Source organism: Heloderma suspectum, chromosome 11 (genome assembly GCF_057233095.1).
Source record: "Heloderma suspectum isolate Gila_16-S chromosome 11, 16-S_ref, whole genome shotgun sequence".
Classification (NCBI taxonomy): domain Eukaryota; kingdom Metazoa; phylum Chordata; class Lepidosauria; order Squamata; family Helodermatidae; genus Heloderma; species Heloderma suspectum.
Window position 1 is genome coordinate 11,904,387 of NC_139468.1, and position 72,089 is coordinate 11,976,475.

General features: G+C 45.1%; 1 protein-coding gene across 4 annotated transcripts; it reads right to left on the reverse strand.

Moving 5' to 3' along the window:
• Positions 1-1,916: 1,916 nt before the first annotated feature.
• On the reverse strand, positions 1,917-55,371 carry UBE2Q2 (ubiquitin conjugating enzyme E2 Q2). Of its 4 annotated transcripts, none has more exons than XM_084816836.1 (13): positions 54,798-55,371; positions 34,061-34,165; positions 27,798-27,902; positions 26,804-26,860; positions 26,131-26,268; positions 24,281-24,365; positions 14,198-14,258; positions 13,122-13,212; positions 12,809-12,867; positions 6,930-6,978; positions 6,148-6,243; positions 5,214-5,280; positions 1,917-2,564 (listed from the first exon to the last, which is right to left on the reverse strand). In XM_084816836.1, the coding sequence occupies exons 1-13, from the start codon at positions 55,038-55,040 to the stop codon at positions 2,527-2,529; spliced, it is 1,194 nt and encodes a 397-aa protein (XP_084672962.1). In that variant the 5' UTR covers positions 55,041-55,371; the 3' UTR covers positions 1,917-2,526. The 4 variants fall into 4 exon arrangements, with proteins under 4 accessions (XP_084672962.1, XP_084672963.1, XP_084672961.1 ...); XM_084816837.1 differs by lacking the exon at positions 1,917-2,564 and adding an exon at positions 2,644-3,630; XM_084816835.1 differs by lacking the exon at positions 1,917-2,564 and adding an exon at positions 2,644-3,630 and having other exon boundaries at positions 5,205-5,280.
• Between the last annotated feature and the right edge of the window lie 16,718 nt (positions 55,372-72,089).

Here is a 72,089-nt window from a genome sequence, read left to right on the forward strand (position 1 = left end):
CTGACTTCACTCCCATCTGGGTGTGTTTCCTTTCAACTTCAACGTGGTGATGTAAAGAGGCCAACTGCCAAAACAGTTATCCTTGTTCCGATATTTCCGGCCCTTGTTCCGATATTTCTGGCCCTGACTGTATATAACTCACTGCCACAAGATGCAGTGATGACAATCAACTTAGGTGGTTTTAAATGGAGGATGAGGCTACCAACAGCTACTAATCATGATTGCTGTGCTCAAAGACCAGAGGCAACATACTTCTGAATACCGGTCGCTGGGGAACAACAGTGGAATACTGCTGCAGCAATGTGCTGTTTGTGGTTTCCTGGAGGCTTCCAGTTCACCACTATGGGAAACAGGAGACTGGACTGGACTTTGTTCTGCTTAAGCAGGGCACTTCAGAGAATACAGACTGGGTTCAAGAGGTGCAAGAGTGAAATTTCTGTGAATTATTTATATCCTACACCTTTATGCCTTACAGCGGGCCTGTAAGAGAAAAGGCCCGCTGTAAGGTGATAAGAGAAAATTAACACAATAAACCTAAGGCACTTTTGTGGCAAAGGCATGGGAGTGGGCGACAATGATGTAAAATGTGAGAGCTGCTTTTATGGATCATTTAATCCTCTACCAAAGACGGCGGCAACCTGTATGGGATTAAAGATTTGGGGAGGGGGAAGAGTTTCATGCCTCTAAAGTCTGGATGTCTGCATGTCACGCAGCACACACAATCCCCTCATGGAACAGCAGAGGAGGCTGCACCTGGATGATTCAGCCCTAGTGGATTCACCCATTATGCAGCCATTAAGAGTGGCAAGCATGTTAGCTTGGTCTTCACTTCACCATTAGGAGTAGCAAGCATGTTAGCTTGGTCTTCACTTCACCATTAGGAGTGGCAAGCATGTTAGGTTGGTCTTCACTTCACCATTAGGAGCGGCAAGCATGTTAGCTTGGTCTTCACTTGGTCTTTCACTTCATCAAAGAGGCTGGTATCAAGATCAGAAGACAAAACTAAACAAGCCATGCGCATCCCTTCAGTTCATGGCGCTCTAGCCTCTGGCTGAGGAATGGAGGGGGGTTCTTGCTTACCCTGCTGGTCTCAAACCCATCATGGGGGCCTCTGTTGGCTGCTTGACTTCCTCCAGCCATCTGGACTTCATTCCAACGGCCAAAGGGCTGCATCTTCTCACTGCTTCCAGCTGCCATGGATGGTAGCAAGCATGTGCAATGTTTGCCTTACATCAACTGGAGTGGGGGAAGGTGGTTGTGGGGTGGTCTTCGCCATGAATAGAGTCCCTCATGGGTCCTGCATGACCCTCTAGTTTCTACCTCTGCATCGACACTCTTAGACTGGACTAATGGATAAAAGATGAGGTGCTTCCAGCGTCTTTTTTCAGAGCAACCAACAGTTCAAAATTACATTAGGTCACTGAAGCCACACTAAATATTTGGCAGTAAGCGTTAAATGTGTAGAACTGAAAGACAAAACCAGCCCTCTGTTAAAGCTCTGAGTGAGAAGTAGATCATTTACAAACAGCACAAGGGACTCATTTCCCAGGTTTGATCCATGCATTCAGTACTCCTATTTCTAATTCAACAGTGAGTTAAAAGGAAGTCATTCTGCTTCTTCACTTTAGATCTTCACAAATGCTAACATGTAGATATTATGCAGCAAAATTATATTTCATTGGTGCTGAGTGGATCAGTTGCTTTAATTAATATTTTAGAAAACTGTATGAGCTATAAGCACTAGAGGCTAACTTTATGATTTTCATCTACTGTATTAACACACAGCACAGGGTAGATCTAATTTTCAATTCTGCATGATATTCCTCATCTTTACAACCTACCAGATGTGAGAAAAATACCTCACTTGGTCACTGAAAACAGACTCTCCCCAGAGATACTAACCAGAAACAGAATTTTTAAAATGGTTCTTTATTCATAAACTTGATGCAAGTTTACAGATTACCGTACACTGCTAAATAATTCTGCAATGAAAAATGAAACTCAAAAAATAAAAAGCAAGCCAAGTGTGCACCTGTCATTCTGCTAGTCCGTTAGAATATTAAGGAATTCAATAATGTATTCAAAGTTTTAACCTCAGGTTTTAAAAGAGCTGTAGAAATGCTTACAGATTTTGGCCTCCAACTTAAGGCTATCAGGATTTTATAGGAATATGTACAACCAAATAAGCAAGGAAACTGGAATTCCTCCACAGCACTCATTAAAAGACTGCATAAAATAGTCTTCTACCAGGCCAAATCCTTCTAATCTCATCTTCCAAGCTAAAAACAAAAAAATAGCATATGTGACCAAATGCCAGAAGCCAAATAAATGCCTGGGTACAAAAAACCCCACAAATTTAATATTTTTTGAGAGGGGGCAGAGAGAGCTGAGATATTTTTGGACTTCTAAAAAAAGTGCTTACACCCTTAATTCAATTCCTGTGAACAAAAAGGTCTACACAAATTCAACTACCAAAAATAAAAACCACACCTGATTTTTTAAAAAGGTAAGGCAATGATATAGCAGTTACCGACTCACAGCAGTTACAGATCCAGATTCATTTCCTAAAAAGGAAGAGCAGTTCCCCATTAGTTTTTCAACAAAACCATGGTCATGACTATGGCAACATTTTTTTAAAAAAACTCTCTGAATCAACAGATTCATGGTACTTGTTACTGTTGCTTTTGTTTAAAAACATTTTTGATATAAAGGAGTGTCTTCTTGATTTTTGCCAATTGCTTTTTAAGTTCATTAGTCTACAAATGATTGCAACAACCCGTTAATAGAATCGAATGCCTAAAGAAGGTTTCTAGTATTTTAAATAACTTCAAGCTTTATACCTATGGCTCCTTCTTGCAAAGGAGATACAAGAGCCAACAGCTAGCAGAATAGCCCAGCAAAAAATCAATGCCCCAGTGGATATGACTAGTTGCAAAGTTCTATTGGCACAGCCTGGCTCTGCTTAAGCAGCATGACAACTGAAGAACATCTCTGCCCAGAAACAGTTCATATCCTCAACACAGCCATGGAAAAAAAGTTTAATGATTTAACATTACAGCTTTCCTATATGTCATCATTAAATTTGGCAATACTACAAATGCTTTCAATTTTAGGCCAGGGGGGGAAAAAGACCAATTTAACGAGACCTGAAAAACTTTGTAACATAGTATTAAACTAGCTTTATTCAACTTGGTTGGCTTTAAATAAAATATATTGCCGTTTTCTGCTGTCCGCAGTCTGGGAGAAAAAAAATTAAGTGCATACAGAAGTCGGTGTGGAGAAAAGTTGCTAATGATTGATATTTTAGTAAACCAAGGGTCTGGTTTGAAGGATTTACACTCTAAGATGAGGGAGGAGTGGTATGGTTATTCCACAGGGACAATAAAGTCTTAAACTGTTCAGTCCAAGGTACTTGACAGAAGAGCAGAATTGTACGGCTGTAATTTATACCGGATGTGTCAGTCAACAGATTATCCACTAATTATCTATTAGCTAGAATCTTCAGTATGGCTGTTACAGGGGCATTCATAGCTTGAATCTGTGTTGGAAGGAAAATCTTTTATTGACATTGGTCCAAGTGTCTGAGAAGTCCACAATATTAACCATCTTCTTTTGGAGGTGTGAACCAGCCTGCAGGAAATATAAAGAAAAGGATTAAGCACTAACAAGTGCACAATAGTGATGGCAATGTCCATTCTGTAGATGGATTTATGCTGTATAGCTATATCATGTACAGGGGCACTGGGTTCTAGGACCAATGCCAAGATAGATACTTTGAACAGCCATGTGTGCATGTCTGTACATGTGTGTGTCTGTCTATGATGAGCGTGCGTCTGTCTTTAATGAGCTTCTGACGTGCATTAAAAACGTGCTTGTTCAGGCAGGCATTTGGGGTGGGTTAGGGTATTTTAGAAAATGTTTTTATTGTAGAATTTTATTGTTTTAAACTGTTTTATTATATGCTTGTACATCGCTCAGAGTGGCTGGGTGACCAGCCAGATGGGTGATTTAGAAATTTAATATAAATAAATAAATAAATAAATAAATAAATAAATATGATCAGGTTAACATATGCTAACTAATGGTTTATTTAACACATGGGTTGTTGAATTCTGGGTTGTTGTTGTGATGTGTTCACACAGCAACACTAACAAACCATGCTTTGTTAACTACAAACAACCAAGAAGAGAACCCATGGTTTGTTGTTGGGGTTTGAGCTTAGGGTTGTTTAAACCATGGGTTGTTGTTACTTGTAAACCTAGAACCACAGGTTTTTCATGGGTTGTTTTGCCAGGCTACAGAGGTGGAGCAAGAGTGGAAAAAAAAAAAAAAACCCAGCCTCTCTACATGCCAGTACTACATCGCTGCAAAGGCATTTGGGATGCAGAGAGGAAGTGAGCAAAGAAGAAGGGAAACAAACAATCCAGGGACTGAGAAAACAAACTCCAGTTTGTTTGATTGTCTGCCACACAAACCCTGATCAGGCATATGCAACCCCCACCCCGTAAGCGTGGGTTATACAAGGGTGTGTGTGTGTGTGTGTGTGTGTGTGTCCGTGTCCATGTCCATGTCAGTCCTGGATTTAAGAATCCAGTTCTACAACTGGAAGAGATTATGCAGAAATTAGCCACATTTGGACACAATTTGTTTACGTGTTTGATGATTTGATGCAGTGTTTTGGCTGTCAACCAGTTAATCAGCCTGTCTTTCAACCAATTCATATTTTAAATGTAAATACGTTTTCATATTACCAACCCCTCCAACATAAATGGCTTTTTGGGATATTGAAATTGAGATGAAGTGCAACAAATAAAATCAAACCATCACTGTTAGAAGGAAAAGCCATCTCGAACGACCCTCCACACACATTTGTTAACACACCAGAACCAAAACAGCCTCTAAAGAGTGTATCCTTAACTTGCTGCCCCAGTAATCAACCAACCACCTCTTTAGTTCATTAATCTACAGATTATACCTTGGGGTGGGGGCTGTGATTATGTTTGTATCAGAAAAGTAAGGATTACTTATGATCATCCATTTCCCTAACCCTAATTACACAATTTACAGAACCAGACTGTGCACAACTTTGGAGATAATGTGAAAAGTACACATGGATAACGGAGTAGCTTAAAAAGCATTTTTGTGTCTCTCTTCTGATGTTATACTTACAAAACTATGTGTTTTACCATACCATACATACATACCATACATACCATTTTTCTCATGTAACTGTACTAGAGATTTATAGGACTGCTGTGCTCTTGCTAGGTTATATTGGTTCTGGAAAAAAGACAATTGGTTTAAGTGTTTATCCAAACCATGACAGACAACCTGCATTTATCTTGGTTTACATAGATTTATGTTGGTGACAAGTTAAACATTTAGGATTGTCTTAAAAAACCCCTAGGCCCCCATTCAATACTGTGACCTGGTTTGCTTAACCATAGTTGCCTTAATCCTGGTTAGTTTCCAAACATACGATGAAGACATTGTTTAGTTTGCCTTGGAGAAATATTAGTGCAATCTGATACTCATCTTTCAAGTGGAGAGACTACAGAGGCAGGGAAAGTGTCTTGGGGCGCAATCCGATGTATGTTTAGACAGAAAAAAGTCCTACAGCTCCCAGCATTCCCCAGCCAGCATAATTAAGATTTCCTCCATCTTAATGCTTCAGCACAGCTTGTTCCTCCCATCAAGAAACCACTCTCAAAATTGTTCCTCAGCTCACAAGTGGTTTAATATCAGTGTTACACTTTTATAGAGAGTTGGGATTGCAGTCAATTGATCAAATATCATTGACTGATGAGTGCCTATTGTTCTAGGATGTGACCACAGGCAAATGTTTTATAATGCCAAGAGTGTCCTTAATGTAAGTGGTAACATTTTATAATCATAACAGTGTCCTCTGAGGCAGGAAGGAGAGCCCTTGTTTCCCAGTCCTAAAGGAGTTAAGAAACACATATGGGCTCTTTGGGGGCAGGTATCCCTCTATTCTATCACTACAACCACACTCTAACACACACATATTATTCATTGCATTTTTTATCTTGTCCTTCCTCGAGGGAACTCAGGTTTTACATCAAAATACACAAAGTTCTAAATACACAAAGTTTTTCTAGCTGAAAAAGCACACTTGCATAAGTTTACCTTATTTGCTCCAAACTGTACTCTGGCTTTTCCTTTGACTAATGTGGCATTGATCTGCATGATGACAGATTCTGTGGAGTAGGCACTACTCCAACCCTACAGGAGGAAAAAAGGAAAGACATTTTTTTTCCAGAACAGCATTGCGTTTCCTCAGCTCACCTTTGCAGAACATGTTTTCAAAAGCAGATTTTTCTCTACTGAACCAGGTTGATTTGAATCAATGTTCTACCTTTTCAAAAGACAGTTATTTGCCATTGGGGGTGGGGGGATACATAAGGTAACAAAAGAGAAGTCCTGGGGAGAAAAGGAAGGGGGAAATCCAAGTTGCACATATTTCTAGAATCTGGCTAGACAAAAACGAAGAAAAATATCACCACATACAAAACTCTCCAATTCCATTGAGACTCAGAGCAATTACAACATTCCTTTAGGGAACAATCCTATGCATGTTTAGAAAGAAAAAAGCCCTACAACTCCCAGCATTTCCCAGTCATCTATTCACTTTTTCCTGTCTAAACGTGCATGGGATTGCAGCCTTAATTGTTCTTAATAGATTCAGCTCTCGTTTCTTCTAGCAGGAGAAGTAGATGCTCAGTGACAAGCAGCATACCAAATTTCTGCCTTTTGCCTATCCCTGGGCTAAGCTGGAAGCACCGCTTTGCTTGCCATTTCAAATTGGTCTAACATTATAGAATGAACTTGGAAACAGGGTCTGTCCTGCTACTGCTGGGGATTTCCACAGGAGCGGATGGATTGGGGCAGGACTCTGATTCTGTATTCACCTGTTTAGTAAGAAGTTCCATGCACAATGCACCTCCACCGAGAACATACCTGTGGGACAGAAAGGCACGTTGAGAACAGAGTTTCTGCTCAAGCAAGATGTGGCTGCATTTGTCATAGCATAGGCGATTATGCAGCCATTTACGACTACACACAAGAGTAGTCCTTCTCAGCTTAATTCATTATTATTTTAATTAATTAATGCTTAATGAAATTCGCAATTCCACAGGTGGGATTATTTATCATCCAAGCAAGTTATACCCTTTTATTATAGACCTGACAAGGGCACAAGACTGAGCAAGTGAAAATCTTCCAATATTTTGGCTTAAGTTACACTCGTAAGAAATAGATGAGATGAACATTTTGAAGGTGTGAAACCCAAATCTTCTGTGCAGGCAGTCTATCATGCCATGATGGTCAAGACAGATGAACTACTCTCTCCAGTTTTGCAGATGTCTCAGGTCAAAGTATTTACTCAAGTTCTCCGTGAAGCTGAACTGTTGGGGCTGGTGAAGGTGAATGACTTTGGAGTCAGGTAAATGACGTTTCTAAGGCAAACCATTTCCCTACCATAAATATACACCAGCCGCTCTTATGCAGGCATAAGAGTGTGAGTGTGTGTGGGTGGGCGGTTTCCCCTCCATCTCATGTAAAGATCAAAAGAAAACTATATATCACCTGCCCCAGGGTAGGTTTCCTAGACTATGTATTCAATATTTATTACTTGTAGGTAATATTTATTACTTGTAGGTGTAGGCCTTTGCAAAAAAAAAAAAAAAAGTAAGTAAAAATGCCCGAAGTCATAGAACATGAGTAAATGAACTTCCCAATTCTCAGCTGACAAGACATAGCTAAAATAAATCCTTATAAATCCTTCCCAGTGATTACTCTCCACTTGCTTACTCAAATTAATCACTTTTACAATCCACTAACACTTCTTTTAGGACACTTGCTTGAAATTTCTTAGTTGTTCTTGCAAATAATGCAACTTGATAGGATATACTCATCAAAAAGTAAATATGCCATTCTATCCTGTACTGACCACCCAGTACATGTGACAAACGGTAGAAAGAAAGCAATTTCTTTCTAGGAGAGGCATGGAATGGACAAAACAATGAACAGTGAGCCAAGTCAGGGGTTGGCAATGTGCTGCCCATGGACACAGCGGTGCCCCCCAGCCCCCCCCCCCGACCCCTTCCTCACTCATCTGGCTGCTTGCTCACTGCCACTTCCCTTCACCCTGGGAAGCAGGAAGTTTCCCAATTGGCCGACTTCCTGTTTCCTCACTGCTGAGGTGTCTCAGATGCAGAGGTAGCAGGTGGAGCAGTGATGGATGACTGAGGTGGTGGGCGGGGTGAGAGGAAGAGGAGGAAGGAGAGGTGTCAAGAAAAGTGGAAAGCAACTGATTGGGGGGACAAAAGTGGGAATCCAAGGAGGGGGGCAGGAAAATGTGCCTATGAGCCTGAAAAGCTTGCCCACCCCTGAGCTAAGTCCTCTATGCACCTCTTCCACAGATACGACACTAGATGTTGAAGAGGAGATCCACAAGCCAGCTGCCACAAAAGGCTGTTGGCTCCATTCCGTTTGGGATTGTGCGCAAGGCTATGGATTAGCTTATGTCACTCTGATGCTGCATAAAAGGGCTCGGGCACAAGATGAAATTAGAGGCAGACTAACCAATGCTGAAAAACAAGATATCTCTGCAGTTCAGTTTACCTAAGTTCTCTCCATGGCTGTAATAGTACAAGCAGATCCAGTCACTGGAAGATTACACTAGAGAATTAACCCTGGGCAGATGGCATCAGGCTGTCACTGCCTTGTGATTTCAGATTCTGCCAACAGCTGGAGGGACAGTTTAATAGGACTGACTACTCCGCTGTGGAGAGGGTTGTAATGGGGATTTGTCCCATTATCTTTCCACTACAGGGAAATTAGCGAAGAGCTGTCAGGAGCCCTGGTTGGATACACTCATACAACTGAGACACAAACACATAATGCATCTTAATGAAGTAGAAAAATCATTGCTGCTTTTGCAGCTGATTCAGTGAAGCGAAGGATCTTGGTGTTAAAATCCCTGCAGACTCATAGTGAATTTGGGGGGGGGGGGGGGAGGGGAGGGGGAGGAAAAGTGTACCTTTATGTGCTACTGTATTTATATTGTAATGTTGGTTGTAAATGAATGCAGTTTATGATCTTTCCTGTTGACAATGACTGAACCAATATTCAAGGAATTAACTTGACAGATATATCTGTTGATTGTTTTGATTCCAGAAAGGACAGCATGATTGCCATACAAGGAGGACAACATACACGCGGGGTGTGTGTGTGTCTACAAAACCCTTTCCAAAATGAAGGAACATTAAGATGGAGAGGAGAATGATGCAGCACATCCAGCAAAATGCACCTCAGGTAGCAGGACTGGGACAGACTGTGGAGAGCAGCTGCTGGTCAGAGTAGACCAGCCTTTCCCAACTTGGTGCCTTCCAGATATGTTGGACTACAACTCCCATAACCTCACAGGCAGCAATGATTATGGAAGTTGTAGTCCAACACATCTGGAGGGCACCAGGTTGGGGGACGCTGGAGTAGACTATGCTGAACTAAATAGACCCATTTCTAACTCAATATAAGGCCATGTCATATACTGATGGATATCCATTACCAATTTCTTTGTTGAGGACACCATGATCACCATCTCCAACAGTATTTTTTTAAAGGGGGTTCTAGTTCTGGTCCAGATGATCTTCCCAGCACCATGTTTTGTTTGTTTATGTGCTGGGGAAGTGCTCTGAATGAAAGCCAGCAATCCATAGTATGGTTGGGCAAGGGACATTAAAATGTCAAAACTCCTTTTGTCAGCCAGAGATAAGCTAACCTGATTAGCTTGGTCTATTGGAATTATTTTGGACATAAATCGTTCGAAGCTGGTGAGCAGTACAGATGTGAAGCTTTGGGAACTCAGAGCATCAAAGCTATTAAATCCATGGCTTCAGAGCTGCTAAACCACTTTGGCAGCAGCTCTATAATAAGTCCTGACGCAATCAAAAGAGTTACCCAACTGTGCATAATCACTGTGCACTGTTTTGATATCACTTTTCTGACAACAATCAAGTTCTCATTTTACTGTGTGTTATACTGTTGCACTTTATTGTTCTTTTTTTTTTTTTTGTAAGCGGTTTAGAAAATTTTGGTAGAAGGAACAAGATAAACATTCAAAATGTATCAGTTCTAACCCTTCCTCACATTCCTCCAGCTAGAATAAAAAAAACCTAGCAGGCTTGTTCTGTTAATATCTTACAAGATCTATTCTGAAGTTATTCATGTCAAAGTGTCAGAATGGAAGTGTTATTCCCCCCATCCAAAGTGGCCTCTGCCACCCTTTATGAAATGTATGCAAATACTTCACACTCAAAAGAAAATCAGCTTTACTGCATGATGGCCCAGTTCAGATGTAATGGGAAACTACAGTTTCCCTTTGTGAACAAGCCTTGGATTCACATGCTCCCCCATCTTCTTTTTTGGTCATGAGATCAGACGCATCTCTTTCCACTGTTAAACAAACCACAATTCCTCTTTACATCTGCATGTGGGGAACTGTGTTTTTTAAGAAAGGCAAACAAGCCAGGATCAAACCATGGTTTCAGATGTCAAGGGGAACTGTAGTTTATTTAAAAGAAGAAGTAGAAGCTTCTGATCTCCTCCTAGCAGCTGCAAACAGGTGAGTGCACCAGCCTGAGGTTTGCCATGGCTTGTTCACAGTAGGATGCCATGGTCTGCCATTACATCAGAACCTAACCAATCAGTGCATTTAAAAGCATGCTTGAATTTCTCACAGGCCATGGCTGATGCTGTTCACATCTTGTCTTTCTGTGCAATATTCAGAGAAACTTCTCACCAATATTATCACCATTCAAACTGTGCTTTAGCAAAAGCAGCCAACGCTAGCCTCATTCTCATTCATAGTATTATGTGTGAATGGTGGGATGGGGTGGGTGGGGGGAAATATACTTCCAGGGGCAACCTGCTGGTGGCTATGAACAACTGTTGGAAACTTAACAAACAACACCTAGGCAAGCATGTGGTCCTGACAGGCAACTGTCATGCTCCAGTCAGAACAGTATCTGAGGTGTCTTGTAGGAGGGGAAGCAAGGAGGACAGGAGGTGGGTGGGTCATAACAGATGGATCTTTTACTGGAACTGAATTTGTGCTTCTTGAAATAATGAAATTGTCAGCTCCCTACACCCAGTTAGAACAGATCTGAACAGCAGTGTAAAACAAACCAACTGATTTTCTCTATCTCTGTCAGCCTTAAAGAGAAAAGCAGTTGACAAAAGAACTGGGGCTTGAACTTTTATTCTTCCATGCCATTTGCCGGATTTCTTCCCTGGGCAAAGTGGCACCATCACTGAAGTCTGGGGCCACCACTCTCCTAAAACACTTATTTCAAAATACCAAGTTTTGCTTTCCTAGCTGCTCCCACAACCGCTGCAGTTCTACACACACACAGCCATCCTGCTGCTGTTGGATCGGCAGCTCTCTCACAGCTCCTCAGTCAACACGTTCAACTGGAAGACGATCCTGCCTCTCCCACTTTCTAGCTCGTCTGTGGAAAGGTGCAGAAAACCCAAACTACGCAGACCCATGCACTGCACAGTTAAAACTATGGAATTCGTTGCAACATCATGCGATGGCCTCTAGTGATACCTTAAAAGGGGGATTAAATAAATCCATAGAGAATAAGCCTATCAATGGCTACTAGCCATAATGGCTATTTGCTACCTCCAGGTTCAGAGGCAGCATATCTCCAAATACCAGTTGCTGGGGAAAGACAGTAGGAGAGGGCTATTGCCCTCATGTCCTGTTTGTGGGCTTCTCAGAGGCATCAGTGTGGGGAAATCTGGATCTGGATGAGGTAGGTCTTTGGTATGATCTAGCAGGGCTCTTATATCCGACTCCAAATCCACACGCAGTACAAGCCAAAATGCCCTATCTGTGGCTCCTACAAACAGCAGAATGCGCTGAACAGCTCACTGAAACCACTCAAAGGTTGCAGAAGCATAGCAAGGGAATACTGATTAACCACAGAAGCCAGTCTATGTATAGGAAACACTTAAAAGAAAAAACAAAGAGAGATTATACAAATGCCAATGATCCTCTCCTCATATAGCAGCCTGATTCTCAGGTTACTTAAGGTACCTGGTTTGGGACCAGCATACTTTATGGGCTGCCTTTTCCTGCATGAAGCTCCCTGGCAGCTGACATGAGTTACTGGAGGTCCTGCTCTGTGTGTCCTTGCCTTTGGAGATTAGATGAGTGGCTACTTGAGGACAGGGCCTTTGCTGTAGTTGCACCTCAGTTATGCACCTCCCTCCTGAAGGAGGTTCACCCAGTAACTTTTGGTAACTTTTAGGTGCCAGGTAAGATCTGTCCCGTTCACTGGAGCATTTGGCAGCAGGCAATTTTGTTTTTGGTGGTGAATGGTTTTCAACACTACTTTCAGTGCTGTTTGATTGGCTAGCTGCTTTGAGGATGTGCATTTTTAGTTTTTTCGATTGCACCTGTTTTTTGTATTGCTGTTTAAAATTGGGCGTTTATTACGCTAGGCATTTTAAGATTTGTGCAGGCTGCCTTGAATGTCTTTGTAAGGTAAGAAGGTGGCATTGCATTTAAACAACAAAATACTTTTATCTAGGTAGACTTAAGTTGGGGCAACTTCTGAGTTGCCTGTTATTCATGATGGATCTTTGCACTGCATAAAACTTCCTATGTAAAAACAGATAATAGAGCTGTTTGCTAAAACCCAAGTTTGCTCAACACAGAGGATGCCATTGTAATTCCTGAAGAATGTCTAATAATCATCAGCCAGAGATTGATACCTACCCGCCAGTAAGCACAGGAGAGACCACTCTCACAAATGGAGGATCAAAGGGGAAGTTATCCTAAAAGAAGCAAAATAAATCCAAAGTCAAAAACCTTTGTATATTTGATTACCTACTGCAGATAGATACTTTGAACATTCATTCCTTTTTTCCAATTTGTCTAAATCCTGGATAAGAAACTTCCCACCCAGAGTTGTACAAATAGAGCTTCCTAAACACAGTTCCAGAGGGAGGGGGAGTACTGAAATCTGCTTTGGATTAAAACACTGATTTAAAAAAAAACTGTACACACTGAGGGATACCTTTTTTCTTACCTTAAAAGAGAAGTTGAGCAAAATATATTCTACACCTTCTTTTTCTTTTAAGACTTGAAGATCACTATGTAATGGGCTGTCAGGATCAACCCTAGAAATTATGAGAAAGAGAAAAGAGTCACTCAGATTTGAACGGTTATCACTCCCTTTTCAAATAATTAAGCAATACCATACTATGAAGTATTTTCTTCAAAATGCAGAGTCAGCTGTCTGCAGGGGAGTGGCTCACCTGTGGTTAAGGGCCCAAACGAACATGATGGTTGCATACAAGTCCTTGTCTGGAGGGCAGTACTGAAGACATTGGGGAACAGGAATATTCCTGCAACTCTGTTCCATGCGTAGGAGTCTAGAGAGCAGAACTCCGCATCCCAAACAGCTCTGCTTTCTACATGTGCTTTCATATACATGTGCTTCCCTCCCACTGAAAAACAGCAGGTGTGGAGAGATCCACGTTCTATTGGGACTGTGGTGGGGGCAAGGGATTAAAGTCCCCCTCCCTCCACACCACAGCCCCGATCTGTCCCCCCCCCCCCAGCTATTTAGTAAGAAGAATAACACAACCTGAAACTATGGGACAAATGTCATGTCTAGTTTTGCCCTAAGACTGCAAAGATTAGCTTGAAAACTCCGAAGCCCAAAAGGAGGCAGAGAGAGGAGAAGTGATCAGGGCTTCTGTGTCTAGTTTAGCTCTTTTCATATGAAAAAAAGAAAAGGTTCTTAGACAATATACAGATGACTCACAGCAGGGGCTGATTTAGAAGAGGCATTTCTCCTTCATCCCACACAGGAAGGAACACCTCTTCTACAGTGGCACCTGCCATCTGCAGTTTTCTTTTAAAAAGTCTTATTAAAAAAAAATACACTGGCCAATCAATTATTAATTAAATAAACAAGAGGTTGTAGTCTGAAAAATAAGCAAATTTGATAAGCTGTAACATAGTATTTAGGTTTCCTTGATGTGGAAGTCTGCTTAACAGTATTTTTGCACAGTATCACCAAGTGCTCTATCCATGTATCAAAAGCTAAAACCACAGATTTAGGACAGTGTTGGAGGGTGGGGTGGGGAATGAACTTACTTTAGAAGTTTTACATGCCATTCATAGAGGCTGTCATTTACAAGTTCCACTGAATAAATCCCTGTGGAAAATAGAAGTGAAAAAGAGTACTTGATTAGATCATTACTGGAACAAATACTATTATTCAGAACTCCATGAGGCTTGAATGTGAACAAGTTCTACACAAGCAGAAAGTCCCCTGGTGTTATTAGCATCAGGGAGCTGTTTGTGTGAAAGCAGAACTCTGCATATGCATCCAAGAGCTCTCCTTCCTTTGTACCTGAGGGTCAAACACACACACACACACACACACACACACACACGGACGGACGGAGATCCCAGCATTCATTTAGATGCTGACCAGCTTCACACCTGCTTAGCTTCAAGAGTACACATTTGGGAACACCAGTTGCAGGAAAAAGCAGCTGGGGGAGAATGTTGCAGGGGAATTATTTATTCATTCATTATATTTATGACACACATTCAGTAATAAAAAACCATCTTTAAGGGCAGCAATTATAGACATGTAAAGCAATCACACCCTCCCATAAGAACATAAGAGCAGCTCTACTCCATCAGCCCAAGGCTTATCTAGCCTAGCATTCTGTTTCCACAGTGGCCAACCAGATGTCTATGGGAAGCCCACAAGTAGCATGTAAGCACAATAGGTCTGTCATCCATGACATTCCTGGATGGGGGTGCAGATCTGGCATGTATTACGGAGACCTGGCTGGCTGAGGCTGCTGCTCCAACTCTGGTGGCCACGTGCCCAGCTGGGTTTTCATATGCACAGCAGCTGAGGGCTGGGGATCGGGGAGGGGGAGTGGCTGTTATCTACTGAGAGTCCTTGGTCTTCACCAGACCCCTTCTCCAGGAGACCAAGGTAGCTGAGTGCATGTACTAGAGGTTGGGCCCGAAGGGCAGTCTGGGGATTCTGCTCGTGTACCGCCCACCCCGCTGCACGACTGACTCCCTGGCCGAGGTGCTTGAGGTGGTCTCTGATGCGTGTGTGCAGTCCCCTAACTTACTGGTGTTGGGGCACTTCAACGTACATTTGGAGGCCATCCTCACGGGGGCACCTCGGGACTTCATGGAGACCATGGCTTCCTGGGAGCTGCACCCTATTCTAACTGGGCCCACCCATGTCGGTCATGCGCTAGACCTTGTGTTTGTTTCTGGAGAAGCGAGGAGTGAACTGGAAGTCGGGGGTATATCCACCACCCCCTTGTCATGGTCAGATCACTATCTGGTGACGTTGGACTTCTCGGTTCTACAACCCCTCTGCAGGGGTGGAGGACCCATTAAAATGGTCCGCCCCAGGCGTCTTATGGATCCGAAGGATTCCTGAATGCGCTTGGGGATTCTCTGGAGCAGGCCAACGGCTACTCAGTTGAGACCTTGGTGGGTGGCTGGAATGCTGCAATCACTGGGGCATTAGATCAGGTGGCTCGGAAACGCCCTCTCTCCCTGAACAGGGCTCGGGCTGCACCATGGTTCAATCCGCAGTTACGAGCTCTGAAACAGGAGGTGAGACAGCTAGAGCGCCGGTGGCGGAAGTCTCGCTCCAAAGACGATCAGACACGGGCTAGAGCTGTATCTTCAGCCTATCACGTGGCGGTGAAGGCAGCAAAAAAGGAATATTATGCTGCCTCTATCGCGTCTGCAGAGTGCTGTCCCAGGAGGCTGTTCCAAGTGGTCCGGAGCCTGGTCGGTCCAGTTGCTCCGGAACCAATGGAGCATTTTAAGGCCTCCTGTGAGGCCTTGGCGAGGCACTTTGCAGATAAAAATGATTGGATTAGGAGTGTTATTCCGTGCGCTGTGGATACAGTTAGTGAGCAGGAGGCGGTCTGTGGCACACCGGTTTTGTGGGATCAGTTCCAGATTCTTCTTTCTGATGACGTGGACAAGGTGCTTTCAGCTGTAAGGCCGACCACCTGCTTACTTGATCCTTGCCCATCTTGGCTCATTATGGGCTGCAGAGAGAGACTGGGTGAGGGGATCAGAGCGGTGGTGAACGCCTTCCTTGAGGAGGGAGTGATGCCATCAGCCCTCAAGGAGGCAGTGATAAGACCACTTCTATAGAAGCCCTCTGTCAGGAGCGCCCTAGCTGCCTCTTGCAGTCCCCACCAATAGCCAACTCAGGACACAGACGATGAGGATTCTTTCCGAGACTTTATTCCTTTATTACTTTATGACTCTTTCAGATACTAATCACTAGCGACAAAGCAAGGAACAGCACTGGGGAAAGATAGCAGAGTAGCCTAAGCTCCAGGTAAGGCAGTTGGTCCCCATTTGAAGGAGAACCACGGGAAGACCCTGAACTTATGGGCTAGGGAGAGATCCTCCCTCTTTCCCTTGGATCCTCGGGACGCGACCGTTGCTTGCGCGCCAAACGAGCGGTACGCCTCCTTTCTGCACCCTCCATCTGTCGTCGCTCCCTGCGTCTGTGCTGAGCATCCAGCAAGCCCCCCTCTAGCGCTCTGTCACTGCCAGGGTCACTATCTATCCCAGGAATGCTGGCAGAAGGAATCTCTGCCAGCTGCTGTGCCTGTGAGAGATGAGCGAGCTCCTCTCCCACGGATTGCTGTTCCTCCTCAGAATCAGAACTGCTCTGGGGCTCTATGGGCTCAGTTTCCACCCTGGCATGCTCCTTGGATCTCCAAGTTCTGAACAACTTTTGCCCAGTCTCAAATCTGCCATTTTGGGGCAAGGTGATTGAGCAGGTGGTGGCGATGCAGTTGAAGGCACACTTGGAAGAAGCTGACTATCTAGATCCATTTCAGTCGGGCTTCAGGCCTGGGCATGGGACAGAAATGGCCTTGGTCGCCTTGTTGGATGATATGAGGAGGACTCTGGATAGGAGCGAATGCTCCTTCCTTCTTCTCCTCGATCTCTCAGCAGCTTTTGATACCATTGACCATGGTATCCTCCTGGACCGCCTGGAGGGGTTGGGCATTGGAGACACCGTACTGCAGTGGTTCCAGTCCTTCTTCTCTGGCAGGTACAAGAGGGTAGCACTGGGTACTTTTGGTAGGAGACAAGAGGAGGTTGGGGGATGCTGACCTGGTGTTGAATGGGGTACGGCTACCCTTGAAAGACCAGGTCCGCAGCCTGGGGGTCATTTTAGACTCCCAGCTGTCCATGGAGGCTCAGGTGTCAGCTGTGAGCTCGAGAGCGCTGTACCAACTCCATCTTATACGGCGGCTGCACCCCTACCTTCCCAACCATCTGCTTCCATTGGTAGTACATGCCCTGGTCTCCTCTCATCTAGACTACTGTACTGTGCTCTACATGGGGTTACCCTTGAAGAAGGTTCGGAAGCTGCAGCTGTATGGAATGCGGCAGCTTGCCTGATTAAAGGCAGCTGCCAGCAACATCACATCACTCCAGTGCTGAAGGAGTTGCACTGGTTATTAGTTGTTTTCCGGGCCAAATTCAAGGTGTCGGTTTTGACCTTTAAAACCCTACACGGTTCTGGCCCAGCCTACCTCAAGGAGCGCCTCCAGCATCACCAGACAGGCCGCTCAACAAGATCAGGCTCGGATGGCTTTCTCTCTGTCCCATCAGCCAGGTCAGCTAGGATGGTGAGGACGAGGGAGAGGGCCTTCTCTGTGGTGGCCCCCACTCTGTAGAACTCCCTCCCCAGGGAACTCCGCCATGCCCCCTCTTTAATGAGCTTCTGCCACACACTGAAAACATGGTTGTTCAGGCAGGCATGTGGGTTGGGTTAGGGTATTTTTAGAAATGTGGTGTTTTTAATGTAGTATTTTATTGTTTTAAATTGTTCTTGTTGTACATCGCCCAGAGTGGCTGGGTGACCAGCCAGATGGGCGAATGAATGAATGAATGAATAAATAGCATCCTCCTGCTTGTATTCTCCCGCAACTGATATTGAGAGGCATACTGCCTCCACATGCTGGAGGTAATATATAGTCATCATGACTAGTAGCTATGGATAGCTTTATCCTCCATGAATTTGTCTAATCTCCTTTTAAAGCCATCCAAGTTGGCAGCTATTGCTACATCTTGGGGAAGCCAATTCTATAGCAGTCTTCCCCACCTTGGTACCCTCCATATGTGTTGGACTACAGTTCCCATCATCATCAGCCATTGGCCATGCTGGCTGGGGATGCTGGAAGTTGCAGTCAAACACGTCTGGACGCACCAGGTTGGGGAAGGCTTTCCTATAGTTTGACTATGCACTGTATGAATTAGTACCTCCTTTTATCTGTCCTGAATCTCCCACCATTCAGCTTCATTGGATGACCCCAGGTTCTAGTATTATGAGAGACAGAGGAAAAAGTCTCCCTCCCTATCCTCTTTCTCCACACCACCCATAATTTTATACACCTCAATCATGCCCCTCCATTCTCGCCTTTCTAAGCTAGAAAGCTTACAACCTTTCTTTATAGGGGTGTTGCTCCAGTCCTTTGATCATTTTGATTGTCCTTTTCTGTACATTTTCCAGATCTACAATATCCTTGTTGAGGTGCAGTGATGACAGCTGTACACAGTATTCCAAGCAAAGATGCACCACATATGATGAATGGGATTACAATATGGGCAGTTTTATTTTTGACACCTTTCCTATTGATCCCTAAATGGAATTTGCCTCTTTGATAGCAGGATTTTCTTTAAGCCATCTACCACAACTCCCAAGATCCCTTTCCTGGTTAGTCCCCCTGCCACCTCAAACCCCATCAACATATATGACGGGGGGGGGGGTTACCCCCAAGTGCACCATCTTTTTATACGTACTTATACTGAACCACAGTTGCCATTCTAATACTGATTCTCCCAGTTTTGAGAGATCTGTTTGGAGCGCTTTGCTGTCCCCCTTTCCTTTAACCACCCTAAATAATTTGATGCTGTCAGTGAAGTTAGCCACCTCACCCCCAGATGACCTGCACAGTAGTAGTATCAGATGAGGTTCCCAGGCCAGCATTTGGTGTTGAATCAGGCAAATATGCTTACAGCAATCCAAAAGAATGTATTCTTAAAACAACTAAGTTCTGTGGCTTTTTAAATGCCTCACATAAATCTGTGAAAGAAGATGAACAAAGAAAAGGGCTAGGAAAAACACAGCTTCCCCCTTCCATTTGTATTAAACAGAGCAACTTCCGGATTTAGCCATTTTAGAGAGTCTTTCCAACTCCAAAATATCTAGGTTGCTATCCCCAAGTGTAGAAGAAACCCTGAGGTGATGTTTCCAACAAGCAACTGTTCTGGTTAGTTTAAAAGTCTTCCAAATAATCAAGTGGAGTTCTGCTAACTGTTGGGCTTGCTGCAAAGGTTATAAAGTTCCTTAAAAGAATAGGCTGAGGGCACACCTTGCATTGATGCTGTTAAAACTAAGTAAGTCTCCATGTGCCACTATTAAGATTCCTTCAGGAAAACAGGGATACAAATACACAGAAGCAGATAATTTCGCGATTCGGGAACAGTGCTTGCAATTCTTTCCAATACTGACAAGTCATTGTAAACTGCTGATACCCAAGACATAGCTTTAGATCACAGCTTTTATCAGCTTGAGTGGAACAAAAGCAACACATTATGCTTGAATAGATTGTGGGGGGCCCGGGGGCGCAATTGGGGAAAAAACAGAGGAGTAGTGGTGCAGGAAGGGAAGATCGTTCTGTAAAACCAAGTCTCCTTAGCAACTCATCTAAGGATTAATGGGATTAAAGGAAACAAGGTTCCAAAGCCACCAGCTGGTATAAAGATGTCAACTTTTTAAAAACGTTGAGAGACTGTGCTGGTTCATCTAAACCTCTCTCTCTCTCTCTTTCTCTCCAGCAGGCTTCTTTGGAGGCATGGGATGTCATTAGAATGCCATTAGGGGAAGTGTAAGATCAGGCCTGGCAGCCTAAGCAAGGATCGTTTTGTGCCATTTGGGACTTCTCTCTCCTGTTCTTGTAATGGCCCACACTGTGAAGCACCAGCAGGCAACTGTAAATTCTCTTTCTGGCCCTCCATCTCGGGGACTTACAAGTTATTCTTCCCAGGAGCACCACTTCCTCCCCTTTTCCTTTAGAGTTGCCTTGCACCCAGGATGTGAATGTTGCCACCTGCCTACAAAGAGATAAAGCTTTTGTTGTTAGATCCTTGGTCCACCAAGCCCAGGACCGTCTCCTTCCATTGGCAGCAGCTCTGCCAAGTTCTCAAGTAGAGGTCATTTGCTGCCCTCTTGCAGAAAGCACAACAAAAACATTCCCAGAAGTCTTCCTGTCTAAAAAATGCTCTTTACTCTTGCAGTTGTATGCAAGAGTTGATGCAGTGTCTTAAAAGGCTCACAAACATTCCATTTGCTAAGGAAAAGGAGTCAGTGTCAACCACAGAATGTGTGCGTCCATCTTCTAGCAGTGAGGTGAGAAGTCAGTTTGGCAGGCTCTCTAGAGCAGGGATGGGCTCCAGATCTCCAGAACTTCAACTCCCAGCAGCCCCTGCCAGCATGGCCAATTGTCCAGAATGCTGGGAGTTGAAGTCTAAAACATCTCGAGATCTACTTTCTGCCCACCCCCACTCTAGGGGGCAGAACTGTGAGCAAAAATAGGGAGACTAGACTGGAAAGCTCCATGGAAGGAGGCAGGGATGCAGGAGTCCAGCATGAGCGCATTTGCTTTTTTTTCCCCAAGCAGCAGACACTAGTGTGTCTTCCCATTACTCCCAGAATACAAATGCCTTTCCATTTCGTGAATCTTTCACCCTTGTCTGGATAAGCCTCCAGTGTCAATGTTCGAGACAACAGTCCAATGATCAAGGAGCTGGATGTGGTCAGGATGTACAGCTGCTGGAATTGCCACTCTCAAGCCACTACTGTCCCAAAATATACCAGTTCATAAGGTGCCTTTGGCAAGAGCAAACACAACCTTTCCTCCTTCGGATTACCACTACTCATCAAGAGCTTAGCTCTATAGGTAGGTAATGCCCTGGCACAGATTACGAGCAGATCTTAAGGATGCATTCCTTCCAGCATAACTAGGTTATCCTCCAGATTTAGAAAGAAACCAGGAATACCCCAGTAAGCACATGTACTATGGGAGTCTTGCAACTAAATTTAAAACCAGATGGATTAACTTGATTGTTTAGGCTATGTACTTTATTCCAAAGTTAGACACATGAAGTCGCAAACTACAGGGAGTAACTTTCTACCCTGCTTCAACAGACTTCAGACTTACAGGCGTCTACTCTATTTTTTACTAGAACCTTGAAGTCATCAACTGGAGCCACACGCAAAATAGTGGTGCGTATGTGGAACCAAATTCAAATTATGGCTCAAGGCAGTGAGCCAGTTACCTCTTGAACACCATGAGCAATCTGCTGGGGTGAATGAGCTCACAGTCCCTCCACACAAGAATCCACTCCTGGTTTTCTCCCAAGCCTTCATTTCAGCAGGCTAATTTAGGTGGAGGGAGGGAGGAAAGCCTTTTTGAAGCTGCTGCTGTTAAACAATTGTGAGTCAAACCCCTGACTGCAAATCATCTAGCGATTTATCAGTACATCTCAATCTAACTTCTGCCTGTCCCAATTTTAAGTTACAATAAAATAAAATAAAGGATGAACTTTTGCTGTCTTGGGTGTTTTGGTGATGCAGCCCACACCATCTCTTTTCATTAAATCAACTTAGCCCTTTTTAAGCAGAGGTTGCCCCTTATACCAAGTCGAAGGGATGGAACCATTTCAGATTTTCAGGTGCCAGACCAATAAAGCACCTGAAATGTCCTTGCTGGACACACATGACTTGGTGTGAAGCAAGCTTACTTCTATAAAGCAGGCCTCGCTCCTTTTCCCCCCCCAGGACACCACTCACTTTTGCAATTGGAAAGGCTACGTGGTACACCAAGTGCTGTGCCCGCTTCATTTCCTCTCCAATGGGGGAAGGCGTGGGCTAGGCAAAGCTACCCCAGCCAAGGTGCTGGCTGGAGGAGTGCACCTTCAGCTGGTGCCTCAGACAGGGCAGCTTCACGGAGCGTGGACCTTTCCTGACTGTTGAAAACCCACACGCAGCAGAGCTGGGTGCCTGAATGAGGGCCCTCTGGAGGAGTTCCAGCTGAGACTTCAGCCTGGGACCAGATGATGTCAGGGGGTGTGGCCCTGCCCCGGACATCATCCAGCCTGCAGAGGGTTTGGTGGGGGATCATCTGGCCCTCCACCCAGATAGCGTTCCACACGTGTCACTGCATAAATTCTTGCCACCATGGTTTACGTTGTTTTCCACATTTCATCCCTTTTGTTCATAAAAGCTTAATACAAATGTAACTATCTAATCCAAGACATTAATACTACCTAACCAACTCAAATCATATTTAAAGGAAGAGTAAGATATAATGTACACCAACCAATTTAAAATTATATCTTTGTCATTATCCATTAATTTGAAGCTCAATCCTGTAAATTCCATTATTAGTCTATAATAAACTGTCTTTGCACATCTGGAGTATTTTCACCTTCCAGGTAGTTTTGGATACTTTGTTTAGAAGGTAGAGGGGCCACCCACTTTTCTCTCTGGTATAACCACAAGGGCCAATGACAGTTCTAGATGGGTAATCCTATGGGAACTTATGGTATTACCACAGCTGCAAGCATACCTTCCCTAGCACCAAATGCCAGTTCTTTGTACAGCTCGAACACATTAAACAGCCACCGAGGCCCCTAGATATAGCCTGACCTTGTGGAAAATCACTGCTAAAAAGTCTTTAAACTCAATATAGAGATCGTCCAAAACAATACGATGTCCTTTATTTCTCTGCTGTGTTATTTCAGGCACTGAACTCTATACAGAATGAAGAGGACAGTCAGATAATTGGCTGGCTATGCTGATCTGTAGGAGAATAAGTGCATCTTGCTTTTTACAAAGTAAATGCACAAATATTTCTCAACAGAATGCAGGGTGGAAGAGCTAGAGCAGCCTCCCTCAACCTGGTGCCCACCAGATGTTTTCAACTACAATTCCCGCTGGCCACGCTGGCCAGGGCTGATGGTAGTTGAAATCCAACACATCTGGAGGGCAGCAGGTTGGGGAAGATAGAGCTAGAGCTAGAGCTTGCCAGTGTCATATCTATGCACAAAATTGAAGGATTCTGTAGGAAGTATCATTAGCTTGGAAAGGTCATGCTATAGCAGAGGTAGGAAGACTCCAGGCTTGCTGGAACTAAAATTTGTGTCCTTTTACTAGAACCTCAAGTTCCACCAACCAGAGCCTGGTGCAAAACACATACACTTGGAATTAAAGAAGAGGGGGCTTCTGAGCACCTTCTGAGCCTAGGAATTTTTTTGGCACCAGAACTGAACTGAGCTCACACAAAAGATCTATCCCGGTTACCTCAAGCTTTCTTCATCTCAGGAGCCTAATATAGGTGGGGGAAAGTCATGCTGTTGTTAAAGAGTGGGGAGTCAGAAACCCTTGCTGACCTTCTGCAAATCACCCAGAGATCTACTGGTAGATCTCGATCTACCTTCTGACCGTCCCTGCCCTACAACCTCTGAACAAGGCTTTAGCTCTCAGTATTAAAGCCCTCAAGGGAAATCTTCATGGGAGAGAACAATGACAGAAAGCCAAGATTTTGCGCCTTATACCTAAAGTTAGGCTGCCTATAACGTTGTATGACTACCATGGGGGCAGGGGGAATCAAAATGGTTGCTCTGGCCTGCAGAATGTAGAATACTCACCAACAACACAATATGAGGACTTTTTGCTTAGCTGGCAGATGAAGTTATCAATGGTGGTTGGATTAATAATGTAAAAACACAAGATTGTTCTCCTGAAATGGTCAGGCCATTTGTTATTAGGGTTACTGAGAAAAGTCAGAGTTTAATAATGTTTAGAAAAATACTGGGGTCTCCCCCACCATCCTTTCCTGTGGTATGGAGTTGTTGATTGAGGTTGATTCAGACAGGGTTTCTATTACTGTACAATTTGAAGTTATTCGTGCTTGGTTTGCGTCACACAGATATCCAGGTGCCTGAACTTTACTATTTATTTCACTTGCGACCTTTTAATAAAGTGTAATTGTTTTTAAATCTATCTTAAAAAAAAGTAATTGTTTCTCACATTACAAAAAATGTTACATGAATTTTAAGCCATAGAAAATGCAGATCTCTTACCTGTCTTGTAACTCTGCGACCTATATATATCCCTGAGTTCTTTCATAAGTCGATCAGAAGCCTGGACAGATCCAGAAACTGCACCCTGAAAAGGAGTGAAAGGGAAGAGCTTGATTTTCTATAGCTTTTGAAGAAAACTACTGGGGCCATTAATCTTTCTTTCTCTCTTTTTAAAAAGTTACTGCAAAATAGGTGTTTTTATTTAGGTTATTAAAGTCTAAATGTTTAACAAGCTGGAAGACATTCTTGGTGAGTGGATTTATATTTTCTCTATGCACACATAACTAGGAGGGTAAGTTCATAAACAGCACAGAAAGCACAGAAGGACTGAAATCGTGTAATTTTAGGAGCTTCACTCCTAATACAGCCATGAAACTAGCATAGATATACCAAAGAGGACATACAGAAAATACTAGCATAGAGGCATGACTACTTAAAATATAGAACATGCTAGACTTCAACAGCAAACACGGTATTAGAGTTGTGTGCCACCGAGGCATTTGCAGAGGTGAAACAGTAGATGGAGAGGTTCCTCAACATTTTGCCCACCACCCATGTTTCCTCTGTTGCCCCTTTGCCCAGCTGATTTGCCTCATTTGACTAGGAAACATGAAACCAGCTTGGGGTAGTGGCGGAGAGAAAGGGCCTGGGGAGTCAGGGAGGAGAAGACAGAAGCACAGTGTCAGGTAAATGGTTCAGCACCCTCCATTCCTGCCACGTCTTCCCTGCAAGTGCCCCCAGGTCAAAAAAAGGCTATTGCAGCATCCCTTACCAAGCAGGTTGTAGCTCTCTACAATGTTGCCTTCTCTCCTCCCCGCACACCCTTTTTGCTATTTTTGCACCCTCTTTCTATGCAATTGGGCAGACCCACGTTTAACAAGGATCCGTCACCATCATGTCTACTTTGACCTGGAGGTAGATAGACAAATCTAACAGTTAGCAAAAGAGTTAAGGAACGCTCCCAAGAGTGAACCAATCTGGCTGCAAGAACTATACTTCTTCAGCGGAAGTGACAAACAATCTATTTCATCAACAATCTATTTAAATCAAGTGATATACAAACATTTTCTCTGTTGATCTATGAATCAAGCTTTTGTGAAGCCTTAGGAAGCGGCCTGATATCAAGTCAGACCGCTGGTCCATCCAGCTCAGCAATGTCTATACCCGCTGGAAAGCTGTCCTTGAGCATTTTAGGCAGAGCTGAACATGCTGGCAACTGAACCTGGGATCTTCTGCGCACAAAGAATGTGCTCTGCAACTGAGCTACGGCCCCTTCCGATACAGAAGCTGCTTTATACAGGTAAAACCATTGGCCCATCTAGCTAGTATTGCCTACTCCAACAGATATCTTTGCCAGGTGTCTTTACCATCACCTCCTACCCAATTCTTTTTTTAAAAAAGAACTGGATACCCCAGAGATTGAACCTGGGACTTTCTGCATGCAAAGCATGTGCTCTATTTGATTTTATTTAAAATATATCTTTGTCGGATTTCAGGGCAGAAGCCCTCCAAGGTGGCATACAGCAATAAAACACATAAAACCAATAAGGTATTAAGAGCAATACCACTGAGTCAAGGTCCCTTGGTCAGGGATTTATTTTGAAGTTTATGTTCTGTTCTGTTTTTTGCCTTGCCCATGGAAAAGGATGGTGGGGTGGGGTGGGGTTTGAAGGCACATGACTTGACAATGGCAAACTGCTTTAGAATGAAGTTATGTGGTCAAGCTTTTGATGCAGATGTTGCAACCCCTTGCACCGTATTTTTTCACTCTTTCAGCAAGACAGGCTGCAAAGAGTGAAGTGCTGCATGCATTCCAGCAAACTGCTCTGACTTATCCAATTCCCACTTACATTTAGGTGGTCTTGCCTTTGATTCTTTCTGATTTTTTCTAGGATTGCCAGGTTCTCTTTTTCAATGCCATCATCCTCAGATTTCTTCCCGTCAGCAGGTTCTTCCTCCTTCATATCATAATGATCCAGATCAATGTCCTACAAGACAAACACACTATCTAAGAACAGCGGCACCAATGGTAACAACATGCAGGCACCTTAATGTTTTGCACCGGTTAGTGTCTCTCATACCGGAGGAAGCACATCCGCACATGAGTGCAAACAGTTGTGAGTGCCTTCTTGGCAAGAGGCTTATAAGAACAGTCAAGGCTTAAGGTGTCTCCCCCACACCCCAGGGTGCGAGGCTGGGACGGCTGAAAGTGAAGCATTCAGTCACAGGAGTCCTTGATTGCTATGGGCCCAGTTACCACAGGATGGAGATAAAATGGTGCAAGGAGAAAGGTGCACAGGAGGTAAGGGAAGAAATGATGGAGGGTGGATGGGAGTCAGAAGGATATACACAATGTGCATTCTAGGATGGGGGCATATAAGGTGAGGAATTTTAGGAATGAGGATCTTGGTACCATTTCAATTCATTCCTCCTGGCTTGCTGACCACTTTTCCTGGACAAATTAAAGAGCCCCAGAAGTAGGAACAAAGTAAAAGATGCTTGCAGGCAAGCAAACACACTTACTTCACCCATATCTTCCTCCTCCTCCTCTTCTGATGTAACCTCTTCAGTCGTTCCATTCTGTAACATAATAAAACCAGTTTTTTGAGAAGTTAACACTGCTTTCTGTTGTTAAAAAAATAAGTATGCACTGGTGTAGAACAGCAACTAAGAAATCTGAATCCCAAATAAGCCTGAAGTTTGAGTGTCACTTCTGCAAGGTGTGCTGGCTTGCAACGTACGGATAATAATACTCACTCACCTTACGGCAGCCTTCCCCAGCCTGGTGCCCTCCAAATGTGTTGGGCTACAACTACCACGGACTACCATGCTGGCTGGGAGATGCTGGGAGTTGAGGGATCCAGGTTGGGGAAGGCTGCCTTACAGGGTTGTTGTAATCTGAACACTCAAAAGCATTATATAAATACTAAATTAGGGATTCACCTACTGAATAAAAAGGCATGTGCAAACATTTTAATATATACATGCATTGGCTGCATTCTGATGAACAGGATGTAGCCAATCTTAGAAACAGACTAGAATCTTAGAACAGACAGGTTTAAGTTCTCTTAATGTGGCTGTACTATGAAGGCTGCACATGCAGCTCTTTCCCTCTCTTAAAGCTAGAACCTAGCATTTTAAGCCTCGAGGAGAAAAATAACCTTGCACCTGACTATTTGCTGGGAAGGCATAAGAGGAGGAGGAAGAATAGGACAGAAAAACTGCTCTCTCAATTATTTGACTTGAGAAGCAGAACCCAAAAGGTCTTTGTGAGGGTGACCCTTATTGTTTATCACTAGCAGAGATAAACTAAATATGCTCATCTCAAAGGATGAGAACTGTTGCTTACCATAACAAAAAGCAATACCACTTGCTCTACAAGGCAATGACATGTGTATTCATCACCTTTATACCCCAGAAACTTTGCATTCATATGCTTGGTTAGTAGAGCACACAATGGACATTCAACAGTCTGTGCCCAGAGCCCATGGAGTGAGTCCCAAACTCAAGTATTTACCTGGCCCGTTGGCAGTGGCTGATCTAACATTTCAACATCAGGATGCTGAGGAAGATTGTATAATCTGCAGAGGTCACATATCAAACGTTTCAGTTGTTGGAGAAGCTACAAAACAAGTTTAAGGGTGTGTTAATAGTTTGTTTTTGTGATTTATTTTAAAGGATGTTTATCAAGCTGTAGCCTGAATAAGCTCCACCACTAGTTTTCCCTCGAGCTACAACCAACAAGATATCCACCTCTTAAACAAATGGCTATAATAAACCCAAGGGTCAAGGAAGTCATAAAAGCCATAAGTTATTAGTGTTAGATTTTCTGGCACTTAGATTAATAAAGTATTTCTCAGCAAGAACCTCTACCTTGTGCCATTCCAATTATTCTCCGGGGATATGCAGGACAGCTCTATTGACATGCCAGTACCACCTGAACTATTTGCTCATTTGAAAGCACATTCATGCCATAGTCATACCAGGAACGTCTAGAAGCCTTCTCCCTGGGGTGCTAGCTTTCTGTATGCAGAAAGATGTGGACATTATTTATCATCCACCCTTTCAAAATAGTCTTTCTAGGGCAGCTTACAATAATGAAAACAAAGAAAACTAAAACAGATGAAAATAAAGGACAATGGCATAAACAGTTTGAAAAACAGACCCAGCGTAGAGACACGTTTAACCATAAAAAGCCTTGTGGAACAAAAAGGATTTCACAGCACGTCTAAAGACAGAAAGGGATGGGGCTTGGTAGACTTTGCCAGGGAGGGAGTTTCACAACCATGGCACCACCACTGTAAAGCCCCTGGCTCCTGCTAATCTGATTTTAACTAATGATGGGACAGAAGGACCTCCAGAGTCAATCTTAAGGATCAGGTAGGTTCATATGGGTACAAGGAGCCCTTCATATACCTTGGTCTAAGGCTGTTTAGGGCTTGACATGGAGGTGCTTTCAATACAAAATCACAAAATGCATTTCCAAGCAGGTACTGGCTTGTCAGGGGGCTATCACATTCCTGACTAATTTATCTGAGACACCGGACTGCTAGAGAATGAGCTCAACAATGAACAAGAAAGACTGGGTGGATAGGCAGGGGGTAGATTATTGTTACGTGGAATTCATTGATCTGGGCATTTACCAGACTTTGGGTATGTTCTCTGAGAATTGGAGCAGAGGTAAAGGAAGTCTTTCCACCTCCCAGGTACTAATCTCCACAGCCAACATTACCCAGAGGTTTCCCAAGTTCCTCCCTCACTCTCTTCCTGCAACTTTTTTCTCCCTCTCTCATAAAATTAGAATCCGGGGCCATCCCATGAAGCTGATTGGTCGGAAATTCAGGACAGATAAAAGGAAGGACTTCTCCACACAGCGCATAGCTACACTATGGAATTCGCTACCAGAAGATGTAGTGATGGCCACCAATTTGGATGGCTTTAAAAGGGGTTAGACAAATTTCTGGAGGAGGAGAAGGCTATCAATGGCTATTAGTCTTGGTGGCTATGTGCTACCTCCAGTATCAGAGGCAGTATGCCTACGCGCACCAATTTCTGGGGAACCTGAGCAGGAGGGTGCTGTTGCACTCATGTCCTGCTTGTGGTTTTCTGGTCGTCAGCTGACTGGCCACTGTGTGAATAGAATGCTGGACTAGATGGACCCTTGGTCTGATCCAGCATGGCTCTTGTTATGTTCTTAACCATGAGGCCTAGCCACTGGATATTTTTCTTCTATATGAAACAATCCTTGAGGTGCCATAGTCCAAATGGGGCGGTGCCATAGCTTGGTTTTAGACCACATGTTGTGCATACAAAAGGTTCCAGGTTCAATCCTTAGCATTTCCAGACAGGGCTGTGAAAGCCCCCTGCCTGAAATTTTAAAGAGCCACAGCCAGTCAGTGTAGACCAGGGGTGAGCAACTTGTGGCCCTCCAGAAGTTTTGGCCTACACCTTCCATCAGCCCTAGCCAGCACAGCCAATGGTGAAGGATGATTGGGACTGTAGGTCAAAACACCTGGAGGGCCACAAGTTGTCCACCCCTAGTGTAGATAATGCTGAGCTAGACAAATAAATTATCTGACTTGGTATAAGACTCCTTCCTATGATCCTAGTCACATTTCCTTAGGCTCTTGGTTATGACTTTGTCTTTCTGCCACACAGGTATGCATATGTGCATAATACAATCAGGTGGGGTTGGCTTGTGCCTTTCCAACAGAAACCTGAATTGCACCCCAACAGCCAGAATCATTAATGTTCATAGTACTCACATTCTAACAAATCTGGGTCTTGACTGCATATTAGGCGCCAGGAACAAGCTTTTTATCCAGTCAGATTAGCTAGTGACATAGGCTTGTTTTTCTCCACTGCTCCCTGTGGCTTGGCTCATTTGCTTGTGCCATCTGGAGCTACCTGCTTTGCGAGCACCTGTGTGTGAAACATCTTGCTCCAGCCCGTTGAGGCTTGGATTAAGCATCCTACTCTGCGAAGCAGCCTGCCTTGGGGTGGCAATTATTGCTTTTACACCCAGAAAGAAGGAAGAAGCTATTAATCTGGACTGCAATCACTTTTACTTTCACTAAACAACAAATAGCGCAGGACTTCAGCATATGTGTTTGGGGTCAACCCAAAACAAGATGACAGACAACCTTTTGTCTTCCAACAGATTCCTGTAACCGGAGTTTTGCACTTATAGTAGCACAGACCAAAAACAGGTGGGAATAAGGTGAGAACCTGTGACCACTTGTGGATTCCAACAATACACCAGTGTTTGGCTTCTTGACATTCTGCTCTACACAGAGCTGGCAGGATGTTATTTTTAGCCTGAAAACCCCCATTTCATTTTAAAATACCTCCCCAGCAGAGGAAAACTAAAGGAAGGTTCAGCACGAAGGTGGCAAGGAATGAAAATATATTAGAACAATGCACAGACTTTTGTTCAGGCAAAACTATGCAGTTCTTTATGAAGGCTACAGCATGCTAGCTAGGAATGTGCATTGCATTGTACTCAGTCTAGCTTACTCCCAAGTATTTTAAAGACTGGACTATTAAATATTGATGCAGACTTGGTAACAAGACTGCATGTTGAATTTGGCTTCCTCGTGCAGCATCACTGTTTAGGAGCTTGGGAAAACAATGACAGTGCATGAAGAAGCCATGTGTCAGCAACTTTTTTGAATAGGAATGAGTAGGTTTCTTCATCTTTACTGGAGAGAAATAATGACCACAGCTACTGCTAAACACCTAGACAGAATAATCAGAAGGTGACTTGGCAAGACCCCCAGCACTCACACAGCTCCCTGTGCACATTATAACTGTAACATAGAATTATCTTGGGCAAATCAACCTGTGAAGTATAGGGAACATGGAAATCCCAGATGAGAGCATTACAGCTTCTGGATCTTTCAGCAATTACACTGAATCCCAAGCCTCCTCTGTAATCAACAGACCCAGGCAGAAGTTCTAGGTCAGTATAGGGCATCTATAACATCTGCTTGGAAGGATAACAAGCCTGATTAGTAGAAGGACTAACTCTTACAAAGGCCCCAGTTTCAAGCCAAAAGCACCCTCCCTAGCAATCTCAAGTTACCAGGAAATGTGGGACCCTAATAAGCAGCAGATGAAGCCACAGACTAGAAAACAGGCATGGACTAACTCATCTGGATGCAGAAAGCAGAATCATATGTAGAAACTAACATTGCCTCTCACCCCTATTTAGAACAAACTACCTCCCAGGCAGCCTCGGAAGAGGCAGAACAGGTTCAGATCTAACAAGGTGAATCTCAGATGATAATTCCGGAATATTTTTTCCCTGACCTGTTTTCTGCAAATGCAGCTTTCAGACTATCTTGCTGCAGTAGCAACACTGTTTCTAACCCACCCGAAGCTGTGAAAATGAACAAATTTAGCCTAGCCCACACCCCTTGATTATAGCAATCCATTCTTATCCATAATAAGCAAGGCATAAGAGGCCAAACTGAGCACAATCTAATGCAGAGGTCCCCAAACTTTTTGGACCCATAGGCACATTTGGGAATGTGAAAAACTGCTGTGGGCACCACCACAAAATGGCGCCCATGGAGGATGTGACTAGTCACATAATGGCTGCCGTGCGGTCCTGGGTAGTCAAGAGGTGATGAGGGACAGAAATAGTGAAGCTAGAGGCTGGGAGGGAGGGGAAAAATGGAAAAAGTTGCTTCCTGGCCCACCTACACAGGCACACTCTCTCCATCTCTCTCTCCACTCCCAGCTTCTAGCCTCGTTATTTCTCTCCACCACTTGTCTTTACCTCGTTGTTTCTCCCCGCTCCTACTCTTGCTCTCGCTCCCCTCTACCCCTCTGCCTTGCTTTCTCTTCCCAACAGCTGAACAGCTGATCAGAGGTAGGTTCAGGAAAAGGAAGGCTATTTTTTAATTTCAATTTTTTAAAATTAAAAAAGTTTGTCGAAGGGGGCAGGGAGTGAAAAGCTGTGTGGGCACCATTAGAGACCCCTGACCTAATGCCTAACACAAATGCCTTGGCATCTCAATTTTTAGGAACACATCACACACACACACTAACATTTTAAACTCAACAAAAATTATTCAGATGTCCTAAAGTAGCATTCTTCAACCTGGTGCCCTCCAGATATTTTGGACTTCAACTCCCATCAGTCCCAGCCAGCATGGCCAATGGTTAAGAATGCTGGGAGTTGTAGTCCAAACACCAGGGCACCAGGCTGGGGAAGGCTGTCCCACAGGATGCAATATACAGCGGCCAAAATCTTAAGTTGTGTTTACCAATAGTCCACAGAGTTGAGATATCAGATGGAATATGAAGCAGTTAAGAACTGAAACATGTTTATCCCAAAGGATATAAACTCCAGGTGGTGAGGGATGAGAAAGGATACCATTTCGTACTACTCTGTTGTGGCTCCAGATGCAATTCAGGATACGATGAAGCAGAGTGTCTCAGACTTTTGTGCCCATATGACTGGCAGTGAAGTATCTAGCAAACCTTGGGAATGGTAAAAAAATATGCATTTCAAGGGACTCTGGGAAAACAGACTATCTATGTACTCATGGACAGTTTCAGTTCCTTCTTGATTTATTGGAACAATGTTTAATCATATAACGGATTTTGCTGGTGAATGCTAAATATTTTATAATAGATTTGCTGACTGTGGCCTTCTTTCTGGAGTGAATTGTACCTTCTGAGCAGCTGCCACACACTGCCAGCTCTTTTTACATGCACACAGATATCCTCATATTGGACAGCAGCCTGCATAGCTGCAGTAATGGTTGTAAAGGATGTCAATTGGGATGCTAATCCAAAAGCATCAGAAGATGACCTGAGCAAGACAATGGTTTCCTTCCTAAAACCATACAGTCAAGTAAGGGAGGCAGGAGGGAGAGGCTCTCTTATGCCTAGATGCTCCTGCATCTCCTTGCTGCTCCACAGCTTCTATGGTTAGTATGGCTAGTTTTAGTGACTAACAGTAAAACATGGTTTGTTGGAAGACACCTTGGGCTTTGCTTGGCTATGCCTCCCATCCGGGAGCAGCCTGTCCCACAGTCTGAGAGCTGAGACTAGAAAGAAATATTCTTCCTCAGTAGTGCAACTTCATTTAACGCACCCTCTCTCAACCCTCTACTTTGGACCACATGGGAAGAGACACCTGTGGGCTAGCCTGAAAGTTAGACTGCAAGGAACTGTAGGATCTTTTTAAGAATAGCAACCAGAAGCCCTCGATCTGAAGCTCTTCTTCTGACTTGCAGGGCTGTAGAATCTAGCCAGCTGCTGCACTGTGATAAGAAAAGGGGGTGGTGCTCATTTTAATTTTGGCACTACATGTTAGAGATGCTGGCACAGTATCTAGGAATGATTTTTGACAGGAAAGCATGAAAAATCCCTTCTACTTTCTCCATATACACCACAGACACTTAAGATCTTTCTTTCCGTCCAGAAACACTACTCACATGCATTTGTTTTCCAGGTCCAGTAGCTTCAATTCATGTCAGTTTGCTTGCCGCAGTTGCAAAAGCATTTGTGGAAATTATTATATGCATATTTTGCTATGATTAATGGTTGAGAAAAAAAACTGAAGAGGAAGTTATTCTGGATGCGAACCTTGTTAGATAGCCACTGGGGAGGTGGGATCACTTGTTAAATTGCAGGCAATATCTGTTCGAACTAGATTTTTTTAAAAAACAAGAACCGACAATAAAATGGTTGTGGGATTTTGGCATGATACTCAATTTATAGTTAAAAGCCAGATTACAGGAAGGAAGACAAGTGATCTCTTACCAGAGTATTGCTCTTCTTAATATCCTCTAAACGCTCCAACACTGAAGTCAAGTTGGGGTCATCTGATTCCACAAACCATATTGGTGATGAAGAGGGATAAGACTCCTGTTTTAAAAACAATTAAAGATTGATTGAAATTTATATTCCTATTTCAAAGCTTTTTGGCAACTGTACTTGTTAAAAGGTCTATAGCACAGACCTCCACCACATCCTGTTATCAGTGGGAAAAAGAGTATTTGTTTTATAAAAAAAGACAACACTTTCATGCCAATCTTTGCAGCTCCCCATCTCAACATAAAAACAGACACAGAAAGGCAATGATGCAGTGTAAGCAATGATTGGGATGCCAGAGATTAAGCACTAACTCTTCAACTACCAGTTTTGTCTTCTTGTCTTGCCCTTCTTTTTCTATAGGTGCAGCCAGTTTATTCTCAACAGAGATTAAGATAGCCTGGTGAATTTATGCTCACAGGAGTTACTAGCCAAGAAAAAGAAATCACTCGCCAGCCTGCCTTTTCAAGCATACCTGGGAAACACTACAAGCCCCACAGTCCCCATTAGGAAATGATGCTCCATGCATCTTTTGCAGCCAAGGAGAGGCCTTTATCTATTACATTTTTATCCTACCCTTCCCTCAGGGAGCTCAGTGTAGTGAACATGGTCCTCCCCATTTTATCTTCACAATAACTCTGTGAGAGGCTGGGCTGAAAGATGGTGACTGGCCTAAGGTCACCAAACTGAGTTTCATTGCTGAGTGGGGATTTGAACCTGGGTGTCACCAGCCTTAGTCCAATGTTATAACCACACTGGCCTTGCCTCTCCTGTGTCAAATGGAGCGCTCTGCTGCATCCCCTTCCCTTCTCCAAGGTGAGAGGCTTTTTTTCCTAGGGTAGGTGGTGGGAGGGACTGGTAAGGAGGACAAAGTAGAAGCAGGGGCAAGGGGCTGAATCCAACAGGAAATGGGACTAGGCTTTTTGTGCCGGGGGACCTTGCATTCTGAACTCCCATCCCCCTTTAAAGTCTTGCCTCATTCTGAGCAAAGAATAGTGGATATGCACTTGCCTATGTTCACTAACAGCACTAAGAAGCGTGATGAATCCCAGAGCCATGCAGAGGCAGTGGAAAGGGCTGGGTTCGGATGTCAGAAACAAGTTTAAATCCCCTGTTGGCCATTGAGGTCACTGAAGGGGCTTGGGCAGAACACTATTCTCTCAGCCTAACAGCATTGTTTTAAGGTAACACAGAATATAGTTCTCTTCAATATAGAAAATGCCTTATAGGAATTTAATACTGGTTTCTATTTCAAATAAACCTTCCAGGAATAATTAACTTCCTCTTGTTCTTCCCTCACAATCCCCAATGCGGATTAAAAGATGCTCCATATATAAACATGCACTGAAGAGTTAGTGCATAGGAGGAGAATCCATGCTTTCATCACTAATTACTTCAACAACTTAGGGCGCAATCCTGTGTGATCTGCCCTGGGTTCTACTAAGCCTCCAAACTTGGAGGCTTACTATCATATGCAGAGCAGGAGATTCATTACGCCTCCCGCTCTGCATTTAAGCTAGAGGGGCGTTTTCGCCTGTCTAGTGGAGGCTTCGGGAAGGGAAGGAGACTGGGGTGACCATAGGATTTGCCATATGGCTCCCGCCCCGGTCTCCTCCCCTTTCCTGGGAACGCTGCCTCCCCCCGAGCTCACATTTGTGAGCTCATAGCAACAGCCAGCGCGGTTGTGAGGGAGGAGGCGGGGAGCGCAGTTTCCTGGTTCTGAGCCGTCTCTGAGCTCAGAGCCAGGAAACCAAAGTATCTTGTGTCTCCCAGACGCTGTCCAGGAGACTCAAGATTGCTCTCCCCATCATGTTAACAATGAACAGGTAAGTACGCCTAAAATGATATGGGACTAACCTATCGTGGAGGAACTTGACAACAACCTTTTAATTTTACTTTTTCTTAAAACATGAAATCCCTTTGATGTCAGCCTGATGCCAGAAGAGCTGAACCATCACCATTACCTTCCAAATCTAATGTTAATAGTTTTGTTTTAAAAAATCCAAGCAGCTTTGCTTTATGAGGCCTTAAAGAGATATTCTAGGCTTACCCTTCTCATCCTAGTGTGGAGAATGTGGACAGGGAGACATTTTTCTCCCTTTCTCATGATACTAGAACCCGGGGTCATCCCATGAAGCTGATTGGTGGGAGATTCAGAACAGATAAAATGAAGTACTTCTTCACACAGCACATAGTTAAACTATGGAATTCGCAACCATAAGATGGTTTTAAAAGGGGGTTCAAAAATTCATGGAGAAAGCTATCAATGGCTACTAGTCCTGATGGCTATACATTACTTCCAGTGTCAGAGACAGTATGCCTATGTGCACCAGTTGCTGGGGAATATGGGTGGGAGGGTGCTGTTGCACTCGTGTCCTGCTTGTGGGTTCCCAGTAAACAGCTGGTTGGCCACTGTGTGAACAAAATGCTGGACTAGATGGACCCTTGGCCTGATCCAGCATGGCTCTTATGTTCTTATTTGTAATTGCAACCCTTTCAGGGTTGTTTGCTAGTCCATGGAAAAGAAACTACAAGCACCACCCAACATGAGAAGGCTTAAGCCTAAACTAGATGCAATTTTAATTGTGTGGATGCAGTCAATGTTTGTACCTTAGCTTCCTTGCCTTTTGGAAACCTTCATTAGCTGTTAGCCTGCCCTACATAACTTTTCCTGACCCTAGAGTTTGATCTGATACAAGGCAGCTTTTTATGTACTAATCTCACGTAAACGTAAAACTTCCCCTTCCTTCACAGAAGCTAGCCTGCAAATATTTCAGCAGCTTTATTCTTCAAGCAATTGGAATGTTTATGAACATTCTGTACCATCAAACTAACTCAGCCTTCATTGGCTTCATTGCCACGAGCATAATACAAAATAGATGACTTCCAATACTGAAAGAGAACTGGCACTTGCTCCCGCAAGATGTAGTGATGGCCACCAACTCTGAAGCTTTTGAAAGGGGATTAAACAAACTCATGGAGGATAAGGCTATCAAGGGTTATCATGGAGGATAAGGCCATCACTAATCAAGTCATGATTAGTGATGCGAGAACTTACCCCAAGTGAGTTCCTTGTTTACTCAGAAAATAACGAACTCACCCATGTACTCTCAGATGAGAGCTCTCCCTCAAAGCAAGCTCTCATTCCGCGTAAATGAGCTTTGGCACATGCATGAAATCAAAGTACATCTTTGTAGTTTGGAATCACATAGTGCTTCCTCGGAGCCAGAGCTGGGGTGGTAGCGGCAGCAACGAGGGAAGCTGCTAAAGAGGTGGTAGGACAAGTAAAAATGGGGGGGGGGCGCTGCTGAGTCCTCCTCCTTCTGGAGGAGTCAGAGCAGCAGAGGCAGTAATGAAGAGGGAAGCAGCACTGGATTAGGCAAGGAAAGGGTTAATTCAACCAATGGAGCACATGCCCAGAAATCGTATTATTTAGATACAGGCTGTGCTTGCTCGGAAGCTTGCGATCAATTCCGAACTTAGTGTTCGTAAACTGCTGATCCAGGTTCGTTAAAAAGGTAAGAACTGCAAATAGATGAGATTCGACCAGAGAGAGGACTAATCACAAAACTCAGCAGCATCACTAGTCATGATGGCTACATATTATCTACAGCACTGGAGGCAGTATGCCTCTCAGTAGCAATTGCTAGGGAACATGAACAAGAAGACAACAGTGTGCTTATGTCCTACTTCTGGACTTCCCACAATGGCCACTGTGGGAGCAGAATGAGGGACTAGATAGGCCTTGGTCTGAGTCAGCACAGTTCTTTGTATGTTCTTAGAACCTAGAGAGCTGCTGCCAATGAACAGAGCACACAGAGTCAGATAGACAAAGAGTTTGATCTGATACAAGGCAGCTTTCTATATAGAGAAACTTCATTAATTTACAGTCATTATTTATTCCCAATTAACTATATTTGAAAAAGTAGTTTGGCCAAGCACAGTAAAGCTATATCCTGAACCTTCTTTTCTCCCCTTGCTAACATATGCATGAAATGATTCCCCAGATCAACGTCTGCCAAGTTTCTTAGCTGTCTCAGGCCTAGTTGTCACAAACAGCAGATGGAGGCAGTCAATCTGTTTTTGGGTTGTACTGTATCAGATTGCAGGTAGGGACTCACATGATCAAACGCTCCTCCATACAAACAAAATTCCTGAACATAGAAGACTAAATAATTTGGGAGAACAGTTTTGGCCTTCTCCCAAATGTGCCAGTTTTCTATGCACAGGGAAATGTCTGTGCAGAGGAGCATTTGACAATGTGACACTGCACCTGTACAGCCCAGTCACAAATGTACCACTTCATGTGCTGTTTTTCAGAACTAAGACTCAGCTGAAGACAAAACAAAAGAAGCCCATGTTTGTTCTGTTGAAGTAACTTGTGCTAGAACAAACATCCTTAATGACAAGCAATTCTGCACACCTTTGGATCAAAGAGTTCTTGGTTACATTTTTTTTAAAACTACTACTGGATTTTAGCTACTCAATAGCCCTGTTCAGGCATTTGACTAATGGCGTGAGGGCTTAACTTGGGTAGAGGGTCAGGGTCATGCATGCTGGCCCAGCCCCCTATATCTCTGGGTGTGATGGCCCCGACCCCATCAGTTAAGACCTTTTTGTGTTGAACTGGGAAGGTCTGAAAAGGAGTTCTATTTGCGTTCCTGATCATGCAGAGAGTTCTACTTGCATTCAAGCAGACGTGAGTAGAGCTCCCTTTCAGACATTGCTGATTCAACTTGAATTCAGGGCCTCAAAAGGAAGTATCCCTTGCTACCACTAGGGTTACATAACCCATGTTCTCAGTCTCTGACCTCGCTCCTGCAAAATCCAATACTAACCCCAGAATTGCATCCCTCATCATTTTCCCACCATCTCTTAAGCTGTAGTCAATGCTACGCCACCCCAGTGCAGCATAGGCAGGGCTCAGGAGAGATTTATACCTTTTGCCATATGCTCCCAACTAGGCTTGCATCATCTATGCTAAGTGGGTTGGTAATACTGGCAAAAGTGGGGTAGGTCAACAGTTTTCAGACTGGGAACACAGACTTGGTGAAGAAACACTGGCTCGCTTAAAAGGACAGAAGCCGTTTTCTCCTTCAATATACAAATGGGGAGTTTTTCAAGGGCCATGACAAGCTCCACTGTTTATATATCAGCAACAGATGGACCATATTGCTTCACATCAGTTTTTGGTTTTGGTTTTTTGGACTGCTCCTGCTAGTCCAGGATCTGCCAGTAACTCCAGTTACAAAAGATGCACAGAGAATTTGAAGTTTTTATGTGTTTCAGACTCATGTAGGCACACATTTAACTTGGGTAGACATGCCTATTTTGTTGCATGAATTCTGTAGCTGCCATTTTCCAAAACATCTGATACACAAATGGGGATACGTGATAATTCATGAATGAGTGCATGTAAAAACTTCATTTTGGTGGTAAACTATAGGATTTTGTTTAAAGTTAAGATGGGTAGAAGAACTATTACTAGCCATTATTTCCACCAGTATGGTCTAGTGCAGGGGTGGGCAACACGTAGCCCTCCAGATGTTTTGGCTTACAAATCCCATCATCTCTCACCATTGGCTATGCTGGTTAGCGCTGATGGCAGTTGTGGCCCTCCAGACATTTAGGCCTACAAGTTGCCCACCCCTGTTCTAGTGGATAGATCGTCAGACTAGGAGCAGGAAACCCTGGGTTTAAATCCCCTTGAGATACGAAACTATGTGCCTTTCGGCCAGCAACCATCTCTTAGCCTAACCTACCTCAACGAGGTTACTGTGAAGATAAAAGGGGCAGACATGCACACCCTGAATTCCCTGGAGAAAGGGTGGGATAAAAATGTAGTAAATAAATATTTAACATACATTGAAAACAGGAACAAACAGCACACACTTTTGACTGATGAACACAAGTAAATTTTGAATTTGAGTTTATTATTTAAGATGCATTGTGACGGGCTATTTATATTTGCATAAAATACAGCAAACCATTGAGAATCTCTTGCATTTGTGCATTCTTTTGAGGCATGTTTTGCACATGCACATGGTCATACATTCTTCTGATAAAGGCATAAGGCACTTAGATGGTCATATGATATTATCCACTTCCTTCCAGGTACAATCCAGTGGATTCAGCATTCTATAGCCATGATCCAAGAGGGCAACTCTTGATAAGAAGGGATGCTCTTTGGATGTGTTCTGTGATGGAACTGGAGGTTGGTGGCAGTTCAGCAAGAGAAGTGTTGAACTTTCAATATATATCCAGCCTCAGCTCATCAAAAATGATAACTTAGGCAGGTACTGTCCACACCAGCTACCTTTCAGCATTTCCAATGTCTTTTTCTGATAAGAGCACCTGTCTCCAAATTGTGACAGGAAGCTTTCAGGCTGTGCAATCGGTGTTGCATGTCTGGTACCAGTTGTACTTAAGGCACACATTTCACAACTGCATCTTTTTAGGGTGCAATTCTATCGGATTGCCATCCTCTTGACCAAAACCTCCTATCTCAGAGGCCTCTGAGCTCACCTAGTGGAAGCATGCTAGCAGGAGTGGCACCAGGGCTGGAGAGTCCACAGGATTTTTTATATCCTGGCCTATCCTTTTCTCACCCCTCCCACTGGAACACTCCCTTTTCAACCTCTATGAAGTCTTCCAAGGCCACTTTTGCAACCTCGAAAAGCAGCCGGTATGGTTCTTTCCATGGTAGCTGTGAGGGGGGAGCAGAAGGGATTAGATAGGGTAGTCCCTCTCCTGAAGTTGTGGCAGTGTCTATGGCTTTGGGAGGGGGATTGCAATAAATCCTATGGTCCTTGGGATGCTCTCCAGGAACCATAAGATTGCTCTCTTTTTGCGCAACTCCACTGACGCCCAGAAGCCTCAGTCAAGAAGCAAATTCACAATCCCTAGGATTCTCCAGTCCTTGAGATGTACGAAAGATTTCTATCCTGCTATAGCTTAAGATACCAATATCCAAGTCCTGGGTAGGGGCAGAAACCATCCAAGCAAAGGATTTGGTGGCTTTTACAGATTGCTTTCTGTAAAGAAATTACTGTAGTACTCTCACCCTATTTGCAAACCATCAAGCCTTTGGATGCATATGAACACTTCCCAGAAAGCTTATTTATTTAGCAGATTTATGCTGTGCCTTTTGGCTACAAGAGCCCCCCCGCCCCCACAGAATCACCACAAGCATTTCTTTATCACTGTAGCTATGATGCAGCCTACCTCCACCCCCTAGCCAGTAGGAAAAAACAGGTGATCCGCTGCTGCTCATCGCTATGCCTCAAAAATTCTTATTGACCACTAAAAAGGATACAGCATTAGGAATCATATCCCTTGGCATAAAACGATTCTAACTTCCTATGACAAGCTGGCACAGCCATTTTCAATTATCCAGTGTGTTGATGGCTTCATCTGTTTGTTGCGTAAGAACCACACACAAATGCAATTCTGTGTAGCAGGGACAGTAGTTCCAAGCGGAACAGACAATTCCCTCTTGAAACAGCATGAGCTAAAGTACATCTCATTTGCTGTAAACAGCACAGCACCTCCATACGCAGAGACATGTTGACATTGCTAAGGAAGACCTAAGAACAGTTTTAAGTCAGCTTTGTCCAAAGTGGGACAGGTGCCTGATACGGTGCTTGAGTTCTAGTACAAGCACCCCTTAGAGATTAAGGGAGCAACGACCCGTGTCTCAGACTACTATCCTCTTGCTGTCTTGACATCCCCATGGGGAGTCAGTTGAGCATGGCTGCCTGCTAGGTAAAGCTTTTCAGCATAATAAATTTAAACATATGTACAGTGTTGGCACATTTACTTGGGAATAAATCCTGCTGAACTCAGTGAGACTGATTTCTGAGTCAACATGTTTAGGATCACAATCTAGGTCATGGCTGTTTAAATCAGGGGGCTGTATTTATATTCATAATAGTCAACATCATTAGGTATCCTCTGCAGGATGTTTCAGATTTGCTTTTTGTACTGTTCTCCCACCGTGTGCTGGAATAAATCTCCTATTTTATCATCTCCAAATGGATAACTTGGAGAGCTGGTGCTACCCAGCAGTTAAAAGTGCTGGAGTAGAACCAAGGAGACAGAGGTTAAAAATCTCCACCCAGCCTTAAAGCTTACTGGATGACCTTAGGTGAGTCACTATCCCTCAGCCTACCCTACCCTCAGAGGGCTGTTGAGAAAATAAAATGGGGAAAACCCATGCTGAGCTCCTTGGAGTAAAGACATGATAAAATGTAAATCAACCAGTAAGTCATGTATGAGCATCCCAGCATTCTGCCCTGTTATATTACCCCCCAAATTCCTTGCAAATCCTTGTTTTGACCACACATTCTCCATGCCCAACTACTGCATCTCACCAATTATTAGGAACAACTTTCCAAAAATAAATACATTCTTCACAAGTTTTGAGGCCCTACATCTTGGAAGGCTATGGTTAGTCAAAGTGGTAATACCCGTGGCTAGTCAAAGAGCCAGTGCGGTGTAGTGATTTGAGTAGGATTCAGGAGATCTGGGTTCTAGTACCCACTGGGTGACTTTGGACCAGTCACCGATTCTCAGCCTAACCTACCTCACAGGGCTGCTGTGAGGATAAAACTGAGATGATATAAATGTATTATTATTAGGAGAGAAGGAGGGAGCATTACATGAAAAATACCTCCTTCAATGAAGTTTTAGAGTGTGGCCCAATCCTATGCATCTCACTCAGTTCAAAGAGAGTTACTTGGGAGTAAGTATGCAAAGAATTTTATTTATTTCATTTCTATACTGCCCAATAGCCAAAGCTCTCTGGGCGGTTCACAAAAATGAAAACCAAACAACACACAATAAAACAATTTAAAATATATAGAACATTAAAACAACAATATAACAACACAACCACAATAAAACCTAGCAGCAGTGCAGGAATTTACAATACAGAATTAAAACAGCAAAGCTAAAAGACTAGAAAGCTAAAATGCTAAAATGCCTGGGAAAATAAAAAGGTCTTCACCTGGCGCCGAAAAGAATACAATGTAGGTGCCAGGCGAACCTCACTAGGGAGTTCATTCCACAGCTGGGGTGCCACGACAGAGAAAGCCCTCCTCCTAGTAGCCACCCACCTCACTTCCTTTGGCAGGAGCTCATGGAGAAGGGCCGCTGAGGATGATCTTAAGGTCCAGGCAGGCACATATGGGAGGAGGTGATTCTTCAGGTAACCTGGCCCCAAGCAGATAAGGGCTTTAAATGTTAATACCAGCACTTTGAATCGGGCCCGGAAATGGACTGGCAGCCAGTGCAGCTGGAAAAGTACTGGCATAATATGAGCTCGCTGGCCAGTCCCTCTTAACGATCTTGCTGCCCTATTTTGGACCAGCTGAAGTTTCCGGACCGTTTTCAAAAGCAGCCCCACGTATAACGCATTGAGTAATCCAGACGAGAAGTTATCAGAGCATGGATAACTGTAGCTAGGCTATCTCTGTCCAGATAAGGGCGTAGTTGGTATACCAGCCTAAGCTAATAAAAAGTGCTCCGTGCCACTGAGTTTACCTGTGCCTCAAGTGACAGTTCTGGATCCAAGAGCACCCTCAAACAACAAATGTGATCCTTTACGGGGAGTGCAACCCCCTCCAGAACAGGTGGAATAGCCGGGCAGACGAACCACCCACTAATAGTACCTCCGTCTTGTCTGGATTGAGTTTCAGTTTATTGGCCCTCATCCAGTCCATTACCGTGCTCAGGCCCTGATTCAGAACAGCCACTGCCTCACCTGGGTTTGATGAGAAAGAGAGGTAGAGCTGGGTGACATCCGCATATTGATGGCATCTCAGCCCACACCTCCAGATAACCTCCCTCAGCAGTTTCATGTAGATGTTAAACAGCATGGGGGATAAAACAGAGCCCTGTGGAACCCCATGGCACAATTGCCATGGCACAGAGCAATAATCCCCCAGCACTACCTTCTGGAATCGGCCATCCAAGTAGGAACGGAACCACTGCAGTGCAGTGCCTCCAACTCCCAACCCAGACAACCTATCCAGAAGGATACCATGGTCGATGGTATCGAAAGCCGCTGAGAGGTCCAGGAGAATCAACAGGGTCGCACTCCCCCTGTCCCTCTCCCGGCAGAGGTCATCCCACAGGGTGACCAAGGCAGTTTCCATTCCAAAACCAGGCCTGAAGCCCAACAGAAATAGATCTAGATAATCCGTTTCATTCAACAGTGCCTGGAGCTGTCCTGCAACCACCTGCTCAAGCACCTTGCCCAGGAAGGGGATGTTGGCCACTGGCCTATAATTGTTAACATCCTCCAGGTCCAGGTTAGGCTTTTTTAGTAGTGGTCTGATTACCGCCTCTTTTAAAGCGGCCGGCAACTTGACAATTCTATGGAGGTCTACTGAGAAGTATGACCTAATGAGTTCCATGGGATTGCCTCCCAGGTAAGTGTGTACAGGATTGCACCCTTTATCTTTTTAAAAAGTAGTAGTGAAGTCACCGCTCATCTCTGCAATATTAGAGGAAGCTGCCTTATACTAAGTCAGAGCCCAGTATTGCCAACACTGATTGGCAGCAGTTCTCCGAGGTTTCAGGCAGGATTCTTTCCTAGCCCTACCTGGAGAATCTTGGGATTGAACTGGGGACCTCTTCCCTGCAAAGCAGAAGCTATGCCACTGAGCCCCTATTCTTTCACATACCAGTTTTCATTAGCAATTAATCTTCCCCCCATCCCCAAGGAACATGAAGAATATCTAGTTCCCTGCCTATTCTTTGATACCATATACCCACCCATCCAGAGAATTTACATTCCTCAAAAATTCTACAGCAGGCCTGCAAGCATGTCAGTCAATAGGTGTTTGATTAAAGCTCCTGTTTTTGCTGCCAGAGATTTAGCAAGAACCTAGCAGATTGCAATTCAAGGCTTTGCAATGTGGATACGTGAGCGGTATTGGGATAGACCTGTTGTACTATAGCAGCCTGCTCCAACCTGGTGCCCTCTAGATGGTTTGGACTACAACTCCCAGCATTTCCAACCACTAAGTATGCTGACTGGAACTGATGGGAGTTGAAGTCCAGAACATCTGCAAGGCACCAGGTGGAGAAGGCTGTACTACAGCTTTCTAGATCAAGGTAAATATTGCATTATATTAAAAGAACACCTTTTGCTTTCTGTACAAAATAACATGGCCAAAAAGTTCAAACAGGTGGATGCAACATCTTCAGTCTGAGTACACAGGGGGGCCATAGGTAACAGCAGCAAGTTTCTAAATATACTGGAGGTTCCTGTTGTTCCCAAGGATAGTACCACAAACATAAGCAGCTTGGATAAGCCTTGTGATTACACAGCAGTTCAGCTTCCATATAATGACAGATGATTTTGCTCACAGATGGCTTGTGAAATAAAGGATCCCAACCCTTTAAGATCCAATAGGGACCCCTTCTCCTACACAATGAGGAAGCAGTTTGTCCATTCCCTACAACAAAGGTAGTTGATATCTGAGGAGCAGCCTGGCAAGGCTAGGGTTTCCATGTTTGTATAGAGCAATCCTGTGTTTTTCCTATCTGAAACAGCTCATTTGGGTTCCATCACATGCCACTTTAAAACAGCACCGAGCAAAGTGCATCACAATGCACTGCAAACAAGTTGGCACCTTCAATTTCTCCTAATTCACAGCACTGACTGAAAACTGATGCCACTGCCACCACCACCACTACCCCTCCCACCCTGGGTAAGATTGGTTATTAAGAGACAGGAGAAATTAATAGCTGCTGGCACTGACCTTGTCAGTCTCTTTTTCTTCCATGAAACGGAATATGACCCAGCAAGGAAACCCACCCCCAAAGTATAGTGTCATACATAACCATTTTGACACACGTGCAATCTGATCCTACATGTGTTTACTTAGAAGCAAGGCCCATTGAGTTCAGTAAGGCTTACTCCCAAGTGCGGACAGGGCTGCAGCCTTAATGGCCTTTCCACTTCACAAATAGCATTAAATGCTCTTTAAAACACTTACAGTAGAGATGTGAAGGCCTGGAAACACTCACAGGAAAAATGAGGGGGAAAAACAGGGGAAACCCTTCACATTTCTAGTTTACAGTGTCAAGCACCACCTTTGCAGGGAAGATGCAACACAGATGTACAAGTCTGCAAAAAGTTACACTGACCCACACTTGTGTGTCACAGGGCTGCTTGACCAGTAGGTGTGTAGCAAGCTGCTAGCCAAAATTGTTGTTTCATGGAGACATTGACTTCAAGCAGAGGAAAAAACTACGGTGTATGGCAGCTTTGTAAATAAGCTCATGAAAAATCACTGAACTGCTGGGGGCTGGCAAAGGAGCTTCCTGCATTTCTCTTCTGTGTGCAGAGCATTCCATCCCTCTTTGGCAAGCCTACTTGCTTGCATGCAACTCTGTCACCATTGTTGAAATACAAGTTAAGTGTATGTGGACATTCAATAGTAACTAAGGCAACTGCACCAGTGGCTAATATGTACACACCAACAGGTATCCATTACCACCACTAAATTACTCAGTTTCTGCAACGCTGATGTTGGATTTTGACTTATAAATCTCTTGATGGCTTGGACCCACTGTACATCAGTCTTTGCCCATTTCAGGCTCAGGACCCACCACTCACTACAAGCTGCAACAGGGAACCCACTTTTAATTTCTTTTTAACCATATCATGTCCATCGTCCTGCTTTTCTCTCTTGGGAAATCAGGAGGACAACAGGGCTCCTGTGCCTCCTGGTTCAAATTTCATCTCTGTCATAACCTGACTAGGTGGTCTTAGGTAAACTACTCTTCCCCAGCCCTCTTATCTGCCATATACAGATGGCAATACTGACTGAGCTTACAGGGTTGTTGTAAAAATTACATGAAGCACTCTGAAAACTTGAAAACACTACAGAGATACTTTATTATTGTTATTACTGATACACAAAGCCCATCCTTCTCTCTCTATTCTGAAAACCCCAATGAAGATAGTCATGATGCTACTGCTGTGGTCCACCTTAGGTTGGGGTACAACCCACTTATGGACCCCATCCCACTAACTGAAGACTGGTGATCTAAGGCAGGGTGGGCAACTGGTCAAGCAGATGTTCTGGACAACCCCTGACCAGCATGACCAATGGCCAAGGATTATGGGAACTGTAGTCCAAAACATCTGGAGGGCACAAGGTACCTACCTCTAATCTAAGGGATAGGCTCTCCCTTAAAGACTGACCAAGCAAGCCCTCTTCATACTAACCCAGTCACCCAAGAACATGAAGACAAGCATCCTTGGTAGCCACAGCATACCCCAAAACTGTGGAATTCCCTTCAAAGTTCAAATATCTTTCAGAAACATGACAAAAACCCTTTTACTTGGGCTGGCTTTTACTGGCTGAGGTCCTCTCCATCAAGGGTTTCTAGTGTTAGATCAAATCAGTTATACAGACAAGTCTTCGGGAACACGACAGGTTAGAAATTTAATGAAAAGTACATGCTTAGCCTGACTGAGTTCTAAACAATTGCTACTATTGGCAGTGGAGTGGGCAGGGGGAGGAGAAAGGGAAAAGGGATGCACATCATCTCACATCTTCTACTAGGTTCAGGCTCACACAAAACATTAGGCCAGCAGCACTGTACCAGCACTTCTTGCCTTTTGCTGCCCAGGTTGCTGCTGTGTCATAAAAAAGGTAAAGGCGTCCCCAACCAGTCGTGTCCGACTCTAGGGTGCGGTGCTCATCCTCGTTTCTAAGCCGAAGAGCCAGCGCTGTCCGAAGATGCTTCCGTGGTCATGTGGCCAGCATGACTGAACACCGAGGTGCACGGAACACTGTTACCTTTCCCACCGAGGCGGTACCTATTTATCTACTTGCAATTTCTTGCTTTCGAACGGCTAGGTTGGCAGGAGCTGGGACTGAAGATGGGAGCTCACTCCGTCACGCGGCACTCGGGTCTCGAACTGCTGTCTTGCCAACCTTCCGGTCTGCAGTTCAGCGTCTTAACCACTAAGCCACCGCGGCCCCTTTGCTGTGTCATACCCAGGTTGAAATAACACAATGGAAGGCAATGCCACCTGTTTCTTGCTACTGCTGAACCTGTGCATGAAATTAAATCAAGCAGACACTGCTTGGATTTAATTAAATGGGAAACACCAGAGGGTCAGGGACTTGACACAGAGAGGCAAAGAGATAAAATGCCTTACAGCCAATATGGAGTATAGAAGAGGAGAAAGGACATGGGTAGTAATAGCCCATGCTATGGATAAAATGAATTTTGAATAGTGCTGGCTGCCTGTAGAAGCAGAAAAAGCTTGCAAGAGAAAAAAAGTCCCAACCCTTATTCACCTTTGTCTCCAGCTATGAATGGTTGCATAGATGAAGCTTCATACTATAAGAGACGAGTGCACCACATGGACATAATCACTGCTACTGCAAGTGAATCTTCATGGTTTGGGGTTTTTTTTTAAGTCCTTCTAGAGATATGGTGTTACTAAAGTTTTTGCAAGTGTTTACCTAGCTGTGATTAATGCCACTGGTGCCACGGTACAAAGTATGCCCAATTACTTGATGGGTGGAGAATAGTGGGGAGAGGGAAGGGAGAATAAGAACCTCTACTTAAGCATATCCTCAGCCAACAATTGTGCTGTATTTACATGCAATAGCAAAGACTGCATTATTATGGCCAAACTAAGTATCTAAGGCCCACATAAGTTCTGACATTTTACTCTCTAAAGTGGTTACTTAACATGTTTTCATCTTCTCTGGAATACAGGAAGTTAGCAACAAACCTTAAGGTACATTTTGAAAACTAAGTTAAATAATTCTACTTTTATAAGCTTTTTTGAGGTAAGGATTGTCCAGCTCTTTTCATAGACACATTAAAGAAAAGTTAAATGGCACTACTCAAAAGTGTGCCATAACACACACTCAGAAGCCTCTGGGCCCACAATGACCCAGTTTGCACATAACGGTGGCAAATCATTGGCTAATTAACCCACAATTTGCCATGGTCTGTGCCGGGCACATTCCAGACCATGGAACTCTTTCTGAATATTCAACTCCCGATCAGGCTGATCGGCAGTTGCAATGTGATGTCTGAACCCAGACACTATAGGTTAATTGTGGATTAAACAACGCACAGTTAACCCACAATTAGTCGTTTAGGTCAACCTACAGTGTCTGGGTTCAGATGTCACACAGCAACCCGCCCCCCCCCCCCCCGATCCGACCAACTGAGGGCGGAATATTAAAAAAGGCTGTGAAACACGCCTGCTACACACAGAGGCAAATCGTAGGTTAATTAATCCATGATTTGCCACTGTTACATGCAAACAGGCCTAATATAATCTTGCTAGAAGCCTTCTGCCATTGTGGCCTGTACAGAATATTGGAAGAAAGGAGGTGAGGTTAGGGCTAGGCCAGTCCAAATTTACCTCACCAGTCTTCTTCAGCAGCAATACCTGTGCTCCTCAGAGGGCAGAGTTGTTGCCACAAATTTAGGGAAGGATGCAGGCAAAGCCAAGCCTGCTGCCAGTCCCTTACATCCTTAAGGATACTAACTGGAGTTACTGCTATGCTGGTTGGGGCATGCTGGGAACTGTAGGACTTTTTTCTGTCTAAACATGCACAGGATTGCACCCTTAGCTGGTTAGCTCAAATTAACTAGCGAAATTCATTTCTCCTCCTCACTGCCTGTGTGACCTCACTGTCATTTTAGAGTTTCACTGGCTGGACCCTGGAAGGCATCTGCAATTGTAAGAGCAAACCAGAAGCAAGAATTTCAACAGGTGTTCGTCAACTACTGTCAATTAGACACCTATTATTTGTTCCTAGAATATTTGCTATCATTTGATTGCAAGAACATGATATTGATGAGCGCTGAAGAACTGGCCTGCAGCCTACTTAACACAACTGCCTTTGAAACTAACTTCAAAAAATGCTGTTACTTTGTCTTATTTCCATTTTAATTTCATTTAAAGTTTTCTAAGTGTGGGTTGACCCTGGTGGTGGCAGAGAAAGGCTGTTCAGTGAATCCTTCATATTTAAAGGAACAGTACCTAAGCTATAACAATTTAGTACTTTTTTTAAAAAGTTAACTGTAATGGTGAAACAAAAAAGTGATTTGTTTTTGTAATTACCATGATATCCAACCTGTTTATGATTATGGTATCTTTTTGTTGTTCTAATACACTTGATCTTAGCTAAAAGGCTGAGACGTTGTTCTAATAAAGTTAGGGCACAATCCTACACACGTTTAGACAGAAGAAAACCCTTGTCCTCAGCTCACAGCCCCTCTTGCTCCTAAGCCTTGAACTGGACTGCCACTATGACTGGCTAGGACCTTTTTGCTGTCTAAACATGCATAGGATTGCGCCCTAAGAATACCTGACCATGATTTGACTGGTCAAGGCTCAAGACTACTAGTAGCTTTTCTTACCACAGTAGAATTTTCCCATCTATGTACTTCAAAGGTGTGGGCCCACAGCTCAGCGTGGGCCCACGGTTCAGTGGTAAAGCATCTGCTTTCCATGCAGAAGGTTCCAAGCTCAGCCTCTGGCATCCCCAGTTAAAAGGAACAGGTAGCAGCAGTTGAGGAGAAACAGCTCTGTCTGGGACCATGAAGAGCTACTGCCAGTCAGAGCAGACGATACTGGGCTAGATGGACAAATGGAAAGCGGCCTTATACACCATGTTAGCCTGCGTTCTACAGATTCCTTGCTTGTAGGGTTCCCACATGTTTTTCTTGTGTGCCTTTTGGTACAGCAGTACAGAAAACAAGCATGTGCAGTTTTTCCTAGCAGAAAGATAGAAAAAGCATCATATTTTTTTAGTTTCTGTCACACTAGAAACGGAGTAGTGACATTATATGCTTGTCCTCAACTCACTGCCTCTTTTGTTTCTAAGCCCTGAATGGGATTGCCACCCTTTTCTTTCTGGCAGGGCTCTGACACCTTTAAATGTAAGACAGCAATGTAAAAAGCTAACCCATTACATTTAGCAAGTTATGCAGGGTCTTGATGGCACAGCAGCTCTGTAAAGTTTGTCCCAGTCCACCTTTCTTCAGCACCAACTGCAGTTTTCCCTTAAGTCTTTGATCATCTTCTTACTTTCTGCTTTCTTCTGCTACCCTTAATCTGAGGCAGCATCCTTCACTACCTAGGCCTCTTCTTTCTCCCCCATCCCCTTTCTAACAATGTAGAGCTTCTATAAACCTTAGGTCCTGTCTGTACTTTTTCTAATCTCCCTCCCACACACACAAGCCTCTCCTTTCCTTAGTTCCCTGTACCTTTTCCTTAGGTCTTTGCTTTATCCACCTAACCTTCCCTCAGGTTCCTATATATCAGTCCACCGCTGACTCTTGGCCACCCTGCCCTTTGGCTCCTCTTTTGGCTCAAGACTGCCTTACTTGCCAACATAGCTCCTCCTGTCTTTAGTGCTATATTTAGTTCTAGCCAAACTGACCTCTCTCGCTTCCCTCAGAGAAGACTATCTGAAAACATTCCAAGCTCTCTGCTTCATTCTCCTAGCATTCAGAATGTTCATGAATGTTGCAAGGCATCACAGCATCTTATTTAATAGAAGCCAGAGGCTTCACAGTGTATGAGGCCTTGGGGGCTCTTAAAATATTATGCCTGAAGCAAACTGTCTCTGAAGCCCTCTTTCTGTCCAGGCCTTTGAAGCCCTCTTTCTGTCCAGGCCTTCCTCTGACCATTAGAGTATGTTTTAGCATACAATACATTGTCCTCAAAATAGCAAGAAGTGTTATCTTTCGCCAATCTACAAACCACTGGATTAGTTTTATCACAAAAAACATATGCCCATACACTGCCTTTATCCTATAATGGAATTCCTCCTGGTATGCATTATGCTACATAGAAAAGGTCCCACTCCAGAAGATGTTTTTGCAACACGTCCTAATTGGTAACCTCCCTCTTTGCCCCTTCCCCCAAATACACATTACTGGTTTTAAGCAAATTATGTAATTGCTTTCTATGTTTTTTCACTACACTGTTCTGCTTTTTAAAGGGGCAGGAATACACCCAGCTTCCTTATTGCTCAGTTTTAGAAGATCGGGAAGCCCACATTTTAAAGATTGTTTTTTCAACTCGCACGTGTGTGTGTGTGTGTGTGTACACACTCTACCTCTATTAGCGAATCTATAGTCCATTAATGCTGAAGACGCCATACTCCACGTTGACAATTCCTGGCTTTCAAGCTAGCATTTCCTCAGCTGGTGGAAAAGCAAGCTACTAAATCCATGCCTTGTTTAAAAAGCAGATGACACATTCAATAATGTGCGCACACTCCTTGTTCTCCCTGGGCTCCCACCTTTTGTGGGTGGAGACAAATTACTAAATCCCAGTCTAACTAATCAGGGAGGGGCACTTTTTCACATTGCAACACTTTTGCTTCAGCTTTAAGACAAAATCAAAGTGGAGGGACAGGAATAATTTTTCTAAGGCTTCTGGCTTCTTTTGTCAAAGCTGTTAGTTCCAACAGCTTCTAAACTTAAACAAGTCAAAGTGGAGGAGGGAAGCACATTTCCTTTATGATCACCCTTCCAAAAGCTTGAAGACAAATAATATTTCTGGAGAGAAAAATGCAGGGGAAGGTGGAAGAGAAATGTTATGCCAACTGCATAGCTGAAAAGGAGCGAAGTACCAGAGAGCACTTTTAAAAAATATAATGAAAGAATGGCTGTCCCACTTCAAAGGGGAGAATGAAGTTCTGAAGGAATCTGTTTCTACACTATGAAATTTCAGAATTTACACACAAGAAACAAGTGTATCCATCCGAGATCTTGATGGGAGCTACTCCTGAGGGGAAAAAATATTTTAAAACGCAGCCTAAACACACCCAGAGACAACCTCACAAGCCATCTATCCTTCTATGGATAGCACCTACACACTCTCCACAAATAGGACTATAGGCCTTAGGCACCCATCCACACTTTCCAATAGGGTCCAACTTGTTTTTATAGGCAATGGGTTAATCTGAGGTCTGTATGGCTCAGACTGGAACAAGGTGAACCCTTGGGTCTTCTCTACTCTGAAAGGAATGTACCCGCCATAAGTTGGTGAACCCCAGAGTTGTGTACCCTTCCCTATTCACTCTAACGAGGATCCCTACCTCAAGATAGCAATCCCCAACTCATAAGGCAGGGATGGGCAACTTGTCGGCTGAAACATCTGGGGGTCCACAACTCCTATAATCTCTCAGCATTGGCTATGCTGGCTAGGGCTGATGGGAGTTGCAGGCTAAAATATCTGGAGGGCCACAAGTTGTCCATCCCTGCCCTTGGACTCCCTTCTCTAGAATGGCAAACTCCAATGTCTTGGGTGGGTCATCGCCAACCCTAATCCTACCCCAAAGGATTAGGGGGTGACCCAGCCCATCCTGACCCGTGGTGGTTTACCGCATCTCCCAATTCCTGGGTTCTCTCCCACCCCCTACAACAGAAAGCCTACCCCTGCCTCAAAACAAGAGCACCCTGCCACCCAGCCCCTTGGTTTCTCTTTTCTAGAATAGGAAGTCACACACAATCTATGTAGGTCGACCAGCCCATAACCTAACCTAACCCAGGCTGGACCAGCCTCCTACCACAACTTCCAGGACCTATACCTTCCCCAGCAACAGGAAGCTTACCCTGTCTCGAGAGGTCCCCTCTTTAGGAGAAAAAAACCCAAAACCTAGGAGTGACCCAATTCCTGAGCTCTTTCCCACCCCTTTTCCAGCAACCACAAACCTTTTAACTCCTCAGCAGTATTGGTGGAAAGGCAGGAAGAGAGCAGACCGACACTCCTGGGTGCACGTTGCCCCCTCCTGCGGGGTAACTAACCCTGTCTCCAGATAACAACCCCAGCTGCCTATCCCCTGGGATGGAACAATCTCGTTTCCCTAACTCCCAGGCTCTCTTTCAACAGGGGTGGGCAGAAAGCAGATCTCCAGACGTTTTTGACTTCAACTCCCAGCATTCCTGACCATCGGCCATGCTGGCAGGGGCTTCGCAGAGGTGCAGTCGCAGACATCTGGCGATCTACCTTCAGCCCACCCCTGCCCTACAGCAGCCTTCCCCAAGCTGGGGGCCTCCAGATGTGCTGGACTACAACTTGTGCTGGACTCACAATCACAGATGTGCTGGACTCACCTAACCGGCAGGGCTAGCTAGGGGATGCTGAGAGTTGTAATCCAACACACCTGGAGGCCACCAGCTTGGAGAAAGCTGCCTTACAGTATCGAGATTCTTAAACTCCTCGGTGGCGGCGTTGGGGCTGGGCAGCGAGGTATTTATTGTTTTATTTATTGCACTTATACCCCGCCTTTTTTCCTCTTGCAAGGAACCCAAGGCGGCTCACATTATCCTCCTCCTCCTCTTATCCTCACAACAACAGCCCTGTGAGGTGGGCTGGGCTGAGAGTCTGTGACTGGCCCGAAGTCCCCGAGTGAGCGTCCATGGCCAAGAGGGGACTGGAACCCGGACCTCCGGGCTCCCAGTCCAACACTCCCGCCACTGCACCACGCTGGCTCTCACGGGGCTCCTCACCCTCGCACCTCGGGGTAACCACCCCGGCGCAACTACCCCCGCGGGCCCCTTTCTCTCCCCCCGCCCCCCAGTGTGCCCTAAAGCGCCCCCAAGCTTCCCCTCGGCGCCAGCCTGAGGGAAGAAGCCCGAGGAAGGAGTCTCCGCCGCGGGCGCTCACCGTAATGTTGCAGTGGATGGTGAGCGGCTGAGGCGGGCAGCCTCCGCCGGCGGTGGCGGGGCTGTTGGCCGCCGCCGTCGTCGCCGCCGTCGCCGCCGTGGCCCGCGGGGGCGCCGAAGGGAGCAGCACGAACTGGCAGTGGAGCTCGTCGAGCTTCCAGGAGACGATGCGGAAGCGCTCGTGGTCCTTGTCGAAGATGGACTCGAGCAGCTTCAGCTCGGCCTTCAGCCCTGACACCGACATCCTGGCCTCATCTCCGGGCCCGGCGGCCTGGGCCTGCCGCGCCGGCGCGCCGCCGCCGCCGCCGCCCGCAGCAGCCGGCGCTGCTTCGCTTCGGCTCGCCGGGCCCCGCTGGGCGGCGGCGGAAGATGACGCCGGCGCCGCCGTCTGAGGGAAGCCGCCCCGGGAGGAGGCCCCTTTGTAGCAGCGGCGGCCCCTCAGCTCGCCTCGCCTCTGAGGGGGACGGCGGAGAGGAGCGCGCCCGCCGCTCGCCGGCGCCCGCCTATGTGCCTACCCGCCAACCGACTAGGCCGGGCGGCGGGGCTCCCTGCGCGCTGGGCCGGCCCCTTCCTCCGAGGCTGGGGTCAGGCCCACCCACGGGGCAGGGTCTGAGGCGACCCCGAGCAACCACACCCCTTCCCTCCCTCCCTCCTCGAGGCGAGGCGAGGCGCGGGCCTGGGGAGGGGGCTCCGTCGAAAGGGGCGCGGGCAGCAGCCGCGCGCCGGGAGCCGCTCCGCCGAAAGAGGAGGCAAATCCTAGCTGCGTTGCCTCCGGAGGACTGCGCGGGGATGGGAGCCTCGCAGGGCGTGTGTAAGAGGAGTGCAACCGTGCAACCGTGCTTACTCGGAAGGAAGCCTCACCTGAGTTCAGGGACAGGCGCTGGGCGGACTGACCTCCTTCCCAAACCAAGCCAGTGTAAAGAGGATTCGAACCTTCTCCACGACGACAACGACACCACAGCCACCACCACCACCAATAATAATAATAATAGGTGCTGGAGAAGACCCTTACGAGTCCCCTGGACTGCAAGGAGGTCCAATCAGTCCATCCTACAGGAAATCAACCCTGAGTGCTCCTTGGAAGGACAGATACTGAAGCTGAAGCTCAGATATGTGGGCCACCTAATGCGGAGAGAAAACTCCCTGGAAAAGACCCTGATGCTGGGAAAGACTGAAGGCAAAAGGAGAAGGGGACGGCAGAGGATGAGATGGCTAGATAGCATCACCGATGCAATGAATATGGACTTGAGCACGCTCCGGGAGAGAGCGCAGGACAGGAAGGCCTGGCGTGCTATGGTCCATGGGGTCACGAAGAGTCGGACACGACTGAACAACAAATAAACGGAAATGGTTCTTCACTTAGTACAAGAAGGCAGGCCCCTGCCCCGAGGGGCTTACAAGGCAAGAGAGAACAGAGAAGGAGAGGGGAGGAAATGGAGTCAGGAGTTCAGATGGGAAGAATGTGCATGTATTTCAGTTAGAAATGCACTTTTAGGAAATAGAGCTTTGAGGGAAAGCATTCAGGCTCTGGCTTCTGGATGGCCAATCTTCTGCAACACCACAGCTCTATTCACCACAGCTCTATTTACCTTGAACTCTATTCAAGGCAAAGTGCGCTTAACCCCATTGCAATTCATTGGTCCATTGAAATCAAGGGGCATTGCGCTATCCCGAAACACACAGGATTGGGCTGTGCAATGTTGTGCATAACTGAGTATGTGTTACTCAGGAAGCTGCTTTATATTAAGCAGACCGTTGGTTTACCTAGATCAGTTTTGTCTACCCGGCAGCAACTCTCAGGGGTTTTTCCCAGCTGTACCTGGAGATACAAAGTATGGGCTCTGCTGCAGAGCTACAGCTCCTACTTGGGAGTAACTCTAATGGAACTCCGTGGTACTTCTGCTGAGTAAGCATGTACAGCAGCAGTGGGCAGCTTGCGGCCCTCCAGATACTTTGACCTACAACTCCCATGATCCCCCACTATTGGCTGTGCTGGCTAGGGTGTACTGGAGTTATAGGCTAACAAATCTGGAGATCTGCATGTTGCCCACCCCTGATTTATAGCAATGTAAAAGGTACAGTAGCCCTTGAAACTAAATTCCATTGAAATAGGTGGGACTTAATTTGAAGTAAATACACTTAGGATTGGGTTAAAGCTTTAAATCCCAGTTATCCTTGGCAGGAAAAGGTCCACTGACTTCTATGGGCTTATTTCCAAGTAGGTATCCTTAAGATTATGATCTTAATCAGAGCATCTGCAGCTGCTTCAGTCTCCACAAAGGCTGAGGATGCAGAGCAAGTGTTACATTAATTCTTCATTAGGTCAACACAGCCCCCCCCCCCCAACAGCTGCTTGCCCCAATAAAAGTCATTATCTTGTTTGCTTGGTCATAAAGATTTGTTCGTTTGGCCTCAGACTTAGTTGCAAGAGGTGCAATGGTTCAAAGTCTGTAAGAATAATTATGTGCAACTCCAGTCTATGCATACTTACTCAGAAATAAGGTTCACTGATTTCAGAGGGACTTATTTCCCCCCCCCCCCCGAAAGTGTGCACAGAATTGCTAAGGATGCCTCTTACACACAACTTGGGGCCTAGGCACCTAAAGGAACATCCTTTTTCCACATCAACCTGACTGTACACCGTGGTCATCTTTCCACATTGCTTTCCTTTGGGTACCTCTGCTGTCAGAAAAGAAACAGGTGGTGGCTTGGAAGAAGGCTTTTAAAAAAACAACCTATGATGCCATGTCTGTGGAATTTGCTCTCTGGGGAAATCCGACTGGTGCCTACCTTGTTATCTTCTAGGTACCAGGAGAAGACTTATTTAAAATTCTCCCAGGGCTTTAAAGTATTTTTGTGAAGTCTGCTACCTGCTGTTTTGCTATTGCTTGATGTACTTCTAGTTGTATTTTATTTGTTTTAATATGTTGTACATTGCCCAGGAATCAATGAGGAAGGGTGGCATTGATTTTTTAAAAAAGAATTATCCATGGTAAAACCCATTGAACTCAGACTTGATTGTACTCACGACTGAGTATATTCATAAGAGAATAGCACATACAAAGAGTCTTCTGGCTCCTTCAGGGTGCAATCCTATGCAACTTTAGACAGAAAAAAGTCCTACAACTCCCAGCATTCCCCGGGCTGCACAGCTGGCTGGGGAGTGCTGGGAGTTGTAGGACTTTTGTACCCAGAGGGAGCAATCCTACCTGGATAGGTGGCCGCCTCCAAACTCAGAGGTGACCGCCTATCCAATGCAGGGCAGAAGAAGCATGGAGGGGATTGTCCCCTCCACGCTTCAGCTGCCCTTCATTTGCAGCCAGACAGCGGATTTTGGCTGTCTAGCCACGGGAAGGCGGAGCAGGGGAAGCGGCTGCCTGACTACGCGTTGGATGTGTCATACCAGCACATGCCGGGATGTGTCACACTGGCATTCCCCGCCCCGGAATGCCCTGTTTTTGCTGCTTTGCACTCCTCATAGAGTGCAGGGCTGTTCCAAGGTGCCTGCGAGGCAGTGTGTGTGTGTTGTGGGGGAGGTCAGTTTTCAGGCAACTGACTTGGAGCACGGGCTCTGAGGTCGGATCCCGGAAACCGACATATCCTATGGCCATCTAGCCGCTGACTAGCAGCCATAGGATTGCTCCCTAAAAGACTTAACAGATGCACAGCACAATCCTAGGGATGTTTAATCAGAAGTAAGTCCTACTACACTGAATGTGACTTATTCCCTCTTAAGTATGGATAGGGACTGCAGCTGTAGGCCCCATTAAATTCAGTGGGACTTCTGATAAATATGTGCTCACACTGTGAGGCTGCAGTCCTATACTTACCTCAAAATAAGTCCCGTTGAACTCAGTCATGGAGCATACTTCTGAGTAGACATGTATATTCTGCTCTTATTGTGGGATAAGCTTTCATGGACCAGAACCCACTGCTGCAGTCAGGTGTATGAAATGGTATCCTCAATGGGCGGATAGAGATAGAAAGATACAAATAGAGGGGGGGAAAGTCAACAGTTATTATTAGGCTGAAGTAATAATAAAAAATAAAGGTAATAATACAGTTATTATTAATAGTAGGGTCAAAGGCCATAAAATGTAAGAAGTACAGCTGGTGACATTTCTATATAGAGCTCAAATGTATACCACAGGAGATGAAGAAGCTGTCTAGTGCTGGTTTTGCACCGCAGGGAGAAGCACTCAACAGCAAGAAAATAAAAACAATACTTTCTGAAGGGTCCGGAAAGGGTGAGCTGGTGGATTTGCAAAGGGAGTCAGACTTGCTGCACTTTAGACTTTAAAAAAAAAACCCTATCGTTGTATGCATGTTCCAGTGCTGTAGTGTATCCTCAAGTGAATATTAAATATTGGCTCAGAGGATTTTTGCAGTCGGCTGGAACTGAACACAAACCTAGTTGTCTTGCACTGAGGGCCAAACTACATGTTACGTTATCTGTGCTATTTTAAAAGTGAGCTTAAAGTTTTTGGAAAAACAGCCATAGCCCCCCAACCTAGAAGATGTTTTCAATACAGATCAGAGCTCCATGCCAGTTTCCTGCTGAAAACACACACACACCCCGCCCACTCAGCTGGTATTTGCACCCAAAGGAGCTATTTACAGTAAACTGCACCTTTGGGGGGTAATAGCAACTATGGGGAGGGGAAAACACTATTTTCATCAGGAAGCTCCCACGGAGCCCTGATCTGTATTGGAAGCATGTTCTGGATTGGGGGCGGGGGGAGGTGCTTTCCCGCCTTTCAAACTAAAAGTGGTTGTTTTAAGTGTGCTTTTTAAAAAGGCATACATGGTGTAATTTGTAGTTTGGACCTGAAACAGGAGCTGAGTTCCCTAAAATTGGTAATAATTTTAAAATAAGTCATCCTAGAATCAGGTGCATATGTGCACTGTTGTTATTTGGGGGGGCAGGGTGGGTGGGTGATGTCAGGGCTGGCAGCCTACCCTCAGTGGTGTAGTGGAACCAGGGCTCATAGAGACACAAGACTGTGCCTTTTTTATTAGGGATGCTGACATCCACTGTCACATGCCCCCTCGCAAATCTCTGCTCCCTCTGAGTTTAGCTGCTATCCTCACAGTAGCGGGGGGGGGGGGGGGGATGAATTTTCCCAGCAATAGTATATTGCTCCATGATGTAATGCAAAACATTTTGGGATGACTTGGTTTGAATGGACAATTAAGACCCATGAGCTTCACAAAAGACCTGCTCTTGGTGGAGATGAGAATTGCTCAAAGTGCTTTACTGATATGGATCAACACAGCTGCCTGTATATTTGGACTCTCCTACAGGACGTAGCCATGATGAGCACCTGCACTTCAGAATTTAATGCTACACCACTGCTCAGCATGTAAAAGTTCAGCCAGGCTCCACGTTGTGCAGACTGAGAAGCCACGCCAAAGCCAGCTGAGACCATATTGGCTCTTCGGGCCCACTGATACTTGCTGCGTTGGCATCTGCAGTACACACTCAGGCCAGCTGCAGTGATGGTGCTCTAGTGCTTCAGAGTTCAGGCCAGCAGTTTGCTTGAAAGCTGTCCCATTGGAGCTAAAAAGGCACCCAGGCCCTCCTGCCAGAGTCCTAGTTTGAGACTTTCGACACAGATTAGAAGTGAAGGCATCACTTTGCTCTAAGCATAGAGAAAAAAGGGAGAGAGTATTTGTTCCAGGAAGCCAATGGGGAAGAGGAGCAGAAAGATTCCCATAATTTTGGCCCCACTGTTTATTTATTTACAACATTTGTATACCACTCCACATCTAAACAGATTCCAGAGCGGTGAGCAACAAGAGATAAAATGAACAAAAGGTATGAAGAATGGAACATGACATTAAAATTATTCTTTAAAAAACAGAGTGCCAATGAAACCAAGGCTGGTTAACCAAGGAAGGTTTCCTGGAAAAGAGTTGTTTTCAGGAGGTGCCAAAAACAACCCAGTGTTGGTGCCTGCCTGACCTCCAGAGGCAGGGAGTTCCATAGGAAGGGAGCCTCCACACTGAGGACTCTTCTCCAAGTGGACTCCGGTCGGGCCATAGGTCCATGTGGAACCACCAGGAGCATTGCTTCTGATGAACTCAGTGATGGGGCAGGTTGGTAAGGTATCCTATTTGCAAGTTTCTTTTCTATACCCATCAATATGAGAGATATGGCAAGTGAGGATATGCTTCAATTTGATAAAGTAAGCTCTAGGTCATAACAGTTTATGCCACATCAAAGCTGTTAGACTTTAAGGTGCTACAAGTCTCCTTTCGGGGTTTTGCTTGTTTTTGAGGTCTCTGCCATTTTTTTTCCTTTTGATCATGCTAGAAAAAACTTATTCCACAGATGATACCATCCAGAGTTTTTATGGTCAGTACCCTGGTCTGGATTATGCCCAAAGGCATAATTTTGTACCAAGCAGAGGCTTAGGGGTAGCTGAGGCCTTATCCCATTATGTTATTTATTGTTCTCTTAATGCAACAATCAGAAGTGATTTGTTGATTCTATTCCGGGCTCAGAAGGTTTTTTTTTTTTTTTTTAATCCAACTTATAAATATTTATCTTTTAAATAGAAAATGACACAAAAGTGGTGCAGCGGATGGCTTTCACTTACATAGCTGCCAAAACTGGGGTGTGATTTATGCAGAATATTTTAATGTTAAACAAGATCTGAATGTTTATGGTCCTTATACTGATGATTAATGTCTGATTGCATCTGATATTGCATTGCACTTGGGGAGGTTAAGCCCTGCTATGAAGAGCACATGCGTCAGAGGAAGAGGGCGGGGGGGGGAGAGAAATTTCTGGTCACAGACAGATAAAAGGGCTTCTTCACACAGAGCTTTTATCCTGCTGTTGAGTTTGCTCATTCACGGAAGTTTGCTGGTCCTTTTCATGACATTGTCAACCTCCAGGGCACATCCAGAGGTATTTCCTGGCTATTCCATGTTAAAAAGATTTGGAAAAAATGAGGTATCAAAAAAAACACAACTCAGATTGTTACGTTATTAAAACAGCCACTAGATGGTGCTGTTTCATTGAGTTCTATGGAACCTTGAAAATTACAAGCTTCACCTCTCAGCAATCACGTGGTTGCTGTCTGGAAGCCTGCTGTAAACGCGGTAAGGCTCCACAAAGGGAGGCAGCGAGGGAGAGAGTTGCATGGTATCACCATGGATCAAAGGACTGGATGCACCTCATCTCAGAAGCTAAGCAGGGTCAGCCCTGGTTGGGAGTCAGGCTTCCAGCACTGAGCAGGGGATTGGACTCGATGGACTTGTAGGCCCCTTCCAACTCTATGGTTCTATGATCACACATGGACACTGAGACCATGTATTACACAAATGACAGGTAACACTGTGGTAATGTATCGGGGACATGGGAGAGACACAGGAGTCTGAAAGCTTCTACAGTCCGTTGATCTGATACTGGCAGGGAAAGGTTTTGTGACCTGACCATGTTTAACTCCCCCCCCCCCTCAGTGACCTGGTTGCAATTGGTTCTGGGTTCTCCCAAAGCTGCTATTAATTCAAAGAGAAACAAAATTTGGAAGTCCTATTTACAGGGATCATGCACCACATATAATTTTGCTCTAAGCTAGTGGTCATTGCAACATCTTGTGGGAATATTCATTCATTCATTCAATACATTTTTACCCTGCTCTTTGGCCAAAAAGTCTCCCAGGGCTGCTTACATAAGATGAATAGAAACAATTGCAAACAAGACTCCATGCCTGCGGGCACTCATTCTCAAATTTCCATAAATTAATTTCCATAAATTAAATATGTGCTGTATGAAGAAATATTTATCTTTTGTCTTGTTCTGAATCTACTAGCTATCCATTTCACTGAGTATTATGGGAGAGAGAGAAAACCTATCCACTTTCTCCACACCATATAAGCAGCCCTTGGGGGCAGAGAAGAAGAAAAGGGGACCCTCTGAAAGCTTTATGTATCTTCTCCTGAAGTATAAAAGTCCAGGAAAAAGAGAATACAGTTAAGCAATGTATTTATAATTTCTTCCCTTCCAAGCCAAGAAGGAACCTTTACATGATCTCATTCTGCCATCTAGTGGGTAGAAAATACTTGCAGTAGGGACAATGTGTTAAAACCTGATGAAGACCCGGAGCTCCGTTAAAGCATCTCTGGCAGCAGCTGATGGGAAAGACCCTTCTCTGTCTGAGATCTTGGAGAGCCACTGCCAGTCACAGGAGACAACAGATAGATATGGGGAACTTATGGCCTGTGGAGGTTCCCCATCTGCCCCACTGGCTTCTTCCTTAGGCCCCGCCCCAGAAAAAGCTCTTATCTCCAGTCAGCAGCTGATCAGGGATAAGATCTTTTCCCTTTTGTTGCTGTGCAGCACTGAAGGAACTTCTCTACGATCAGCTGCTGATCAGAGAGAAGAGCTTTTCCCTGCAGGGAAGAGTGGGCAGGGCCTGGATAGGAAGCTGCTAAGTGATTCAGCCCTACTTACTCCTGAGGTTTGTCTTGCAGAGTCTTGCCATGCTTACTTGTGAGTAGACATGCAGAGGCTTGGTATTTAGATGCTATTTGAAAGTGCTGCTGAGTGAGTCATTCCTACTTATGCAGACATGCAGAAGCTTGCCCTGCTTATTTGAACAGACAGACAACTGCCCAGAAATATGATTTGGCCACTGCTACAATGCAAAACTGAAGGTCGGTGTGTTGGGCAGGGCAGTAGCCAGAGGGAGGCTGGTGGGAGGCCTAACCCCCCCTCCCCCAGATTCCAGGCACCTTGCTTGAATTTGCAGCTTTTGTTTTAAAAAAGAAAAGCAATTCTCTAGCACAGTGATTTTTAACAGGGGGCATTTTTTCCCCACCCAGGGGGAAATCTAATCCTAGGGGGCATTCAGGGTGTTAGGAGTTTAGGCAGCCCCCTTCTTTCCTCTTGCAATGGCTTCTGACAGCCCACGGAGGGGAGTTCTTGTATACTGTTCTCCCCGCCCTGAGGATAAAATCTCAGAACATAGATTTCTCCTCCTAGCCTTTAAAAACATGGCACACAGCAGTGAGGAATCAAATAGGAATGCCCACTTGTGCCAAAAATCAATGAAAAGTAAACTCCACTCATTTACCATGAGAATAAATATGTGTAATGAGCATCCAGAAAGAAAATAGCAAAGGAAACGCTGTAATAACAGCAAAGACGGCAGAAAGTGGTTTTCCAAAAAGTGCCAATCGGGCTCAAATAAGCCTAACATACCTTACCAGGCTATGTGGGCTAAGGCTGATAGGAGCTATAGGCCAAAACATCTGGAGGGCCACAAGTTGCCCACCCCTGTTCTAGAGCATGGGTGGGGAACATGTGGCCTTCCAGATGCTGGTGGACTGCAACTCCCATCAGCCCTAGCCAGCATAGCCAGTGGTGAGGAATGATGGGACATGCAGCCCCACAACATCTGGAGGACCACATGTTCCCCATCTTTGTTCTAGAGTGTACACTCAGGTGATGGAGGGCAACCAGAGGCCAATTGTGAAATACCTGCTCTAAAAGATGCCCCAGAATCCTTTGCAACATCACATTGTGCTGCTGCATAATATGATGAATTAATATTATGCTATTACAGTAGCGTTATGCCACTGCTATAATATTAAGTAAATATTATTTACTTAATAATGACTGTTTCTTTCAACAATTGCGATGCCCAAACCTCCTCCACAGTGAACTGATGAGCTCACTGGAGGATATTATGTTAGATAGTCACAGATAGTCTTGAGTGCAAAGTTCATTAGATCAATTAAGGCTCCTTTTTACATCTGGAAAATAGCTGATAATGGCTTTCTCTTTGTTCCTACACCCTCTGCAGCTGTGTGTGCCTGCGCATGTTCTTGTAAATCAATACAATCCACTTAAAGGGCTTAAAATGTGTGGTTTCTTTAAAAAAAAAATCTTGCTGGCAGAATTTCAGCTGGATTGCTTTGTTGAATTACTGCTGAAGTTTTCATTTCATTCACACAACCCAGTTTGGGCATTCAGTACAACTGAAAACACACATTTGATCCAAGAATTGTAGAAATGTTGGGTTGTAGCTATGCATTAGACAGGTGAAATTGGCTTGAGAAGCAGTAGACCCCTCAATCTGGGCTCTGCAACAGATTTCCCGTAAGCCTTTGGAAAGTCATCTACTTTCTCTTTGGTCCTGCTATTTCCTTTCCATCACAGTGTACCTGACCTGATTCCTCACGTGACTGTTCTGCCTCTCAGAGAGGACAGTTCTGATCTTACACCTCATGTTCCTTAAGTATCTCCCCTACATGTTAGGACATCCCGTCCTCATTGGCCTGCCCCCATTCTTTCAGGTTGACTTTGGCATTTCCCTGGTCTGTGCCTTGTAAGACAAGGACAAGTCTGGAGCCAATTACGCCTCTGAGCAAACTCCTCTGCCCCCTCCCCCCAATAATACAGAGAACAATCTTAGAGAGCAATCCTATGGCCCCCTGACAGAATCTGGGGGGCCATAAGATATTTTGGACAGTGCTCTGACCTTAGACCCAAGAGTTCGAGCTCCCTACCCCAGGAATCTGAGCTCCTCGTCCCTTCGTTCTCGCAGCTGGCATGGAGGGAACCGCAGCAGCGACGTTGGAGGGAAAGGAAAGGGGGCATTGCTGTAGATGGGGAAGGGGCTGGGGAGGCTGGTTTACGAGGAATCCTCTGACCCCCCCAGCCTCCTTTCCTCCCCCTCCCAGAGGCCTCAGCTAGTTGGGTGAAAAATCCCATTTAGCTGAGATGTAGACCAGGAGGTGTAGCGGAGGCAATGATCGCCTCCACCACGCCTCCTGCTCTGCACTGGATACCCAGAAGCCTCCAAGTTCGGAGGCTTATGGTATCAAGGGCGGATCCCAAAGCATTGCGCCCTTAGTCTATCACCGATACACTTCTGGAACATCTACAGTAAAGTGGCCTAAGTAGGAGCTCAATATCTAATGAAAGAATAAAAATACACTTTATACAACACATAAAAGGAGTGCATGTGTGTATTGTTCTGAGTGTATGTGTGTGTGTTAACCAGAAAAAATATAGGCAACTGTACTTGGTTGGAATTTGATCAAAAGTTTGAAGAGTTTCAGCATGGGAAATAAATTGAAACCATGGTGCCATAATATCTTGCTTAAATATCCCCCCCGCGGATCTCTTTTCCCCATCCCTGTTTACATTCACTTGACAGCATTCACCAATAGCACAAGAAAATTCAAATAGGCTTTCCTCCCAGTGTCCTACAGGGAAACAGTCACAGTTTGGCTGAGGTTCAGGAGCATTTGATCAGAGGAGGACAGTTCATATGGAACAGACAGGAGATGGCAGCAGAGTGACAATAATACAATTCTAATACAATGAGTGCATGCTGTAAGAATCAAAAGAACATGGGGGTAAAATGGTGATTTCCCCTGAAATTAGGGAGACCAGTTACACATTATCCAAAAAAGAGAACATGCATCATAAAAAAGGACATAGACTTGCATAACATTTTAAAGTATAGATGCAAATTCAGAAGTAACTACTACCACTTAAAAAAGAAATACCATCTATCTCGCCATAGTGGGGCAGACTGTGACTAGGTGATCTGTGTGGCTTCTCAGTATGCTGTCTGGGATGGCCATCCTGCCAGAAATGGTAGAGGGTGCTTGAGTGGCTATGGACCCTAATCCTAACCTCACCCCACAGAACATTAGAAGAGGCCTGTGGGATCAGACCAACGGTCTACGGAGTCCAGCATCCTGTTTTCCATTCACTGGCCAGCCAGATGCCTCTGGGTAGCCCATAGGCAGGTCATGGAGACAACAGTCATTTAACTGTAACTGCTATTCAGTGGTAAACTACCTCTACACATGGAGGTTGCATTTAGCCATAATTGAATCCAATGGGACTCACTTTTGGACAGACATTTATAGGATTGCCCTGCAAATTATTTCAATCCTTAATGGGTTTGTGCATCCGACTGCCAGAAACCAATATTTTGTGTCTGAATAATTTTGCACCTTAGCGTTTTGGGGAATAAACATCAATGCGGAACAGTGTGTGAATTTATGCCATCTAAATACGTATGTATGCATTTGTGGCATCTAAATAGAACTTGCTAAGTTGAATAAAAAATATAATTAGAAGATAATATTTGAAGAATTCAGGTCATGCCTGAAGCCCTCAAGATAACAAGTGCACAAAAGCCAAATGTTGGGCAGACCAGTCAAATCTCATAACTCTGCAGCACAGCAGAGGCTCTTATGCAAGGAAAGCAGGATGGAGTTGGGATTTTACATTTGCTAATATTTTCCATTTGCAAATTACCAAACGCTCAGTATCAACGGCCTTTTGATATACTGAGGGAAGTGTACGAGAACTTGGAATGTAATAAATAAATGCTGTCAGTCATTCTCATAAGGAAAGGTCATCACTCTCTTTATTTCTGATGTTTTACAGGTGAGTGAATTTGCTTATGTAGCCAAAAAGCACCATCTGTGCAAAAGAAGAGGGTGTCAGCAGGCTTAGGGAAACACCAAGATTTGCAGAAGCATAACGCATAATTGGGGGGGGGACTATGGTGGGGGAACCCCAGAACAGCCCAGTGAGGACTGAGCATGCTGAGTGATCACAGAATGCTAACTGACTGTTGGGGGTGGAGGAATGGAAAACAGGGAGGGAGCGGGAACGGAATGGAGTCACCTGAATAAGAGCACTCCACGCTGCAACATTTTGTTTGCAGGTCCCATTTGCATCTGTAAAATGACTACAGCAGGGCTGGTTCCAGTGATCCCTCATCATAGTGCTGCCAATGGGCCCTCCAAGTACACATGATCCAAGCCCCCCTTCCGCCACCTCTATCACCAGCCAGCTTTCCCTCCCTCCCTCCCTCCCGTCTTTCTTTTTTTTAACTTGGGGTGGGGGCATGGTGGGGGCTCCTCTTCTTCCCAGTCCTCCTCCTCACCCAGCTGGATCCACCGGCAAAAGGAACAGCAGCTGGCCAGACAAGTCTGCAGGACCCGTGCCACTCCTTTTCAAAACAAAACTGCTATTCCTTACATTCTGACTAGCAGAGATCTGAACCAATCAGACACTGCCTTCCAAGGGGGTCCGCCAATGAGGGCACAGAAGCGGCAAAGGAAGCAGGTGGCTATGCTGGCTGGGGATGATGGAAGTTGTAGTCTAACACATCTGGCAGGCTCCATGTTGGGAAAGCCTGGTCTACAGAGTTGAAACTGAGCTGGAGTGTAATTCCTGAGGCTCCTTTTAGTGCTAAGGCTTAGCTCTGGAACAGGTGAAATAATAATAAAGGGAACATTGGCTCTGAACATGTGCAAAGTACATTTCTCTCCCTGGTGAGGGTTTACAGCCAGCCCTCCATTGGGACCTAGATTGGGGAAAAGGTTCTAGGTCAGAGCTATAGCTTTGAGACAGATGTCACCCACAATACCTCTCATTTCAGATATTACTCTTTATCAGTCTACAAGGCTGTACACTTTTTGTTGTAGAGGGCAGCAGCTTTAAAGACGAGGGAGAAAGGGGCAAATGTGGACTTTATCTGCTCCTTCTTAGCTGCTGTTCTCTTTTTATTTCTTTTATCTTTTATATTTTTTTATACTGTTGAACATTTTATACCCTAACATTTTAATATGTGCCTGGGAGGACTATTGGGCAACTCAGGGGGTCGGGGAGGTGCCACCATAACTGTGGTCACGGGCAGGGGGAGGTATGGCGTTGGGGGATTAACAGGCTAGCTGAGGAGAAGAGGGGCTAGACACCTTACAGCTGTCCCCTCTTCTGGTTCTTCCCCCAACCTGATGGTTCCTGGCAGCCTTACCAGTCTGCCCTCGGGTCTGGTGCTGCTGCTGCTGAATGGCAGGTCGGCCCAAAATAAAATCCCCCTCATCCATGATTTGACTGTGGATGAGGGGGCTGACCTGGCATGTATTACTGAGACCTGGGTGGGGGAACTGGGAGGGGTCACTCTCTCCCAGCTGTGCCCTCCTGGGTACTCAGTGCAGCACCAACACCGACTCGAGGGTCGGGGAGGGGGGGTTGCCGTGGTCTATAGGAATTCAATCTCCCTCTCCAGGCTTCCTGCTCATTCGAGTGCAGATCTTGAGTGCCTGTACCTTGTGTTGGGTACCCGGGACAGATTAGGGATTCTGTTGGTGTACTGCCCACCCCGCTGCCCATCAGACTCCCAGCCTGAGCTGACGAAGGTGGTCTCGGACTTGGTGTTGAGGACCCCTAGGATGATGGTCCTGGGGGATCTCAACTTCTATGCCGAGGCCGCTGTATCCGGGGCTGCTCAGGACTTCATGGCCGCCATGACAAGCATGGGGCTGTCCCAACATGTCATTGGCCCAACGCATATAAAAGGACACACGCTTGATCTGGTTTTCTCGACTGGGCAGGAGGATGGTGATCTGAAAGTGGAGGAATTAACATCTGTCCCTTTGTCATCGACAGATCACTTCCTGCTGAGGTTTAGACTCATGGCAGCCTTCCCCCTCTGCAAGTGTGGGGGACCTATTAAAATGGTCCGCCCCCGGAGATTAATGGATTCCGACGGATTCCAGAGGGCTCTGGGGGATTTTCCTGCTGGTATGGCTGGTGCTCCTGTCGAAGCCCAGGTCACTCTGTGGAATGCAGAGATGGCTCGGGCGGTTGACACGATCGCGCCCAAGCGCCCTCTCCCTCTGAGCAGAGCCCGGCCAGCTCCTTGGTATACACCTGAGCTGAGGGCAATGAAGCAAGAGGGGAGACAGCTAGAATGCAGGTGGAGGAAAACTCGTGCTGAGTCTGACCAAACACAGGTAAGAGCTCACTATCGAGCCTACTCTGTGGCGGTGAGGGTGGCAAAGAGACAGTTCTTTTCCACCAGTATTGCATCTTCTCAGTGTTGTCCAGCGGAGATTTTCCGAGTGGTTCGCGGCCTGTTACATTCTGGGCCAGGGAGAGAGATGGTGGAACCCTCGGTAGCACACTGTGACGAGTTTGCACGGCACTTTGAGATAAAGTCGCTCAGATTCGTCATGAATTGGACACCACCATTAATGCAGTTCCATTGGCAGAGGCTTTCAGAGCACCGTCTGGTCCAGTTTTATTGGATGAGTTTCAGTTACTGAGGCCTGAGGATGCAGACAAGGTGCTTGGCCAAGTCCGATCGACCACTTGTGTGCTTGACCCTTGCCCTACATGGCTTATTAAATCAAACAAGGAGAGGATGTCTGGCTGGGTCCAGGAGGTTGTAAATTCCTCCTTGAGAGAGGGAGTGGTGCCTGCCGCTTTAAAAGAGGCGATAATTAGACCACTCCTGAAAAAGCCTAACCTGGACCCAGAGGATGTTAACAATTACAGGCCAGTGGCCAACATCCCCTTCCTGGGCAAGGTGCTTGAGCGGGTGGTTGTAGGACAGCTCCAGGCACTGTTGAATGAAACGGATTATCTAGATCCATTTCAATCGGGCTTCAGGCCTGGTTTTGGAACAGAAACTGCCTTGGTCGCCCTGTGGGATGACCTCTGCCGGGAGAGGGACAGGGGGAGTGCGTTCCTGTTGATTCTCCTGGACCTCTCAGTGGCTTTCGATACCATCGAGCATGGTATCCTTCTGGATAGGTTGTCTGGGTTGGGAGTTGGAGGCACTGCACTACAGTGGTTCCGTTCCTACTTGGATGGCCAATTCCAGACGGTGGTGCTGGGGGATTATTGCTTTGTGCCATGGCAATTGTGCCATGGGGTTCCACAGGGCTCTATTTTATCCCCCATGCTGTTTAACATCTACATGAAACCCGCTGAGGGAGGTTATCCGGAGGTGTGGGCTGAGGTGTCATCAATATGTGGATGACACCCAGCTCTACCTCTCTTTCTCATCAAACCCAGGTGAGGCAGTGGCTGTTCTGAATCAGTGCCTGGGCATGGTAATGGACTGGATGAGGGCCAATAAACTGAAACTCAATCCAGACAAGACGGAGGTACTGTTAGTGGGTGGTTCGTCTGCCTGGCTAGGTGATATTCAACCTGTTCTGGAGGGGGTTGCACTCCCCCTAAAGGACCAGGTTTGTAGTTTGTGGGTGCTCTTGGATCCAGAACTGTCACTTGAGGCACAGGTGAACTCAGTGGCATGGAGCACTTTTTATCAGCTTAGGCTGGTATACCAACTATGCCCTTATGTGGACAGAGATAGCCTAGCTACAGTTATCCATGCTCTGATAACTTCTCGTCTGGATTACTGCAATGCATTATACGTGGGGCTACCTTTGAAAACGGTCCGGAAACTTCAGCTGGTCCAAAATAGGGCAGCAAGATTGTTAAGAGGGACTGGCCCGCGAGCTCATATTATGCCAGTACTTTTCCAGCTGCACTGGCTGCCAGTCCATTTCCGGGCCCGATTCAAAGTGCTGGTGTTAACATTCGGAGCCCTTAACGGCTTGGGGCCAGGTTACCTGAAGAATCACCTCCTCCCATATGTGCCTGCCTGGACCTTAAGATCATCCTCAGTGGCCCTTCTCCATGAGCCCCTGCCAAAGGAAGAGAGGCGGGTGGCTACTAGGAGGAGGGCTTTTTCTGCTGTGGCACCCCGGCTGTGGAATGAGCTCCCTAGTGAGGTTCGCCTGGCACCTACATTGTATTCCTTTCGGCACCAGGTGAAGACCTTTTTATTTTCCCAGGCATTTTAGCTTTCTAAATTTTTAGCTTTGCTGTTTTAAATCTGTATTTTAAACTCCTGCACTCCTGCTAGGTTTTATTGTGGTTGTATTGTTATATTGTGGTTTTAATGTTCTATATATTTTAAATTGTTTTATTGTGTGTTGTTTGGTTTTAATTTTTGTGAACCACCCAGAGAGCTTCAGCTATTGGGCGGTATAGAAATGAAATGAGTGAATGAATGAATGAATGAATGAATGAATGAATAAATAAAACACTTTTTGTTATACCCCACCACAAAACACCAGAAATTGATCTTGGGATTAGAAGAACTGACAGGATTTTTAAATGCAATTATATTTTATGTGGGTGGATATGATCTGTTCCTCTCATCTTTCCTTGAGTGAAATGAGTAGTGAATAAAATCACTCTGATTAAATTAGTAACACACTTGAAAGCATGTTTCCATATGAGATCACTCAATTCTGAGTTCGAATGAATTTTTACAGACCACTGTTTCTTTTCAGAATTCCAGAAGTTCCAGTTAAAAAGGGCTATGTAGCAGGCCTATGTAACTTATGACCCTCACTTTCTGCCTCTGCCTATACAACTTATGACCCTGACTTTATGCCTCTGCCTGTACAACTTATGACCCTGACTTTCTGCCTCTGCTTA

Bases quoted from the DNA above. Each gene is read 5' to 3' on its own strand.
- UBE2Q2 (XM_084816834.1), bottom strand. From the start codon at position 55,040: ATGTCGGTGTCAGGGCTGAAGGCCGAGCTGAAGCTGCTCGAGTCCATC. The intron at 26,269-26,803 runs GTAAGTGTGTTT...TTTGTCTTGTAG, and splicing joins AGGAGGAAGATATGGGTGAA to GACATTGATCTGGATCATTA. The intron at 6,979-12,808 runs GTAGGTATCAAT...TCTGTCCCACAG, and splicing joins TCTCCTGTGCTTACTGGCGG to GTATGTTCTCGGTGGAGGTG.